Below are 72,089 nucleotides of genomic sequence, written 5' to 3'. Positions count from 1 at the left end.
GAACTTGTGATGGCAAAGAATAAAAGCGACAGACTGCATAATAAAGGTTGCTATCACAAGGGGCAATATAACGTGACATTCTTTTGCACTAAGGGATAGAGCATACAAACAAAAAGCGCATGGCAACCTCTACTTCCCTCTGCCAAGGGTCTATCTTTTACTTTTATGTATTTACTTTTATGCAAGAGTCAAGGTTCTTCTCTCTATTCCTTTTTATTTTCTCTTTTGGCAAGCATCATGTGGTGAGGAAAGATCTAGGCACATATACCTAGTTGGATGTGGGTAGCATGAGTTATTATTGTTGACATCACCCTTGAGGTGAATACGTTGGGAGGTGAAATTATAAGCCCCTATCTTTCTATGTGTTCGGTTGAATCTTTTTGCTCATGTGTATGCGGTGATTAACAATCATAGAAGACTATATGATGGTTGAGCATGTGGACTTGCCTAAAGACTCCGATACATGACCCTTCCTGAAAAGATGATGAATTGTAGTTGCAAAGTTGACTGAGAACATAGTTTGTTGGCTTCCAATAGAGTTTATGCTTTATACTTCGATGTTGTGATGAATTGTTACTTATTCATGAGAAGTCTATGATAAAAGTTTTATGGTAAATTTTGTTGCTGATATAATAATTTACATGATGCTTCTATGTCCATATTTTGTTTTTATCGACACCTCTCTCTCTCTAAGAATGTGGACATGTTTTTTTATTTCAGTTTTCGCTTGAGGACAAGCGAGGTCTAAGCTAGGGGAGTTGATACGTCCATTTTGCATCATGTTTACCTACTGTTATTTATAATGTTTTTATGCATAATAATGCTTTTTAGAGTAATTCTAATGCCTTTTCTCTCATAATATGCAAGGTTCACACAAAGAGGGAGAATTCCGGCAGCTGGAAATCGGGAACTGAAAAAGCTACATCGGGCTACCTATTCTGCACAACTCCAAATGAGATGAAACTTCACGAGGAATTTTCATGGAATATATGAAAAATACTGGAGCAAATAATTACCGAAGGGGGGCCACCTGGTGAGCACAAGAGACCAGGGCGCGCCAGGGCTCCCAGGCGCACCCTGGTGGGTTGTGCTCAGCCCACCCCACCTCTGGTGCCCATCTTCTGGTATATAAGTCATTTTGACCTAGAAAAAATCAGGGGGGGGGACTTTCAGGATGAAGCGCCGCCATCTCGAGGTGGAACTTAGGCAAGAGCACTTTTGCCCACTAGCGGAGCGATTCCGCCAACGGAACTTCCCTCCCGGAGGTGGGGAATCATCGTCATCATCATCACCAACAACTCTCCCATCTTGGGGAGGGCAATCTCCATCAACATCTTCAACAGCACCATCTCCTCTCATAACCTAGGTCATCTCTTGTGTTCAATCTTTGTACCGGAACTATAGATTCGTACTTGTGGGTGACTAGTAGCGTTGATTACATCTTGTAGTTGATTACTATATGGTTTATTTGGCGGAAGATTATATGTTCAGATCCATTATGCTATTTAATACCCCTCTGGTCTTGAGCATGATTATCATTTGTGAGTAGTTACTTTTGTTCTTGAGGTCACGGGAGAAATCTTGTTGCAAGTAATCATGTGAATTTTATATGTGTTCAACATTTTAATGGCATGTATGTTGTGATTCCCTTAGTGGCGTCATGTGAACGTCGACTACATGGAACTTCACCATATTTGGGCCTAAGGGAATGCATTGTGGAGTAGTTATTAGATGATGGGTTGTGAGAGTGACAGAAGATTAAACCCTAGTTTATGCGCTATTACGTAACGGACCGATTGGATCCAAAAGTTTAATGCTATGGTTAGAATTTATTCTTAATACTTTTCTCGTAGTTGCGGATTCTTGCGAGGGGGTTAATCATAAGTAGGAGGTTTGTTCAACTAAGAACGACACCTAAGCACCGATCCACCCACATATCAAATTATCAAAGTAGCGAACACAAATCAAACCAACATGATGAAAGTGACTAGATGAAATTCCCGTGTACCCTCAAAAACACTTTGCTTATCATAAGAGATCGTTTTGGCCTGGCCTTTGCCTCAAAAGGATTGGGCTACCTTGCTGCACTTTTGATACTACTATTGTTACTTGCTCATTACAAATTATCTTGCTTTCAAACTACTAGTTTCTTATAATTTCAATGCTTGTAGAGAATACCTTGCTGAAAACCACTTATCATTTCCTTCTGCTCCTCATTGGGTTTGACACTATTACTTATCGAAAGAACTACGATTGATCCCCTATACTTGTGGGTCATCAAGCCACAGGTGGGGACGCGGCGGACATCGAGAGGACGCGCGGTAAGTCCGCTTCACGTCCGCACTGACGCATTTCAGCCGCAAATTTGGCCCGCAAATGGGTCCGTGCGGACGCAAAGTGGACACATTTTGGGATTGGGTTGGCGCGTTGGGCCATCAGTATTGTCCGCGACGACCCAAATGGACGGTGGCGGAAGAAATGGGTACCTGCGTTGGAGTTGCTCTAAGCGCTCACCATTGCAGCAATCCAGATGGTTGGATGCATATGGTTTATGACTAATATTAGCTTGATCTGCCCCTTTGGGCATGTGACAGTACTCCTCGATTGGTACACAGCGTTGGACAGACCTAGAGGGGTGACGCAGAGGAGCATGGAGACCAGTGGGCGGTGGCTGAATCATCAATGAAGTTGCTCCGGTGGGGTTCCTAGGATGGGGGTGTCACAAGATTTGAGGGTGCGCCCTCGGCCAGATCTGGAGCTGATGGATTTGATCCGATGGTGGTTGCTGCCCCGGTTGCATGGCGTGTTGTCGTGGTGGCTTTAGTGGTGCCGCACAGGTCGCGTCATCCAGGCGTGCTACCAGATGTCACTGGCGGGCCCGTCCTCGGCCACACCATCTGTTTTTGGGCTAGATCCAGGTCAGATCGTGCCCCATTGCCGAAGGTTCCCTCTTTGCTTGGACCGGCGGTGGTCCAGCTCCATGCCAATGATGTTCACACAAAGGTGCTTCGTTGGTGGCAGTCTCATGTTGCGGTGGTAGTGGGGTGGCGATCTTGGATTCTGGGGCAGTGGTCCTAGGTAGTGTGCTCTCCGACGAGCAGCGTGGTAGCTGGTGTTGGTGAGGTGTGTTATGTGTGACGCCCCCGATTCAACCGTACACTAATCATACACGCAAATGTGTATGATCAAGATCAAGGACTCATGGGAAGATATCACAACACAACTCTAGACACAAATTTAAAATGATACAAGATTTATATTACAAGCCAGGGGCCTTGAGGGCTCGAATACATAAGCTCGGATACACGAGAGTCAGCGGAAGCAACAATATCTGAGTACAGACATAAGTTAGACAAGTCTGCCTTAAGAAGGCTAGCACAAAAGCCACAGCGATCGAAAAGGCAAGGCCTCCTGCCTGGGAGCCTCATAACTACTCCAGGTCGTCGACGGCCGTCACGTAGTAGTAGGCACCCTCGGGATAGTAGTAGTCATCAGTGGTGTCGTCTGGCTCCTGGGATCCGTCATCTGGTCGCAACAATCAGGTATAGGGGGAAAGAGGTAGCAAAGCATCTATGAGTACTCATCCAAAGTACAAGCAAGACTTGTATCAGATCTAAACTAAGTATGCATCTGTATCAAAGGGGCTATATCTGTAGACTAAACTGCAGAATGTTAGAAGAGAAGGGGAAAGCCTAACCTATCGAAGACTAGCATCTTCAAGCAGCTCCAAGCATCTTGCAGCATTCAGAAGAGTATAGAATAGGAGTTTATATTTAGCAAACATGGTGTAACATTAGCGCCCAGAGATCACTTCCTCAAATCCCTGCGAGGAAACAATCCCGATCCCTCATATCTATTACATGCCTTAGCATCCAGTATCCAGTTCTAGTTGTATCAATCGGGATACAACTCCGAGCATCTGTTACCGTAGGACAGTCTATCGATAGATGTTTTCTTACCTGTAGGGGTGCACCAACTTACACAACACGCTCGATCAACTCCGGTCGGACACACCATCAGGTCATGACCGGCCTCGGTCGATCAACACACCACAGTCCTACCTAGGCTCAACAGATAGGCCAACACGCCGGTCTACATCCTAAATGCGAAGGGGTCATGGGCCATTGCCCTTTGCAATCCTACATGTTGCGTACGCGGCCAGTGAGCAGACCTAGCCTCCCTTATACAAGGAGAGGCATTCCAGTTCAACCTAGCGCGCGCCGCTCCATCGCTGATGTCCGTTGAGCTTTCGGCTGATACATACGACATAGAGTGCCCATACTTATTCCCACGTGGTGGCTAGTGAGAAAAAGGCCAGAGGCCTACTCGGATCAAATATCCAAACCATTAGTGTCTTGACAGTGCGGTAATGATCAATGACCCACGATATGTGGTCTCGTCGCCCCGTCTCACGGACTTGCGGCAAGGGCTAAGAATGCCCAACCGCAACGTGTGGAAAACTTGCGGGTATCCTCCAGATCAACCCGACTTCACATCACTCGCGGGTACTCCTCGGGGCCGACCTGATGTCATCATGGCTCTGTGGTAAGTCAAAGTAACCGTGTCTGAAACAGCAATGGGGAAACCTGAGGAATCACCCTCGATGGATTCCCACTTGATGTAACCATCAAGGTGGACTTGGAGGAATCGGCCTCGTTGGTCCACACTTGAGGGGTTGCATGATAGAGTCATTATCGAGAGTGGTCAAGGAGGAATCACCCTTGATGACCACGGCCGAATAGCTACACTACAGGGTTAACATCAGAAGTGTTGATGAGGTATCACCCTCGGCACTCGATAGTAACTCTGCAAAGTCATACAACTAAGGGGGGTGATGTGCAGTGTCAGGGCCTGGACGTCGATCACGTTGATCGAGTCATCAAACATGAAGCAGGGGCAACTGGGACAAGGTGGGGTCACTGATGGATCTATAACCAACCTATACTAAGCAGTTTAGAATAAGTAGGTAAGGTATGAAAGCAAGTAACAAAACAAGCTATGCATCAGAATAGGATCATACAAAAAGCAGTAGCAGTTCTAATTCAAGCATGAGAGGGGAAGAAATGGGCGATATCGAAATGCTCAAGGGGGGTTTGCTTGCCTGGTTGCTGGGCGGCAAAGGCAGGGCCGTCAGTTCTGAAGTCGATCGGAGGGGCAACATTGGTCTCTGGGTCTACCGGGGAGAAAAGGGGGAAGAAACAGTAAATATAAAGCACACAGATACATTACTAAGTATGACATGACGAAAATCAGAACTAGGGGCGACCTAACATAGTGCTGCACGAAATAGGTGAAGGGGGGAAACAACCAGGAATGTTTTCCCGGTTCCGGACCTGTGTGAGACAATTGACCGGAGGGGGAATGTTCCATGTTCAGATAGTTAGAGGCATCTGACAGGTAAACGGACCACATATTCGGATTCATTGGATTTTTCTGAGCAACTTTCATGTATAAAACTTTCTCATTCGAGTTACATATTAGTTTCGGGCATTTTTGCCCCTAGTTGGAACCTACCCACGGGTTTTGCCCTTACTTTTCGACTCTGCTTTGTTTTGCCCTTAGATTTGCACGCGAGGTCACCCGAATGCCCTTTGACCGTTTGAGCAATACTTTGAAAATTCATAACAAATTCATATGAACTCGGAAAATGCAAATAAGATATCAAAATGTTCACACAAACATTACCTTTACGTGCATATCATTTGCATTAAGGAAAAAAGTATCGTTTAAACTACCCATGGTTATTAATGTTATTAACATTATTAAAAATAAACGGGTATAAAAACACTTTTTCCAAGAATAAAAATTACATGCAAATGCAAGTGATGTTTTCTGAACATCCTGATGTCCTTTTTGAATTTTTCTGAGTTAATATCAACTTTTTATGAATGTTCAAACGACTTTGACCTTTATTTTGAAACTTCATAACAAGTTGATATGAACTCAGAAAATACAAATAAGATATGAGGATGTTTAGTAAAACGTCACCTACATTTGCATGTAATTTTTATTCCTGAAAAAGGTATTATTTATACCTTTTTATTTTTAATAATGTTAAAAACATTAATAAACTTAGGTAGTTTAAATGGTACATTTTTCCTGTATGCAGATGACATACACATAAAGGTAATGTTTATACGAACATTTTGATATCTTATTTGCATTTTTTGAGTTTATATCAATTTGTTATGAATTTTCAAAGTACTGGTCAAAGAGTGTTCGGGCGACCTCGAAGGAAAATCTAAGGGCAAAACTGAGCAGAGTCAAAAAGTAAGGGCAAAACCCGTGGGTATGTTCCAACTAGGGGCAAAAATGCATTTATATGATTCAAAGATTTGAAAAATATTCTGAAATTACTTTTAATTTGAAAATACAGGTTAAATGTTAGGTGCACCCAGATCTCTGTACACAGAAGTGTACCAGAGGATGACATGTGGGTCCAGGGGCTCCAGTCAGCAGTTTGACTAGTCAAAGTTGACTGGTCAACTTGGTCAAACAGGCCCACATGTCATTGATTGTTAAACTAATCTAATAGTTAATAAGGTAATTAAGTAGGTTCATTGATTTAATTAATTAGGTAATTAATTAACTAACAACATTATATTATAAAAAAATTAAATCTTTTTTTGGGCGGGCCCTATTGGGGAACGTAGTAATTTCAAAAAAAATCCTACGCATACACAAGATCATGGTGATGCATAGCAACGAGAGGGGAGAGTGTCGTCCGCGTACCCTCGTAGACCGTAAGGGGAAGCGTTATGAGAGCGCGGTTGATGTAGTCGTACGTCTTCACGATCCGACTGATCCAAGTACCGAACGTACGGCACCTCCGAGTTCAGCAAACGTTCAGCTCGATGACGTCCCACGAACTCTGATCTAGCAGAGCTTCGAGGGAGAGTTCCTTCGGCACGTCGGCGTGATTACGGTGATGATGATGCTACAGACGCAGGGCTTCGCCTAAGCACCGCTACGATATGACCGAGGTGGATTATGGTGGAGGGGGGCACCGCACACGGCTAGAAGATCAACTGATCAACTTGTGTGTCTTGGGGTGTCCCCCTGCCCCCGTATATAAAGGAGCAAGGGGGGAGGCCGGCCGGCCCTAGCAGGGCGCGCCAGGAGGAGTCCTACTCCCACCGGGAGTAGGATCCCCCTTTTCCTACTTGGACTAGGAGAGAAGGAAGGGGGAGAGAGGGGGGCGGAAAGGGGGCGCCCCCCTCCTAGTCGAATTCCAACTAGAGGGAGAGGGGGCGCGCGACCTGCCCTGGTCTCCTCTCTCTCTCCACTATGGCCCAATAAGGCCCATACATTTACCGGGGGGTTCCGGTAACCTCCCGGTACTCCGGTAAAATCCTGATTTCACCCGGAACTATTCCGATGTCCAAATATAGGCTTCCAATATATCGATCTTTATGTCTCAACCAGTTCGAGACTCCTCGTCATGTCTGTGATCATATCCAGGACTCCGAACTACATTCGGTACATCAAAACACATAAACTCATATTACCGATCGTCACTGAACTTTAAGCGTGCGAACCCTACGGGTTCGAGAACTATGTAGACATGACCGAGACTCGTCTCCGGTCAATAACCAATAGCGGAACCTGGATGCTCATATTGGTTCCTACATATTCTACGAAGATCTTTATCGGTCAAACCATATAACAACATACGTTGTTCCCTTTGTCATCGGTATGTTACTTGCCCGAGATTCGATCGTTGGTATCCTTATACCTAGTTCAATCTCCTTAACAGCAAGTCTCTTCACTTTTTCTGTAATGAATCATCCCGCAACTAACTCATTAGTCACAATGCTTGCAAGGCTTATAGTGATGTGCATTACCGAGAGGGCCCAGAGATACCTCTCCGACAATCGGAGTGACAAATCCTAATCTCGATCTATGCCAACTCAACAAGTACCATCGGAGACAATTGTAGAGCACCTTTGTAACCACCCAGTTACGTTGTGACGTTTGGTAGCACACAAAGTGTTCCTCCGGTACTCGGGAGTTTCATAATCTCATAGTCATAGGAATATGTATAAGTCATGAAGAAAGCAATAGCAACAAACTAAACGACCATCGTGCTAAGCTAATGGATGGGTCAAGTCAATCACAATATTCTCTAATGATGTGATCCCGTTAATCAAATGACAACTCATGTCTATGGTTAGGAAACATAACCATCATCGATTCAACGAGCTAGTCAAGTAGAGGCAAACTAGTGACACTATGTTTGTCTATGTATTCACACATGTACTAAGTTTCCGGTTAATACAATTATAGCATGAATAATAAACATTTATCATGATATAAGTAAATATAAATAACTAATTTATTATTGCCTCTAGGGCATATTTCCGTCAGTCTCCCACTTGCACTAGAGTCAATAATCTAACACCCCTGGAGTCTTGTTGATGATCATGTTTTGCTCGTGAGAGAGGCTTAGTCAACGGGTCTACAACATTCAGATTCGTATGTATCTTGCAAATCTCTATGTCTCCCTCCTTAACTTGATCACAGATGGAATTGAAGCGTCTCTTGATGTGCTTGTTCTTTTGTGAATTCTAGATTCCTTTGCCAAGGCAATTGCACCAGTATTGTCACAAAAGATTTTCATTGGACCCGATGCACTAGGTATGACACCTAGATCAGATATGAACTCCTTCATCCAGACTCCTTCATTTGATGCTTCCGAAGCAGCTATGTACTCCACTTCACACATAGATCCCGCCACGACGCTTTGCTTAGAACTACACCAACTGACAGCTCCACCGTTCAATAAAAACACATATCCGGTTTGTGACTTAGAGTCATCCGGATCAGTGTCAAAGCTTGCATCGACGTAACCATTTACGACGAGCTCTTTGTCACCTCCATAAACGAGAAACATATCCTTAGTCCTTTTCAGGTATTTTAAGATGTTCTTGACCATTGTCCAGTGATCCACTCCTAGATTACTTTCTTACCTCCCTGCTATTCTAATAACAAGGCACACATCAGGTCTGGTACATAGCATTGCATACATGATAGAGCCTATGGCTAAAGCATAGGGAACATCTTTCATTTTCTCTCTATCTTCTGAAGTGGTCGTGCATTAAGTCTGACTCAACTTCACACCTTGTAACACAGGAAAGAACCCTTTCTTTGCTTGATTCATTTTGAACTTCTTCAAAACTTCATCAAGGTATGTGCTTTGTGAAAGTCCAATTAAGTGTCTTGATCTATCTCTATAGATATTGATGCCCAATATATAAGCAGCTTCATCGAGTTCTTTCATTGAAAAACTCTTATTCAAGTATCCTTTTATGCTATCCAGAAATCTATATCATTTCCAATCAACAATATGTCATCCACATATAATATTAGAAATGCTACAAAGCTCCCACTCACTTTCTTGTAAATACAGGCTTCTCCAAAAGTATGTGTAAAACCATATGCTTTGATCACACTATCAAAACGTTTATTCCAACTCCGAGATGCTTGCACCAGTCCATAGATGGATCGCTGGAGCTTGCACACTTTGTTAGCACCCTTTGGATCAATAAAACCTTTAGGTTGCATCATATACAACTCTTCTTCCAGAAATCCATTCAGGAATGTAGTCTTTACATCCATTTGTCAAATTTCATAATCATAAGATGCAGCAATTGCTAACATGATTCGGACGGACTAATACATCGCTACGGGTGAGAAAGTCTCATCGTAGTCAACTCCTTGAACTTGTCGAAAACCTTTCACAACAAGTCGATCTTTGTAGACAGTAACATTACCGTCAGCGTCAGTCTTCTTCTTGAAGATCCATTTCTTCTGGATGGCTTTCCGATCATCGGGCAAGTCAACCAAAGCCCACACTTTGTTCTCATACATGGATCCCATCTCAGATTTCATGGCCTCAAGCCATTTTGCGGAATCTGGGCTCATCATTGGTTCCTCATAGTTCATAGGTTCATCATGGTCAAGTAACATGACCTCCAGAACAAGATTACCATACCACTCTCGTGTGGATCTTACTCTGGTTGACCTACGAGGTTCGGTAGTAGCTTGGTCTGAAGTTACATGATCTTCATCGTTAGCTTCCTCACTAATTGGTATATGAGTCAGAGGAACAGATTTCTGTGATGAACTACTTTCCAATAAGGGAGCAGGTACAGTTACCTCATCAAGTTCTACTTTCCTCCCACTCACTTCTTTCGAGAGAAACTCCTTCTCTAGAAAGGATCCATTCTTAGCAACGAATGTCTTGCCTTCGGACCTGTGATAGAAGGTGTACCCAACAGTCTCCTTTGGGTATCCTATGAAGACATATTTCTTCGATTTGGGTTCGAGCTTATCAGGTTGAAGCTTTTTCACATAAGCATCGCAGCCCCAAACTTTAAGAAATGACAACTTTGGTTTCTTGCCAAACCACAGTTCATAAGGCATCGTCTCAACGGATTTATATGGTGCCCTATTTAACGTGAATGCAGCCGTCTCTAAAGCATAACCCCAAAACGATAGCGATAAATGATTAAGAGACATGATAGATCGCACCATATCTAGTAAAGTACAATTACGATGTTCGGACACACCATTACGCTATGTTGTTCCGGGTGGCGTGAATTGCGAAACTATTCCTCATTATTTCAAATGAATACCAAACTCATAACTCAAATATTCTCCTCCACGATCAGATCTTAGAAACTTTATTTTCTTGTTACGATGATTTTCCACTTCACTCTGAAATTCTTTGAACTTTTCAAATGTTTCAGACTTATGTTTCATCGAGTAGATATACCCATATCTACTCAAATCATACATGAAGGTGAGAAAATAACGATACCCTCCACGTGCCTCAACATTCATCGGACCACACACATCAGTATGTATGATTTCCACCAAATCTGTTGCTCGCTCCATAGTTCCGGAGAATGGTGTTTTAGTCATCTTGCCCATGAGGCATGGTTCGCAAGTACCAAGTGATTCATAATCAAGTGATTCCAAAAGTCCATCAGAATGGAGTTTCTTCATGCGCTTTATACCAATATGACCTAAACGACAGTGCCACAAATAAGTTGCACCATCATTATCAACTCTGCATCTTTTAGCTTCAATATTATGAATACGTGTATCACTACTATCGAGATTCATCAAAAATAGACCACTCTTCAAGGGTGCATGACCATAAAACATATTACTCATATAAATGGAACAACCATTATTCTCAGATTTAAATGAACAACCGTCTCACATCAAACAGGATCCAGATATAATGTTCATGCTCAACGCTAGCACCAAATAACAATTATTTAGGTCTAAAACTAATCCCGAAGGTAGATGTAGAGGTAGCATGCCTACCGCGATCACATCGACTTTGGAACCATTTCCCACGCGCATCGTCACCTCGTCCTTAGCCAATCTTCGCTTAATTCGTAGCCCCTGTTTCGAGTTGCAAATATTAGCAACAGAACCAGTATCAAATACCCAGGTGCTACTGCGAGCATTAGTAAGGTACACATCAATAACATGTATATCACATATACCTTTGTTCACCTTGCCATCCTTCTTATCTGCCAAATACTTGGGCAGTTTTGCTTCTAGTGACCAGTCCCTTTGCAGTAGAAGCACTCAGTCTCAAGCTTAGGTCCAGACTTGGGCTTCTTCACTTGAGCAGCAACTTGCTTGCCGTTCTTCTTGAAGTTCCCCTTCTTTCCTTTACCCTTTTTCTTGAAACTAGTGGTCTTGTTGACCATCAACACTTGATGCTCCTTCTTGATTTCTACCTCCGCAACCTTTAGCATTGCAAAGAGCTCGGGAATTGTCTTATCCATCCCTTGCATATTATAGTTCATCATGAAGCTCTTGTAGCTTGGTGGTAGTGATTGAAGAATTCTTTCAATGACACTATCATCTGGAAGATTAACTCCTAGTTGAATCAAGTGAATGTTATACCCAGACATTTTGAGTATATGCTCACTGACAGAACTATTCTCTTCCATCTTGCAGGTGTAGAACTTATTGGAGACTTCATATCTCTCAATTCAGACATTTGCTTGAAATATTAACTTCAACTCCTGGAAGATCTCATATGCTCCATGACGTTCAAAACGTCGTCGAAGTCCCGGTTCTAAGCCGTAAAGCATGGCACACTGAACTATCGAGTAGTCATCAGCATTGCTCTGCCAGACGTTCATAACATCTGGTGTTGCTCCTGTAGCAGGTTTGGCACCTAGCGGTGCTTCCAGGACGTAATTCTTCTGTGCAGCAATGAGGATAATCCTCAAGTTACGGACCCAGTCCGTGTAATTTCTACCATCATATTTCAACTTTGCTTTCTCAAGGAACGCATTAAAATTCAACGGAACAACAGCACGGGCCATCTATCTACAACAACATAGACATGCAAATTACTATCAGGTACTAAGTTCATGATAAATTAAAGTTCAATTAATCATATTACTTAAGAACTCCCACTTAGACAGACATCCCTCTAATCATCTAAGTGATCACGTGATCCATATCAACAAAACCATGTCCGATCATCACGTGAGATGGAGTAGTTTTCAATGGTGAACATCACTATGTTGATCATATCTACTATATGATTCATGCTCGACCTTTCTGTCTCAGTGTTCCAAGGCCATATCTGCATATGCTAGGCTCGTCAAGTTTAACCCGAGTATTCTGCATGTGCAAAACGGGCTTGCACCCATTGTATGTGAACGTAGAGCTTATCACACCCGATCATCACATGGTGTCTCGGCACGATGAACTTTGGCAACGGTGCATACTCAGGGAGAACACTTGTACCTTGAAATTTAGTGAGAGATCATCTTATAATGCTACCGTCAATCTAAGAAAAATAAGATGTGTAAAAGATAAACATCACATGCAATCAATATAAGTGATATGATATGGTCATCATCATCATGTGCCTTTGATCTCCATCTCCAAAGAACCATCATGATCACCACCGTTACCGGCTTGACACCTTGATCTCCATTGAAGCATCGTTGTCGTCACACCAACTATTGCCTCCACGACTATCGCTACTGCTTAGTGATAAAGTAAAGCAATTACATGGCGATTGCATTTCATACAATAAAGCGACAACCATATGGCTCATGCAAGTTGCCAATAACTGTGTTACAAAACATGATCATCTCATACAACAAAATTTAGCATCATGTCTTGACAATATCACATCACAACATGCCCTGCAAAAACAAGTTAGATGTCCTCTACTTTGTTGTTGCAAGTTTTACGTGGCTGCTGCGGGCTGAGCAAGAACAGTTCTTACCTACGCATCAAAAACCACAACGGGGTATAGTGATTGCTTTTTGATCTTTAGAAAGAACCCTATTCATTGAATCCAATTCAACTAAAGCTGGAGAAACACACACCCACTAGCCACCTGTGTGCGAAGCACGTCGGTAGAACTAGTTTCGCGTAAGCGTACGCGTAATGTCGGTCTGGGCCGCTTCATCCAACAATGTCGCTGAATCAAGAATCAACTAGTGACGGCAAGCAATATGTATATACCCACGCCCACAACTCATGTGTTCTACTCATGCATATAAAAAGCTACGCATAAACCTGGCTCGGATGCCACTGTTGGGGAACGTTGTAATTTCAAAAAAATTCCTATGCACACGCAAGATCATGGTGATGCATAGCAACAAGAGGGGAGAGTGTCGTCCACATACCCTCGTAGACCGTAAGCAGAAGCGTTATGAGAACGCGGTTGATCTAGTCGTACATCTTCACGATCCGACCGATCCATGTACCGAATGTACGGCACCTCCGAGTTCAGCACACGTTAATCAGTGACGTCCCACGAGCTCCGATCCAGCAGAGCTTGGAGGGAGAGTTCCGTCAGCACGACAGTGAGATGACAGTGATGATGATAATACCGACGCAGGGCTTCTCCTAAGAACCACTACGATATGACCGAGGTGGATTATGGTGGAGGGGGGCACCGCACACGGCTAAAAGATCAACTGATCAACTTGTGTGTCTTGGGGTGCCCCCCTGCCCCCGTATATAAAGGATCAAGGGGGAGGCCGGCCGGCCCTAGCAGAGCGCGCCAGGCGGAGTCCTACTCCCATGAGGAGTAGGATCCCCCCTTGCCTAGTAGGACTAGGAGAGAAGGAAGGGGGAGAGAGGGAGGAAGGAAAGGGGGTGCCCCCCTTCGAGTCCAATTCAGACTAGAGGGAGAGGGGGCGCGCGGCCTGCCCTGGTCTCCTCTCTCTCCACTATGGCCCAATAAGGCCCATAGATTTACCGGGGGGTTCCGGTAACCTCCCAGTACTCTGGTAAAATCCCGATTTCACCCGGAACTATTCCGATATCCAAATATAGGCTTCCAATATATCGATCTTTATGTCTCAACCATTTCTAGACTCCTCGTCATGTCCGTGATCATATCCGGGACTCCGAACTACCTTCAGTACATCAAAACACATAAACTCATATTACCGGTCGTCATCAAACTTTAAGCGTGCGGACCCTATGGGTTCGAGAACTATGTAGACATGACCGAGACTCGTCTCCGGTCAATAACCAATAGTGGAACCTGGATGCTCATATTGGTATGTTACTTGCCCGATATTCGATCGTCGGTATCCTTATACCTAGGTCAATCTCGTTACCGGCAAGTCTCTTTACTCGTTCCATAATGTATCATCCCGCAGCTAACTCCTTAGTCACAATGCTTGCAAGGCTTATAGTGATGTGCATTACCGAGAGGGCCCACAGATACCTCTCCGACAATCGGAGTGACAAATCCTAATCTCGATCTATGCCAACTCAACAAGTACCATTGGATACACCTTTAGAGCACCTTCATAATCACCCAGTTACGTCGTGACGTTTGGTAGCACACAAAGTGTTCCTCCGGTACTCGGGAGTTGCATAATCTCATAGTCATAGGAACATGTATAAGTCATGAAGAAAGCAATAGCAACAAACTAAACGGTCATCGTGCTAAGCTAACGGATGGGTCAAGTCAATCACATCATTCTCTAATGATGTGATCCCGTTAATCAAATGACAACTCATGTCTATGGTTAGGAAACATAACCATCATTGATTCAACGAGCTAGTCTAGTTGAGGCAAACTAGTGACACTCTGTTTGTCTATGTATTCACACATGTACTAAGTTTCCGGTTAATACAATTCTAGCATGAATAATAAAAATTTATCATGATATAAGGAAATATAAATAACAACTTTATTATTGCCTCTAGGGCATATTTCCTTCAGGCCCCACGTGCAGTGGCACATGGGCACAACGGGTTATCGGGCGCGGGTATAAGCGCCAGGGTGGACACTGATGACCCACAAGTATAGGGGATCTATCGTAGTCATTTCGATAAGTAAGAGTGTCGAACCCAACGAGGAGCAGAAGGAAATGATAAGCGGTTTTCAGCAAGTTATTCTCTGCAAGCACTGAAATTATCGGTAACAGATAGTTTTGTGATAAGGTAATTGATAACGAGTAGAAAGTAATAAAAGTAAATAAGGTACAGCAAGATGGCCCAATCCTTTTTGTAGCAAAGGACCAGTCTGGACAAACTCTTATATGAAGGAAGGCGCTCCCGAGGACACATGGGAATTATCGTCAAGCTAGTTTTCATCACGATCATATGATTCGCGTTTGGTACTTTGATAATTTGATATGTGGGTGGACCGGTGCTTGGGTACTGCCCTTACTTGGACAAGCATCCCACTTATGGTTAACCCCTATGGCAAGCATCCACAACTACAACAGAAGTATTAAGGTAAACCTAACCATAGCATGAAACATATGGATCCAAATCAGCCACGTACGAAGCAACGCAAAAACTAGGGTTTAAGCTTCTGTCACTCTAGCAACCCATCATCTACTTATTACTTCCCAATGCCTCCCTCTAGGCCCAAACAATGGTGAAGTGTCATGTAGTCGATGTTCACATGACACCACTAGAGGGATGACAACATACATCTCATCAAAATATCGAATGAATACCAAATTCACATGACTACTAATAGAAAGACTTCTCCCATGTCCTCAGGAACAAACGTAACTACTCACAAAGCATATTCATGTTCATAATCAGAGGGGTACTAATATGCATAATGGATATGAACATATGATCTTCCACCAAGTAAACCAACTAGCATCAACTACAAGGAGTAATCAACACTACTAGCAACCCACAAGTACCAATCTGAGGTTTGGATACAAAGATTGGATACAAGAGATGAACTAGGGGTTGAGATGAGATGGTGCTGGTGAAGATGTTGATGAAGATTGACCCCCTCCCGATGAGAGGATCGTTGGTGATGACGATGGTGATGATTTCGCCCTCCCGGAGGGAAGTTTCCCCGGCAGAACAGCTCCGCCATAGCCCTAGATTGGTTCCACCAAGGTTCCGCCTCGTGGTGATGGAGTCTCGTCCCGAAAGCTTGCTTATGATTTTTTCCTCCACGAATGACTACATATAGAAAAAGATGGGCATCGGAGGGCCACCAGAGGGCCCATGAGGCAGGGGGCGTGCCCAGGGGGTAGCGCGCGCCCCCACCCTCGTGGCCAGGGTGTGGCACCCCTCTGGAACTTCTTGCACTCAGTATTTTTTATATATTTTGGAAATAGCTTCCATGAAGTTTCAGGACTTTTGGAGCTGTGCAAAATAGGTCTCTGATATTTGCTCCTTTTCTAGCCCAGATTCCCAGTTGCCGGCATTCTCCCTCTTTATGTAAACCTGGTAAAATAAGAGAGAATAGGCATAAGTATTGTGACATAATGTGTAATAACAACCCATAATGCAATAAATATCAATATGAAAGCATGATGCAAAATGTACGTATCAACTCCCCCAAGCTTAGACCTCGCTTGTCCTCAAGCGAAAGCCAAAATCGAAAAATATGTCCACATGTTTAGAGATAGAGGTGTCGATAAAAATAAAATACGGAGATGAGGGCATCATGATCATTCTTAGAACGGCAACATATTCTGATCACGGGATCAGAATAATATTCTGATCACAAAATGAACTTCCCGAGTAACGCGCCTGACCTTCCCCGAGTACAAGGTTGAACTTCAGCTAAAAGGTGTCCAAATGGGGCTTGCGATATACCGTTGGAAAGCTATGGACATCAGTATCATGACCCAAGTTAAATTTTTGACAAAATGTAAGCGGTTTAAGAGCAGTTTTGAAAACCTTTTTTCTTCATACAAAAAACGTGAATCATATTTTCGATTGCATTTTTAAACCGTTTATCGGAATGAGGAAAATAATATGGCATTCGAAAGCTGCTGCAAAACCGCTCCTTCCATATGTTGAAAGTTTTCTCTAATTCCCTACGGTTAAAGAGTAATTCGGAAAATCGTAGAATTTCGCAAACCGAACAGCCGCGTTCATTTTTTCGATGTCATTTCTAAATGGCTAATCCAATTGAGGCAAATAATATGGTGTTGGAAAGCTTATGAAAATGCGCTACTTTTTCATGTTAAAAGTTTTTTCTAATTTTGAACAGTTTAAAAGTAATTTAGAAAATGGTACAACTTCCACCGAGTTTGTATTTTTGGGCTAATTTTTTAACCGTACGTCCAAATGCAGCAAATGATATGGCATTGGAAAGCTTGAAGAAATGTGAGACTTTTTTGTATATATTGTTTCTCCTAATTCATTACGGTTTTATGTTAGTTTTGAAAATGGCTAAAAACGTATTTTTGCCATAATTTATACAAACTTTATCGGAATGGGGCAAATAATATACTGTTGAAAAGCTATGGAAAATTCGAAACTTTTTCATGTTGATGGTTTTATCTGATTCCTAGCCGTTTTCAAGTAATTACGAAAATGGCGAGATCATTCGTTCTGCCTTTATCGCGAAACAGATTCTTCAAAAATGCACCGCGTGAAGAACCTGAACTTCTCGGCGCTTGTACCTGAACTTCACTCTGTTTTTCACGTGCTTTTTTTGCTCGTAGCTCTCCATCCACTCACCAGAATTGAGCAAGTGATATACCGATGGAAAGCTGTTGTAAACACGTAACTTTCCCGTGTTGATCATTTTTTCATACTCGCGACAATTTTAAAAGTTTTTCATCTCAAATGCATTCACTATAGTAGTCGAACTTCCTGTTGGTTTCACGTTGAACTTCTGTGACGTATTTTCGTTTGTAATTTTCTCATTCATTCGTTAGTGTTACATAAATGATATCATTTTTGTACAAACCTCTCTCACGATAATTTTTTTAATTTTCTCCAACGAGGACTTGAACTTACACAAATGATATTCCTGCTGTTTTGAAGTAAATTAGAAAATGACGAGATCATAATTTCTGCCTTCATCGCGAATGGAATTGCACTGTGTGAAGTAGTTGAACTTCACGGGGACGTCTGTTTGAACTTCGCTCTGTTTATGACATGATGTTTTTGCCTGTAACTCCCAAACCACTTACCGGAATTGAGAAAATGATATGCTGATGGAAAGCTGTTGCAAACACGCAACTTTTTCGTGTTGTTCAGTTTTTCATACTCGCGGCGGTTCAAAATATTTTTTTGAATGCATAAAAATGTGTTTTTAACGGTATACATAAAACTTTTAAACCATTCATCGGAATATAGCATATAATATACCATTGGAAAGCTTATGAATAGGAGCATCTTTTTCATGTAGACACACATTACAAATTTTTATCGTTTAAGAGCAGTTTTATAAATGGAAAAAACAACGTTGTTTTTTGCCTGTTTTTTATATATAATTTATGGTCGGACGTCTCGCACTAGAGATCTTGAACTTCACTGGGGGAGCACGTGAACTTCTTGCAACAAACCTTTTAACCTTTTTGTTTTCTACTCTTAGATTACTATCTAAAATGCATTCCTTGCAGTATTGAACTTCTTGTTGTTTCACCTTGAACTTATGTCACATTTTTTGTTCAACCTCTCTCACAAGATTTTAGAACTTTCTCGGGCCGAGCACTTAAACTTCTAGTAACAAAACTTTCGTCCCTGGCTTTTTGATTCTTTTTTTGCATACAGATGCACACTGTGTAGTACGTGAACTTCTGGCAGTTATCAATCTGAACTTCTCTCGGTTACATGAAAATATCTGAGTTTTTTATGAATATTAATCTGAATTTTCTTAATCTTTTTTATGAATTCTCAAGCACTCTATTTTTAAAAGTTGAACTTCTTGTTATTTTATTTTTAAACTTCTTGTTTCCATTATTTAACAACGAGGGAAATCTGAGTTTTCTATAATCATCGAACTTCTCCATCTTTTTAATATGGACTTCCAGGTTTTTTAACAAACGAGAAAGTAGTGCCTTAGCTTAGCTTTGTTTTTTTAATCACATACGAGAAAGTAGTGCCTTAGCTTAGCTTTGTTTTTTAATCACATATGAGAATTTCTTTAGAAATAGGGAAAATAAATTTCTTTATATAGACATCGAACTAATGTGTCATTGAAATTTGAATTACATCACGGTATTTTTTCATGATCTCCTAGGAAATCAGAAAATGTATGCTTCAATACCCATTTATCATTTTTTTTAATTGCAATAGTTTTAGTATGCGCGAACATGTGCATATTTTTACATTCCAGACTTGCCATGTGATTCCCGTGTGAACTACAAAAAGAAATTGATTGGAATTTGTTTTTCTCATTTTATGTAAAATTGAAGGCAACAAAATCACATCGCACACACTTTTGCGCTTGCTTGTACATCCTGCATGCATTCGAGAACAAAACTGGGTTGCAAACATATGTCATTTATTTGTCCAATTTTTTAATAGAAAACCACAATCATCTGACTGAAGCACCATCTGTCGCATCCATATAATGAACTCATGTTTTTATTGTCATCTCAACTATGCAAATGTATGCACTAGAACTTCTTTAAATAACATGTTGACACGTACATAGACAAACAACACCCAAGTGCCGCAAATTTCACCCATCTACTGTAGCACAATAAACATCATTTTCTTTCTTTTCTTCTATTCATGTGACTTCCTCATGCAACTTCAGATACAAAAAAATGAAACAATATGAACCGGGCTCCTCTTAGCCTTTTTTTGTTATGAACAATAGAATTGAAAGATGTAAGTTTAGAACTGGTCCGTGTGCACATGATAATAAAATGTATCTCTTTTCTGCGAACCAAATGTTTATTTATTCACCCTGTAGTAACATGTGTCCTTATCCTGTCGTACACCACACATTTCTTATCCACAACACGAGGCTCTTTGACCCTTTTACATTCTTCTTATTTTCTGTCTTTTGCCATCTTTTCTTGGCACACCCGAATTGGTAGCAAGTTTAGAAAAAGAAAAGTATAAAAAGGGAGATGGCGCACAACTATTTTGGAGATGCGCCAGGGAAGTCGCCAAGCGCTGTGCACGGTAGCAGGACAGGCTCAACGGAAGGTCGGAGAGTGGACCAAGGGAAGGTAGTGAATATGGATTAGTAGTATAGGTCCCAGGTGACTAGAGCCATCTCCTTCCTGCTGCCAGGTCCAAGTCCCTGCGGAAGGCCGAAGCTACGGCGACATGGAAGCCTCTATGATGGGGCATGGAGCACCGGGAGTGACAATGCGCAAATCATGCGGGCAGCAGAACATACATCTGAATTAAAAATTGCACTGTCTTGCAACATCTCCCGGCCTGAACTAAAATCCCCTTTGGACTGTTGGGTTTCTTCTTCTGCTGGAGCAGCCGCTCGGGGACGGGCGGTGCAGGAGCTACCAGCAGTAGTGGGGCGACTAGTGCATCATCGAGAGGTCAAAGGCGGTGGGGTTGGGGCTCATGGGTGCACAGGAGACAGTGAATCCACGAGCATGTGCATAGTAGCGCTGGTGAGCAGGTGTGAAACATGGCCTGGTGCGCCATCTAGAGCTCGGCGACGGCACAAGGGATCCACTGCCGACGGCCATGGCAACAACCTAGAGAAGATATAGGCATGAAGGTCACATCACAGGCCTAGGGAAGGTCGCCGGTTAGGCCTTGGGCAGGTCACCGAGTGTGCTGCGGGAGGCCCACGGCCACCCCCTGGATGGATTTCTCGCGCATGAGACGTTGGATTGCTCGCTCGATATAGATTGTCGGGCCGCCGGCGCAAGCATGGCTAGATGCAAAACAGCGAGGAGGCACGGGTGGGGCGGACTCGAGAGGCCGCGCCCATAGCAGTTGGCGGCCTTCCTCGTCCACGGCGAGCACCTGGATGACCCCGATCCAGATCCTCGTTGGGGAACAACTAGGGGACAAGCGGTGCAACATGGGGATGATGGAGCAGCGTTGGCCGGCGGTGGTCGGGAGGCCTGACGGGGCATCTATGCGCCACGGGGTAGGACAACGGCGCGCTGGGAGGATGGGAGGCGGTGCGCCGCGGGGTGGGGCGCGTTAGGAGGCCGGGATGCGGCGCGATCCGGGGAGGGCGGCTGCGGTGGCGGGGCGATTTGGGAGGGGCGGGGTGGTGGTGGCGGCGCGATCCGGGGAGGCCGGCTGCGGTGGTGGGGAGATTTGGGAGGGGTGGCGGCGGCGGTTCGGGAGGGCGTCGTGGATAGTGTGTGCGGTTTGGGGGAGCTCAGGAAGATCCACTCCGGGACTATATAGGCCCATTGTGATCCAAATAACTATTCTAATCTTGGGATTAGAGTAGTGTTACTCTCTCTCTCTTATGCTAAAGTAACAATTCAATCACAATTTCAAGTATAAATCGTAAACTTCCTTGAGAACCAACAAACTCTAATCTCAGTCATTGAGGCAATTGCAATTTATCATAACATAGGAAAGAGTCAATATAAGAGCTTTTCAGCAAGTCCACATACTCAACCATCTTTTAGTCTTTCACAATTGCTAACACTCTCGCAATATTTACAGGTATGAAGTTTTAATCGGACACAGAGAAAGATAGGGGCTTATGGTTTTACCTCCCAACGTTTTACCTCAAGGGCAATTGTCAGTGTCAAAACCGGCGGATCTCGGATAGGGGGTCCCAAACTGTGCGTCTAAGGCGGATAGTAATAGGAGGTGGGGGACACGATGTTTACCCAGGTTCGGGCCCTCTCGATGGAGGTAATACCCTACTCCTGCTTGATTGATCTTGATGATATGAGTATTACAAGAGTTGATCTACCACGAGATCATAGAGGCTAAACCCTAGAAGCTAGCCTATGGTATGATTGTATGTTGTCCTACAGACTAAACCCTCCGGTTTATATAAACACCGGAGGGGGCTAGGGTTACACAAAGTCAGTTACAAGGAAGGAGATCTACATATCCATATTGCCAAGCTTTCCTTCCACGCCAAGGAGAGTCCCATCCGGACACGTGACGAAGTCTTCAATCTTGTATCTTCATAGTCCAACAGTCCGGTCAAAGGATATAGTCCGGCTGTCCGGAGACCCCCGAATCCAGGACTCCCTAAGTAGCCCCCGAACTAGGCTTCAATGACGATGAGTCCGGTGCACAGATTGTCTTTGGCATTGCAAGGCGGGTTCTTCTCCAAATTCTGAATATCTGCTGAGTAGTGTCCGGCTCCCCATAAATGTTGCACTTCTCGGCTTTCGCGCCCAATAAGGGCTATCTTCCACGTGTCGAGCGAATGCGAGGAGCCAGGGCATTTTTACATTCGCCACCCTAGCCATGTAAGTGAACTGTCTATTAAAGAGACGGGGATTCTTAGATCCAGACCACACCATCCTCCCACGGCGAGTATCCATCAGAGCGCGCTCGGAAAAATCCATTCCAAAATGGCCGGCCATCGCAGCTCCTCCTCCCGCTCCCGTAGCCCTAAGCCCGGTGATTGGGAGAAGTGTTCCGTCCCGCACAGCCAATTAGTAGAGTTACAAAACCAGGGATTTCTCCCTCCAGCATATATGGTCCCCGTTCGAGCCGGGCTCGCCACCTATAATGGCGGGGAGCAAGCGGAGAGCTTCACCAATCCCTCCAAGGGGGAGCGGGTATGCCTTGTCCCTTATTTACTAAGGGGACTTGGATTTCCAATCCATCCGTTCCTCCGCGGGCTCCTGGAGTTTTACGGCCTCCAGTTGCATAATTTCACCCCCGCTTCCATATTACACATCGCTGGTTATGTTGCCCTTTGCGAGCTGTTTCTGGGTTGCAAAGCTCATTTTGAGCTGTGGAAGAGGCTATTCTGCCTCGTGCCCCGTACACAGGAGGGGTCAATATATCAAGTGGGCGGAGCCGAAATATGGCGCATCGCCGGGACCGGATACATGTTCGGTACCCCGAAGAAGATGTCCGAAGACTGGCCTTCGGAGTGGTTTTACATAGAGGACGTCCCCCTTCCAGATCCTATTCGGATGGGTCTTCCCGAGTTCGACAATGCCCCTTTGAAGAAACGACGAAGCTGGCACCCACGGAGTCCTCGGGAGGAAGATAACAGAGAAGTCCTTTACCTGATGGGCCGGATAAAAGCGCTGGCTCAATCAGGATTGACAATAATCGAGGTTATGTCAATATGTATAATGCGGGGGTGCATCCACTTCAATATCGAGGGCACCCCATGTGGCGCTTTAACGGGGAAGATGATGCCACCCGCTGAGGGTGTAAGGGACCGGACTCAGCTGCTGCTCTAGCAAAAATTATGTCCGCTTTGTTCAAGCGAGAGGAAGAGTAGTTCATCTATATTAAGCCACGGGATGGATTCTCCATGTACAACCCTACAAGTTGGGTGAGCTGTCACTTTTTACTCCCAACCTTCCTGCAGTCTTCGTCATAAATACTCACCTTGCCGTTTCACGGCAAGAACTGCGAAAAGCTGTAAGGGAGGTCAACAGTCCACCTCCACAACTAGAGGACCCTAACCGGGCCCTCGTTCCCGGACTCGAAGAGGATCCAGACATATTTGTGGAGCTGATCGACAGGACATTCTATCAATTGAGCTGCGATGATGCCATGGTGGCCATCATAGCCTACTATCCTGGGCTACTCCCTGCATCACATTTAAGAAAAACCGGAGTCCCAACTTCCGAGAAGGATCCCCTTTTATGCACTTCACCGACCATACACATATGGTGTTTTTCAGGGAAGGCCCTCGGGACGCCATGCCAAACCCGCAGTGACTCGCCAACGAGGGAGACTGAAGCCGGATAGGCTAAAAAGGAAGGCGGTTAGGACTGAGACGCCAGCGCAGAGGTATGATACTGAACCTCGCTCCGTGGTTGTCGTCTTTCTTAAAATATAATGACGTCCATGTTTCGTAGTAGGAAAAACGCTCGCCGGACTATATCCGGAGAGGTTGCCAATCATGCCTCCACCAGTTGGGCTCCAGGGACGGACATCGAGGCGGAAGTTAACACGGGGCGAACGCCAGATACTCCTCCTACAGAGGATGCGGATAGACTATCCGCTACAAATTCTGAAGTGGAAAGCGCCATGAATCACAGGCGTCGCCGGGCCGTACTCTATGACGCTGGTTTCTCCCAAGAGGCGTTCGATGCCTTCAACTCAGGGTACGCGTACATCTGTGCTGCTCAAAACGGTCTTGCCAGAGCCACGGACCAGTATGTAAAGGATATATGGGTAAGAAAATCTGACGATTATATATATCAGTAGCCCTTGTGACTTGAAACAGTTAACACAACTGGTTTAAGGATCATTATTTGTGCGGGTTCTTATAGAGAAGAATACCCAATTGTCTCAAGAGCTGGAAGAGTGCAAAGCCCAGCTACGGGCCGTGGTTGCCACGATGAAGGAGTCCGAGAAGGCCCCCTCAGGTAACACTTCTTTCCATTGCAAAGAATGACAGGTAGCAGATAGTATGCGGCATGTATGCAAATCTAACAATAGATGTTGCAGATGAGTCCGGAGTGAATCCGGAGGCCGTGCCGGAGAATGTGCGACGTGCTAATCGACAGCTAAATGCTGGCGAGCGCGTGCTTACGCGGGTCAGGCAAGAGAAAAATAATCTCCAGGACGCCAATATCCGGCTGGACGTGGAACTGAAAGATGTCCGAGCCCCGTTTGCGGACTCCGTGAAGGAGAATAAGCGGCTTCGGCACGGCATTTTTTGTAAGTGCGTGAACAAACTTTTGAAAGAGTTCGGCGAAGAAGCCGGCTAACAGAGTTATGTCTGCAGGTATGCTGACGGGTCATCCCGCGGAGGAGATGCCCGGGTCTGCGGGTGATCTTCTACCAGAGCTCTCACAACTGCACGGACAAGTTCGATAGGTGATCCAGGGTATTGGCCAAGCCTTTTGGCCATCCTCCTCCCCGCCGGGAGGCATGGGGGAGCTTATAGAGAAGCTCAAGGGAGCGCGGCGGAGCTTCCGATTATGGAAAATATCAGCCTACCGACAAGGTGCAAGGGAAGCCTAGGCCATGGTGAAGACGCGATATACCAAAGCTAACCCAAACCACATGGCCGAGGTCGGACCTATGGGGCCCGATGGGAAAGAGATCCCCGTCAGTTTGGTGTATGACCAAGTAGAATTAGCCGTAAAGTATTCCCAATAGGATTGTAGGCTAGACAGCCTGTTGGATGGTATAGGAGAAGAATTTAGTCAGTTTTAGTGACTATGTACTTTAAGTGACATATATAATGTCCCTAGCCGGAGTGTAAATCATTTCTCATGGCGGACCTTTTTGCTTCGACCTCTGGACCCGATAGTCCAGAGTGTATCCGAATACCCGCTCGGTTATATAAAAACCGGGGTATGCGCGGAAACCAGGCATAGGGGTCATAAGTGCTTGAACAGACAAGTACCCAACTAGCTATGTTATATTACATGGATAGTAAGAAACATCTTCCAGGGAGAATAGTTCCGTCAAGGGTTCCTTTCCGTGGGTACGCATGCCCTAATGTGCATGTCCGAACTGCGAAAAGAGACGCAGGTTATAAACATCTGGGGGCATGTATCAAAATAAATAAAAGTCATATTTTGTTCACCTACCGAATATTCCCTTAAGAACGCTAGCTTTCGGCTTCACCCAGTCTGAGGTACACATCTGGATGACCCGGCAGTAACAATCGCAGACGTGCTCCCCTTATGCCCTAGCCGAATTAACGAGAATGTAGGGAATAAATACAAGAGCCAGGCAACCCATCTTGGCCAAAACTTAAGTCATATCGATGCATATAATGGCGAAAAAAGGTACATGTGGAAGAGTAACAAATGTGTGGGGCATAAATCCCAGAAAATAGTTATATTAAGCTTCTGTATAAGAAGCCCCCAGGTATAATGAGCGCGGTTAGCGCGTCAAGATTGTGTAGTCAAGACACAAGTTAGCCTTTTAAGGCCTTGAGGAGAAGAAAAAACAAGAGAGAAAGAGAAAAAAGACAGATAACGGATATGCAAAAAATTGACGGGAGTAAGGAGACGAACATAGAGTCCGGTACTAGCCGTAGAATCTTCGGAGTCTGGCTGCGTTCCATGGGTTTGGCTCAAGTCGATTGTCCGATGCATCCCGCAGATGGTACGCTCCACCGGTCAGAAACTGGTCGATAATGAAGGGACCTTCCCATTTGGGCTTGAGCTTGTTCTTTTTCTTCTCCGGCAGGCGTAGAACTAGTTCGCCAACATTATAGGTTTTGGCCCGTACTTCTCTACTCTGATACTTTCGAGCATGTTGCTGATAGAATGCGGAACGGGCTTTTGCCACGTCGCGCTCCTCCTCCAGGGCATTCAAACCATCCTGCCGATCGAGCTCGGCCTCTTTTTCTTCGTACATGCACACTTGAGGTGAGTCATGAATTATGTCGCAGGGAAGAACCGCCTCTGCGCCGTACACCATAAAGAACGGTGTGTATCCGGTAGTGCGATTCGGCGTGGTCCGCAGCCCCCATAGTACGGAGTCGAGATCCTCTACCCAGTGCGTGTTTGATTCCTTTAAGGACCGCACTAATCTGGGTTTAATGCCGCTCATGATAAGACCATTTGCTCGCTCGACTTGACCATTGGTTTGCGGGTGATAGACAGAAGCATAATCAAGTTTGATGCCCATGTTGCTGCACCAAAGTTTTACCTCGTCGGCTATTAAGTTCATGCCGTTGTCAGTGATGATGCTGTGGGGGATGCCATAATGGTGTACAACCCCAGATATAAAGTCTATCACCGGTCCGGATTCAGCTGTTTTAACGGGTTTGGCTTCTATCCATTTGGTGAATTTATCCACCATGACCAGTAAGTATTTTTTTCTTATGGGTTCCCCTTTGAGGGGTCCGACCATATCAAGCCCCCAGACCGCAAAGGGCCAAGTAATGGGGATTGTTTGGAGAGAGGTAGGTGGCATATGGCTTTGGTTTGCAGAAAGTTGGCAACCGACAAAATGTTGGATCAGATCCTATGCATCTGCTCGGGCCGTCGGCCAACAGAAACCTGTACGGAAGGCCTTGCTTACAAGGGCCCGGGCTGCGGCGTGGTGGCCGACGAGTCCAGCATGGATTTCTGCCAAAAGCTTCCGCCCTTCCTCTTCGGAGATGCACCTTTGAAGGACTCCGGTAGTGCTTTTCTTATAAAGCTCTCCCTCGTGGACCTTGTAGGCTTTAGATCGCCGCACTATGCAACATGCCTCGTTTTGGTCCTCGGGTAGTTCCTGCCTGGTTAGGTAGGCCAGGGATGGTTCTGTCCACAGGGCGATGATGGCCATTATCACATGGGCTGAAGGTATTATTTCGATGGCAGAACCTCCGATTGTGTCAGAGTGTTCGGTATCTGTTGTTGTGACCGGGTCCGGACTATGTTTACCGGTGTCCCCTTCCCATACCATGGATGGCTTAAACAGCCTTTCCAAGAAGATGTTAGGTGGGACAGGATCACGCTTAGCACTGATACGGGCGAGGATATCCACCGCCTGATTGTTTTCTCGAGCCACATGGTGGAATTCAAGCCCCTCGAACCGAGCTGACATTTTGAGGACGGTGTTGTGATATGACGCCATTTTCGGATCCTTGGCATCGAAGTCTCCATTTATTTGAGATATTGCGAGGTTCGAGTCCCCACGCGCCTCCCGGAGTTGAATGCCCATGGAAACTGCCATCCGGAGACCATGTAATAGGGCCTCGTATTCGACTGCATTGTTGGAGTCTGTGTATAGTATTTGGAGTACGTGTTGGACTGTATCTTCGGTGGGGGACGTCAGGACGATGCCAGCCCCCAGACCAGCCAGCATTTTAGAGCAGTCAAAGTGCATGATCCAATTGGAGTACGCGCCGTACTCTTTATGGAGTTCGGCTTCTGTCCACTCGGCGATGAAATCGGCCAGTACTTGCGACTTAATGGCTCGCCATGGTTTATATGTTATGTCGAACGGGAGGAGCTCAATAGCCCATTTGGCAATCTGGCCCGTGGCATCGTGGTTGTTTATTATGTCGTTGAGTGGTACTTCTGAGGCCACCGTAATTGAACACTCTTGAAAGTAGTGTCGTAATTTCCGGGATGCCATGAATACCGCGTATGCTATATTTTGATAATCTGGGTACCGTGATTTGCATGCAGTGAGGACAGTGAATACATAATATACCGGCTTTTGAAGTGGGAATTTATGTTCGTCCGTCTCTCGTTCGACGACGAGCACTGCGCTTACAACTTGGTGAGTTGCAGCTATATATAACAGCATTGGTTCTCCGACATTTGGCGAGGCCATGATTGGGTTGGTGGCCAGGATGGCTTTTATTTCTTCCAATCCGGCCGTGGCTGCGTCCGTCCACTCGAAGTGTTCGGTGCGCCGAAGAAGGTGATAAAGGGGGGTGCCTTTTCTCCTAATCGGGAGATAAAGCGGCTTAAGGCTGCCACACATCCAGTTAACTTCTGGATTTGCTTGAGGTCAGTTGGGATAGCCAACTGCGACAGAGCTCGGATTTTAGCTGGATTTGCCACAATTCCTCTACTGGAGAAGATGAAGCCCAGGAGCTTTCTGGCGGGTACGCCGAAAATGCATTTTTCCGGATTGATCTTAATGTCGTATGTTCGGAGATTCTCGAACGTGAGCCTCAAGTCGTCTACTAAGGATTCGACGTCTCTGGTTTTAACGACCACATCATCTACGTATGCCTCCACTATTTTGCCGATCTACTTTTGCAGACATGTCGGAATCATGCGTTGATACGTTGTGCTGGCGTTTTTGAGCCCGAAGAGCATTGTGTTAAAACAGAAGGGGCCGTATGGAGTGATACATGTCGTTGCGGCTTGATCGGACTCCGCCATCTTAATTTGGTGGTAATCGGGGTATGCGTCGAGGAAGCACAATGAGTCATGTCCTGCGGTGGCGTCGTTAATTTGATCTATGCGAGGGAGGGGGAAGGGATCCTTTGGGAAAGCCTTATTAAGGTCCTTGAAGTTGATGCATAGGCGCCAGGATTTGTCCTTCTTTGGTACCATTACCAGGTTTGCTAGCTAGTCCGTATGTTTTATTTCTCTAATGAATCCGACCTCCAATAACTTGGCTAGCTCCTCTCCCATGGCCTGTTGCTTAGGTTCGGAGAAACACCGAAGAGTCTGCTTGACCGGATTGAATCGCTTTAGAATGTTAAGGCTATGCTCGGCCAGCCTACATGGGATTCCTGGCATGTCTGAAGGATGCCAGGCGAATATGTCCCAATTCTCATGCAGGAACTCCCGTAGTGCGGCGTCTATGGCGGGATTTAACTGTGCCCCAATGGATGCTATTTTTGTGGGGTCCGTTGGATGGACTTGGAATTTGACTATTTCATCCGCTGGTTTGAAAGATGTGGACTTGGATCTTTTGTCGAGTATCACATTGTCCCTGTCCACTGTGGAGCACAGCGCGGTTAATTCCTCCGCTGCAAGGGCTTCGGATAATGCCTCGAGGGCCAGTGCGGCTGTTTTGTTCTCGACGCGGAGTGCTGTGTCTGGATCACTAGCTAGAGTGATGATTCCATTGGGCCCGGGCATTTTGAGTTTCATGTACCCGTAATGGGGTATGGCTTGGAAGATCATGAATGCCTCCCGCCCTTGAAGGGTGTGGTATCCACTACTGAACGGGGCCACTTGGAATGTAATTTCTTCGGACATGTAATTCTCCGAGTGCCGAATACCACATCTAGTGCGATTTTCCCAGCGCAACGTGCCTCCCGATTGGGGATGATTCCTCGGAAGGTCGTGCTGCTTTGCTCAATGCGGTTTCTGTCTATTTCCATTTTTTGAACAGTCTCCTCATAAATGAGGTTTAATCCGCTGCCGCCGTCCATGAGCACTTTAGTAAGCCGAAAGCCATCCACAATTGGACTGAGGACCAAGGCGGCTGGTGCTCGGGCTGTTCGGAATTTAGGTTCGTCACTAGCATTGAAGGTGATAGCTGTGTCGCTCCATGGATTTATTGCTGCCACATGGCAGACTTCGGCAAGGCTGCGGAGTGCTTGCTTACGCCTATTATTTGATGTGAAGGTCTCGAAGACTGTCAATATTGTATTGTTATCCACGGGATGGTGCTCTGCGGTGTTCTGAATGAGGAGATCCTCACCGCTCTTGGCCACCTGCCGGAGTACCCAACATGCTCTAAGGGTGTGTGTTGGTATGGTATCCGTTGTACTATGAAATTTGCAGGGCCCGTTAAGCCATCCCTCCAATACGGTTCCACGCCCTGTAGTGGGATTTTTCTTCTTTGTAGTTGAGTCAGGCGACTTATGAGAGTGCACCCTTTTAGTTCGGATTGGGGGTTTTGTCAGAGCTGGATTATCCCAAAATTTTGTTTGGGTTTTCCAGGCGCTTTCCATCGCACAGTATTTCCGTACTATGGCCGCCAAGTCAGCAAAGTGTGATATGTCATGGCGACTTATGGCGTTGAGGATTCCCTTGTCCGTGTAATTGTTGCAAAAGAACAAAATTGTGTCTTCCTCGCGACAGTCCTTGACCTTGTTCATTACAAGGAAGAATCTGGCCCAATAGTGATGTACTGTCTCTTGGGGCTCTTGCCTAATGTGGGCAAGATTGTTTATATCTGGGTGGGTGGGTGGATTTAAGTCCAGACCTTGACCCAATCTGAGACCCAGGGTCGGGGGAGTTCCCGATCTTGTATGTTCGGGCTCCGGGATGTTGCCCCGCAGGTTCGGCATGCTACCTAATTCTAGGTTCAGGGTTAGAGCGATGTCCTCCTATGGACGGGTATCCGTCTCGGAGAGCTCGGGAATCCGGACATAGTTCGTCCTCAGGATAGAGGAAGAATCGCCGCATTGTTCCTCCACCTTCGCTATCTGATGGATGACCGGCGGAGAGTTAATCTCCCTTTGGTCGGGTTTAAGCCTAATCTGATCGTAGTCCGTAGCGACTCCCAGAGCGGCGATGTGATCCAAGAGCTCGTTCAAATAGGAGAGCTCCATTGGATCCATCTGCTCGGTGAATTTCGAGCCGATGTGGAGGATATTTTCGATGACCCGAGAAGTCATCATCGTTGCAGCGGCCGAGCGGGCGGTCATGACGAAGCCGCCTACTCGGAGAGTTTGGCCTACAGCCATGGCTCCCCCAGAGGTGATGTTGTTCTTAACAACGAAACGAGCCATCCCTCCTTATGATGACGACACAGTGGAACTCTCAATGAAAGCACCAATGTCAGTGTCAAAACCGGCGGATCTCGGGTAGGGGGTCCCAGACTGTGCGTCTAAGGCGGATGGTAACAGGAGGCGGGGGACACGATGTTTACCCAGGTGCGGGCCCTCTCGATGGAGGTAATAACCTATGTCCTGCTTGATTGATCCTTATGATATGAGTATTATAAGAGTTGATCTACCACGAGATCGTAGAGGCTAAACCCTAGTAGCTAGCCTATGGAATGATTGTATGTTGTCCTACGGACCAAACCCTCCGGTTTATATAGACACCGGAGGGGGCTAGGGTTACACAAACTCGGTTACAAGGGAGGAGATCTACATATCCATATTGCCAAGCTTGCCTTCCACGCCAAGGAGAGTCCCATCCAGACACGGGACGAAGTCTTCAATCTTGTATCTTCATAGTCCAATAGTCCGGCCAAAGGATATAGTCCGGCTGTCCGGAGACCACCTAATCCAGGACTCCCTCAGTAATGTCAACATAATAGTTCATGAAGACTCACATCCAATTAGCTATATATATATTGTCACGACCGGTTTTCCGGGTAATAAATTTCCAGAAAAGACTGTCGTGCTCATCAGCCCCAGGATTACTGTTAGCTGATGAGGCTCCAACTTGATACAGAAATTCCAAGCAAAATACAGAATATGTAGTACAAGACCATTCTGGCCTGTGGGTACAACCAATGGTTTCTAGTGGTTGATGGCGGAAGCGGGTTGTGAAACATCTGTGTCTATGGGACTCCATTCCCCACGGGAACAGCTGACCAGGTTAAATTCCTATCTTCGCGAGGCTGCTATCTCCATTGCGTGGGTTCCGGGGCTGGCATCGCATCGCTCCTCTCCGTGCAAGAAAATCTGGCCAAGACAATAGCCAGGGACAAGCCAGTGAGTACTTTGAATGTACTCGCAAACATTATGAACACAGGTATAATATAACAATGATGTGCTGAAAAATATTTTATGCTCATGACGTCGGCCACAAAAGATAAGTAACTCTCGGATGCGTGCAAGCAAGCTATTTATAAAATTGCAATAACCTGATAGTATAAAAGAAATTTATGAAATAAATAACAAGTAATGCCACAGTCGGGCGTCTGAGCGACGCCACATAAAGGGCTTTACAAGAAATGCCACAGTCGGGCGTCTGAGCGACGCCACATAAAGGGCTTTAAAAGAAATGCCACAGTCGGGCGTCTGAGCGACGCCACATAAAGGGCTTTAAAAGAAATGCCACAGTCGGGCGTCTGGGCGACGCCTCATAAAGGGCTTTAAAAGAAATGCCACAGTCGGGCGTCTGGGCGACGCCTCATAAAGGGCTTTAAAAGAAACAATCAAAGTGAATATCCCGGAGGTAGAACCATCCCAGAGATACACGATAATAACAATAATATCATGGGTTAGTCAAATAATAAGAATCATAGTTATCACCAGTCACAAGTAGTAATTCCATTTCTGGATTAATAGTTTCACCTCCGAAGACCGACACTAAGACCGATACTTGACCCATCCCAGACTGTAATCCTTAACCATGGACACGGCTATTCGAATAGGTTTATTCTCTGCAGAGGGTGTACTCTTTACCCACGAGTAACGGATTTCTTTAGTCCATCGGGACTAATTCCATCTACGGTATTTTTGTTGAAAACACACCTAACTTGCACACACCAGCTTATCACACACGTGTCTGGAATCACCCACGACACCTGTTAAGCAAACTCTAAGTGGGGAGGCTACAACCTCGCGTAGCATGGGATCAAATTTATATCGCGCGCTCTAAGGGGTGGCCTCCCCTCTCGGTCCCAACCGAAAACACCCATGCTCCCGGACCAGGTGGCCTGCCTACCAGTTACAACTAGTATCTTCCACCATGGCCTCTCTGTATGGTGTGTGCTAGAAAGAGGTTGACAACTTACTGAACCGTACTCTACTTGCTGTAGAGATGAGTGGTAGTACGAAACAAGTATGGGGGTTACTGGAACAAGACTCGATCTACGGTCGACTCAAGAGGTTCAAGTATTCCCTGCATGATTAGTATAACGAATATATTTCAACCAATACAATCAACACTCATTATATCTTACCATGCCATACCGGACATAACCGTCCCGATGGTGACCGGCGACAAACTCATGCCTACCCAAGGCAGAGGTTTTCCCGGTTCCTACCGGTATGCATGCAAGGCACATGAGGATGATTATTATCACAAGTGTGTTCATTTCCAACAGCATGGAAATCAATAACATGCACCCATGCATATGATCATATCACATGAAATAACAAGTCCTTCGAAATGCGGTGGTGTTATAAATGCATCAATGATTACTCCAAAAATTATTATGCCGGGGTTCAGAATGCTTGCCTTCAATGTGTGGAAAGGCAGGGTGCTCTCCAAACTTTTGAAAGTTTTCTTCTCTTTCCCCAAAATCCTATTTGAAAATATATTTGAATTAACACATATTTCAAAAACAGACCCAAAAAGTTGTTTGAATTTTTTTTTAAATAAATCTTAAAATAAACTAGATCAAATTTGAAGAAGGTAGGAAAAAGAATCAACTCATTTGGACTTATATTTAAAAAGTTATAGCTAGTCAAAGTTCTGGTCAATATCTGTTTTTAAATTAAAACAGAAAAGAAAACGTTTTGAAGAGATTACGCTTTCGCGCAGAGAAGACGTATTACGGGTATGACGCCTCCACTTACTCCAGCGTGGACGGCGCGGGGTCGCTGACAGTGGGTCCAGGGGCCCACTGGTCAGGTTTGACCAGTCGCCGTGCGTCATCTCCCTCCTCTGCCCGAGCGGAGCGGGGCTCCGGCGATCGTCGCCGGCGTTTGGCTGTTCCTCGCGGGCCCCCGAGGGTGGGGATGGATCCGCACGGCTGGGGCGTTTCTCCCGGTGGTCGAGGGGTTGCTGGGGAAGGAGTAAATCACCGGCGGCGAGCCCCGCGGCGGAGGGAAGCTTCGGTAACAAAGTGAGTTTGTGGTGGCGATGGCTCCCGATCAAAATCAAGCAGGGGAACGAGTTCACGGGAGGATGAGATGGTTCCTGGTGAAGAGAACGGAGAGGGGGAAGCTCTGGTTGCGCCGAATGGAGCCGGGAGGCGGCGGTGGCCGAACTGACCGGAGAGGTTGAAGAATACCTGCTCCCTTCCAATTGGTGACGATGGGGGCACTAGTGAGACGGCATGAGGCTACCTGAGGGCTTGGAGACGCTCGGGGCTTCCCTTTTATAGCGTGGCAAGGCGGTTCCGCGGCGGCCGTGGATAAGCTCTCCGGCGAACCGACGTTCTGTAGCTAGGGCGACGTGGCGGCGATGAGGGCTAGCAGACACGCTTGCGGATGAGCTCGCACTGCTCCAAGGGCCAGGTGGCGAGCGGGCGAGGCTTGGGCGGCGCTGAACGGCGCAGGGCTGTTGGGCGGCGGCGGCGGCTAGCGCTTGGCCTGCCGGGCGCGGCGGGGGCTGCTTGGCATGTAGCGGAGAGAAAGGGAGTGCGCGGCAAGGTTCTGCAGAGCGGGCCAAAGCCGTGGGGGCCAGCGTGTCGGCTCGGGCGCGCGGCTGCAATACGCGCGCTCTGGGCGCGTCCAGTGCACGCACTGGGTGTGCTCGACAAAATGCCAGAGCATGCTACAGAGCTTGGTTGAGACTGGCAATTAACAGACCTAGGTTAGGAGGAACGGGGAGTCTAGTGGACATGCTGGTTTGATCAGAGGTGCAAGGTCACAATGCAAAGACAAAAACATGTCAAAACTGGCCATGCATACCAGGTGTTTGACAAAATGCCAAGGGAACTTAGGCATTTCTTGGAGTGGCTAAAATCTCCAGATCAGTGTCTCTGTGGATGAAAGAGAGAGTGGTGATGTTAGTTGGACAAAAGAAGAAACTTGTTAGTGCAAGTTTTACAAAACTTCAATTCTGGACAGGAAATAAATGACATTATTCCATGAACCAAAACTGATCTAAATGGTGCATGCTCCTGGACTTAAGGGTTTAACATGGGGGACTACAAGTAGGAGAAATAGTTAAGGGTATAGGAGCAACTAAAATGGTGGTTGCTGTACAAATCCTCAAGTTGGTCCAGAATGGAAATGAGGTTGATTCACTCAAATTTTTCAAAGAACATAATTAGTTTTTTGCACAAAGAGGGATAACAGGCTCCTACTGACCTCCCTTAATTTTGGTAGAAATTTTAGATGAATACTCAAATAGGTTGTAGTGCAAAATGCACTCTGGACCAGAGAAGAAAAATTGAGAGTAGGGCTCAAAATATTTAGTGAATGAAATATATTTTTGCATAAAAGTGATTTAAAAACATCACATGACATCTCCAAATTTTTGTGGAAATTTTAAGTGAATCTATCAAATGGTTGTAGTTCAAATATGGCCATTTTAATTCCTGAAAAAAAAAATAATTTAATAAAACAAGGCCAAAATTTTGGGGTGTCACAATACTATCCCCCTTAAGAAAAATCCCGTCCTCGAGATTTGCTGAAAGCGGTGTTAAGAGAATATTTACGCAATAAAGATGTAGCTACAGTGAGAGGGCAATAAGTGGTGAAAAACCACCGTGTGAAAACTGGTGCTGCGTGGAAAAGTCTACGGTCCAAGACAAAAACGGGCGATTTCTACTCTGGATATAAATTTAGGATAACTCCTAAATTTAGATATACGCTGATCGCACCCGAGAGCATAGTGCTCTCTCTGGCTGACAGGTGGACCCGGGGTCCACTGTCAGTCTCCTCTTCTTCTCCCTCTGGACCTTTCTTCCTCCTCTCTCCCGCGCGCTTTCTCCACCGGCGACGCCTAGTGTGTAGGGCATCTAGGCCGTACCGTGGTAGTGCGCGGCGTGCTAGCTGCTGGTGCAGCGTGCACTCACCTCGCGGGCCAGTGCGCTATCGGCACTGCTCGTGGATTCGACTCCGAACACCGGCGATCGGCGATGAGCGGCGTTGGTGGACTTCGCCCACCGTACACCGAGCTCGAGCTATAAAAACGGCCGGGGTGCCTCTCTCTTCCTCCTTACACCTGGCCTCACTTCTCCTCCTCCTTATTTCTCCGCTACTGCTTACAGAAGCTCGGCCGAGGATCTAATGGCGGAGGCGATGCCGGACTGGTTTGTGATCCTGATATGCGGAGGGCTGGCGACACTGCTGGGGCTCTCTGTGCTCCTGTGCACGATGATCTTCGACGAGTATCGCGATGCTGCGGCTCGGGTGTTGGCTCTCCGCGGTGGTGGTGATCATGAGGAGTAGATGAAGTATGCCGGGTGCTAACTGTTGTTAGGGGGTGATTAGCTGGATGTAACACCGTTGCAAAGTTTTGCAAACAGTGTATGTGTCCGTATGATTATGGTTGTGAGTCTGCTCGTGGTGCTGAGTGAAATTAAATAATCCACGTCGTGAGAAAGTGTAGATGTAGCAACTCAGGGAAAAGAAAATCTCACTCCAGGGTTTCGCGAGGTGAAAACAGTTACTTTAAAGGAGCGTAAACCACAACAAAACTACACACATGAGCAGAAGCCAAATAATTAACTTTCCGTACAAACTCAGGGTATCACGCATAAGTCACATAAATAAATAAATGCTGCAAGGAACAAATACAATAGTGACGTCTAAAATGAAAACGGTAACTGGACGGGGTCCTGATAAAATGTCCCTGGTAAAGGAATACACTCCTCTTCTATTGGAGGAAGTGGATTGACCAGTCGATGTATGCGTCTCTCCGGGTCGGGTCTCAGTGGTCTGCCGATGGCAATCTGAGGATTTAAATCTGCGAGGCTCTGGAGATAATCCATCACTCGCTGGTTTAAATGCTCTTGAGCAATGATGTACTGGATAAGGTTGGCCAGAACTGGGTCTCTCTCAATCCGCCCACCGGGAAAAGACGTTATTTCTCCGGGTGCTGCACGACTTGGAAAGTAATAATATCCTCGTTCGCGGGCATAGGATACTGCGGATCGAAGACGAGCAATCGCTTCTTTCGCAGCAGCTTCTATGGCCAAGTGTGGGGTTGGCATAGATTTCCCCACGAAGGAAACTTCTATTGGATCTTGGTTGGGGTCTACAGGAGGAATGTGTACTGCTGCCCAATATTCCGAGGTGGATGGGGTGATCCTTGATTTGAACAGCTCGTACTGGGGTGGCTGGGTAGAACCCATGGTACTGCGGGTAAAATCCCACAATAATTTGACAAAGCTACCTGGGGTTGCATCTGGGGTTCTCAGATGAATGCTGGGGTTCGGCATGACAGGAAGAAGCGTGAGTGTTGTGCGCAAAGTGAGGGTTGCTGGGTAAGGTCACAAGGTGGCCTTTATATAGCAATGGAGCCGGATCGTTTTACCGTGGTGAAAAGTAATAAATTTGCCAGCTTGGCTCCAAAGGTCAGGTCAGTGTCAGAGATACACATATCTCATAAAGAGATGTGTTACTGTGGTTGTTGTCGGGCTGGTTTTGGTAGTTGTGCCCGGAAGAATATGCAGCTATGCGCTGACCAAACATGCAAGGCTATTATTACAACAGAGGCACAAAGACAGGCTGCGTTAATATACGCGGTCGCATGATTACAAAGCAAGGATACATTGAAACTTGGTACTACTCATACAGCTCAGTCTACCTCGTTTATGTCTAAACGGGCGTGCCTGGTGGATGTCGAGGCTTCTCCACGTGTCTCTCTGCCGGGATTAGTCGGAGATGGCGGAGGAACTGCAGGGTCGGGGTAGTGAGAATGACCATTGCGGGGATTGTTGGCCACAACCCCGTTGGAGTGTGCTCCCAATATGCGACGAAGCACTTCTGGGGTTATCGCAGCACCTTGGCCGATGGCTGGGGCAGATCTCGGGGTCTCGATTGGTTGTCCAAACAGCACGACCGGGTTGTTGGTGTTGGGCTCGTTTTCTTCTCTCGCCGGGGCTCGACGAACCAGCTCTCCACGAGCTGCTATTAGATCAATGGTGATCTGGTCGAACAGTGCCTCTAGTGCACTTACATAGCGCACTAGGTGCAACAATGCGGGGTCCGTCTCGTGGTCTCCATTGGCGACTTGGGGTGGTCTACCATACCCTTCTCGTCTGGGGTAGTAGTGGAACGAGCGACAGTTAACTCTGGGCGACAAGTGCCTGAGATGAACTATAGCCTCTCGAGCGGCTAGCTGGATGGCTTGTGGCTCAAAGGAAGTTGTTCTTCCGGTGAACCGGTAGGGGCGCTCGGGTGCTAGACTCCTACCGTAAATGTGCACAGTGGCCCAGAATTGGCGGTCTTCACCGCTCATGGGTCCTTGATACACAACATATTCTGGTGGCTCCTCTAACGCGTAGGCACGACGGGTGAGGTTTGCGAGGATGGTCGCAAAACCTCCAAGGTTGGTTGCTGTGGTTTCGTTGTGCACTATAGGTCCAGGCATTGTGGCTCCGTTTGGGGGTAGCGGCTGTGCTGTGCTGGGTTGAGGCTAGCGTGCCCCTTTTTATAAGAAAAAGGGGACGGAGTCTTCCTTCGAACGCTTGCGAGAAAGGACTATTTAGGGGCCGGTCACTGGCACATGAGTGACAGGTTAGGTTGATAGGTTGGGCACCGACTGCCAAAAGGTGTTGGGTCACTGTGTGGCTATCTTGCACGAGAAGCTTGGCTGGGGTTTGGTTAAGGTCTGGTGGGTTGGTTTGCCTAAGTTTATTGACCTGGCTAGGATAGGATTAGCCAATGGTCAGCCTGGCTCTGATACCAAGTCTGTCACGACCGGTTTTCCGGGTAATAAATTTCCAGAAAAGACTGTCGTGCTCATCAGCCCCAGGATTACTGTTAGCTGATGAGGCTCCAACTTGATACAGAAATTCCAAGCAAAATACAGAATATGTAGTACAATACCATTCTGGCCTATGGGTACAACCAATGGTTTCTAGTGGTTGATGGCGGAAGCGGGTTGTGAAACATCTGTGTCTATGGGACTCCATTCCCCACGGGAACAGCTGACCAGGTTAAATTCCTATCTTCGCGAGGCTGCTATCTCCATTGCGTGGGTTCCGGGGCTGGCATCGCGTCGCTCCTCTCCGTGCAAGAAAATCTGGCCAAGACAATAGCCAGGGACAAGCCAGTGAGTACTTTGAATGTACTCGCAAACATTATGAACACAGGTATAATATAACAATGATGTGCTGAAAAATATTTTATGCTCATGACGTCGGCCACAAAAGATAAGTAACTCTCGGATGCGTGCAAGCAAGCTATTTATAAAATTGCAATAACCTGATAGTATAAAAGAAATTTATGAAATAAATAACAAGTAATGCCACAGTCGGGCGTCTGAGCGACGCCTCATAAAGGGCTTTAAAAGAAATGCCACAGTCGGGCGTCTGAGCGACGCCACATAAAGGGCTTTAAAAGAAATGCCACAGTCGGGCGTCTGAGCGACGCCACATAAAGGGCTTTAAAAGAAATGCCACAGTCGGGCGTCTGGGCGACGCCTCATAAAGGGCTTTAAAAGAAATGCCACAGTCGGGCGTCTGGGCGACGCCTCATAAAGGGCTTTAAAAGAAACAATCAAAGTGAATATCCCGGAGGTAGAACCATCCCAGAGATACACGATAATAACAATAATATCATGGGTTAGTCAAATAATAATAATCATAGTTATCACCAGTCACAAGTAGTAATTCCATTTCTGGATTAATAGTTTCACCTCCGAAGACCGACACTAAGACCGATACTTGACCCATCCCAGACTGTAATCCTTAACCATGGACACGGCTATTCGAATAGGTTTATTCTCTGCAGAGGGTGTACTCTTTACCCATGAGTAACGGATTTCTTTAGTCCATCGGGACTAATTCCATCTACGGTATTTTTGTTGAAAACACACCTAACTTGCACACACCAGCTTATCACACACGTGTCTGGAATCACCCACGACACCTGTTAAGCAAACTCTAAGTGGGGAGGCTACAACCTCGCGTAGCATGGGATCAAATTTATATCGCGCGCTCTAAGGGGTGGCCTCCCCTCTCGGTCCCAACCGGAAACACCCATGCTCCCGGACCAGGTGGCCTGCCTACCAGTTACAACTAGTATCTTCCACCATGGCCTCTCTGTACGGTGTGTGCTAGAAAGAGGTTGACAACTTACTGAACCGTACTCTACTTGCTGTAGAGACGAGTGGTAGTACGAAACAAGTATGGGGGTTACTGGAACAAGACTCGATCTATGGTCGACTCAGGAGGTTCAAGTATTCCCTGCATGATTAGTATAACGAATATATTTCAACCAATACAATCAACACTCATTATATCTTACCATGCCATACCGGACATAACCGTCCCGACGGTGACCGGCGACAAACTCATGCCTACCCAAGGCAGAGGTTTTCCCGGTTCCTACCGGTATGCATGCAAGGCACATGAGGATGATTATTATCACAAGTGTGTTCATTTCCAACAGCATGGAAATCAATAACATGCACCCATGCATATGATCATATCACATGAAATAACAAGTCCTTCGAAATGCGGTGGTGTTATAAATGCATCAATGATTACTCCAAAAATTATTGTGCCGGGGTTCAGAATGCTTGCCTTCAATGTGTGGAAAGGCAGGGTGCTCTCCAAACTTTTGAAAGTTTTCTTCTCTTTCCCCAAAATCCTATTTGAAAATATATTTGAATTAACACATATTTCAAAAACAGAACCAAAAAGTTGTTTGAAATTTTTTTAAATAAATCTTAAAATAAACTAGATCAAATTTGAAGAAGGTAGGAAAAAGAATCAACTCATTTGGACTTATATTTAAAAAGTTATAGCTAGTCAAAGTTCTGGTCAATATTTGTTTTTAAATTAAAACAGAAAAGAAAACGTTTTGAAGAGATTACGCTTTCGCGCAGAGAAGACGTATTACGGGTATGACGCCTCCACTTACTCCAGCGTGGACGGCGCGGGGTCGCTGACAGTGGGTCCAGGGGCCCACTGGTCAGGTTTGACCAGTCGCCGTGCGTCGTCTCCCTCCTCTGCCCGAGCGGAGCGGGGCTCCGACGATCGTCGCCAGCGTTTGGCTGTTCCTCGCGGGCCCCCGAGGGTGGGGATGGATCCGCACGGCTGGGGCGTTTCTCCCGGTGGTCGAGGGGTTGCTGGGGAAGGAGTAAATCGCCGGCGGCGAGCTCCGCGGCAGAGGGAAGCTTCGGTGACAAAGTGAGTTTGTGGTGGCGATGGCTCCCGATCAAAATCAAGCAGGGGAACGAGTTCACGGGAGGATGAGATGGTTCCTGGTGAAGAGAACGGAGAGGGGGAAGCCCTGGTTGCGCCGAATGGAGCCGGGAGGCGGCGGTGGCCGAACTGACCGGAGAGGTTGAAGAAGACCTGCTCCCTTCCAATTGGTGACGATGGGGGCGCTAGTGAGACGGCATGAGGCTACCTGAGGGCTTGGAGACGCTCGGGGCTTCCCTTTTATAGCGTGGCAAGGCGGTTCCGCGGCGGCCGTGGATAAGCTCTCCGGCGAACCGACGTTCTGTAGCTAGGGCGACGTGGCGGCGACGAGGGCGAGCAGACACGCTTGCGGATGAGCTCGCACTACTCCAAGGGCCAGGTGGCGAGCGGGCGAGGCTTGGGCGGCGCTGAACGGCGCAGGGCTGTTGGGCGGCGGCGGCGGCTAGCGCTTGGCCTGCCGGGCGCGGCGGGGGCTGCTTGGCGTGTAGCGGAGAGAAAGGGAGTGCGCGGCAAGGTTCTGCAGAGCGGGCCAAAGCCGTGGGGGCCAGCGTGTCGGCTCGGGCGCGCGGCTGCAATACGCGCGCTCTGGGCGCGTCCAGTGCACGCACTGGGTGTGCTCGACAAAATGCCAGAGCATGCTACAGAGCTTGGTTGAGACTGGCAATTAACAGACCTAGGTTAGGAGGAACGGGGAGTCTAGTGGACATGCTGGTTTGATCAGAGGTGCAAGGTCACAATGCAAAGACAAAAACATGTCAAAACTGGCCATGCATACCAGGTGTTTGTCAAAATGCCAAGGGCACTTAGGCATTTCTTGGAGTGGCTAAAATCTCCAGATCAGTGTCTCTGTGGATGAAAGAGAGAGTGGTGATGTTAGTTGGACAAAAGAAGAAACTTGTTAGTGCAAGTTTTACAAAACTTCAATTCTGGACAGGAAATAAATGACATTATTCCATGAACCAAAACTGATCTAAATGGTGCATGCTCCTGGACTTAAGGGTTTAGCATGGGGGACTACAAGTAGGAGAAATAGTTAAGGGTATAGGAGCAACTAAAATGGTGGTTGCTGTACAAATCCTCAAGTTGGTCCAGAATGGAAATGAGGTTGATTCACTCAAATTTTTCAAAGAACATAATTAGTTTTTTGCACAAAGAGGGATAACAGGCTCCTACTGACCTCCCTTAATTTTGGTAGAAGTTTTAGATGAATACTCAAATAGGTTGTAGTGCAAAATGCACTCTGGACCAGAGAAGAAAAGTTGAGAGTAGGGCTCAAAATATTTAGTGAATGAAATATATTTTTGCATAAAAGTGATTTAAAAACATCACATGACATCTCCAAATTTTTGTGGAAATTTTAAGTGAATCTATCAAATGGTTGTAGTTCAAATATGGCCATTTTAATTCCTGAAAAAAAATTAATTTAATAAAACAAGGCCAAAATCTTGGGGTGTCACACATATATATATATATATATATATATATATATATATATATATATATATATATATATCAGGATCTTTCCAACACATTGTGCTTGCCAAACGATAAAATATAAAAAGGAAAGGTGAAGATCACCATGACTCTTATATAAGGTAGAAGATAAAAGTAAAAGATAGGCCCTTCGCAGAGGGAAGCAGAGGTTGTCATGCGCTTTTATGGTTGGATGCACAAAATCTTAATGCGAAAGAACGTCACTTTATATTGCCACTTGTGATATGGACCTTTATTATGTAGTCTGTCACTTTTATTTCTTCCACATCACAAGATCGTATAAAGCTTATTTTCTCCCACACTAATAAGTCATACATATTTAGAGAGCAATTTTTATTGCTTGCACCGATGACAACTTACTTGAAGGATCTTACTCAATCCATAGGTAGATATGGTGGACTCTCACGGCAAAACTAGGTTTAGGGATATTTGGAAGCACAAGTAGTATCTCTACTTGGTGCAAAGAAATTGGCTAGCATGGGAGGGAAAGGCAAATTCAACATGTTGGATGATCCATGACAATATAATTCATCTCAGATGTAAGAAAACATAACCCATTACGTTGTCTTCCTTGTCCAACGTCAACTCTTAGCATGTCATACTTTAATGAGTGCTCACAATCATAAAAGATGTCCAAGATAGTATATTTATATGTGAACCTCTCTTTCTTTATTACTTCCTATTAATTGCAACGATGACCAAAACTATGTTTGTCAACTCTCAACAACTTTTATTCATCATACTATTTATATGTGAGCTCATTACTTTCCATAAGATCCATATGGTCTCTTTGTTTATTTTTATTCTTTCTCTTTTTATTTTATTCCCTCAAGAGCATAGCAAAATAATCAAGCCCTTGACTCAACACGAATCTTTATTATATATAGCTCATGGACTCGATTACATAGAAGGATCATAAAGCAAAACTCACAACTAGATCATACTAAAACTTTATTCTACTAGATCAAGATATTATCAAAAGGATCAAACTAAGAAAACGACAAAGATAAAAGTGATGGTGATACGATACCGGGGCACTCCCCCAAGCTTGGCCGTTGCCAAGGGGAGTGCCCATGCCCATGTGATTATGTCTCCTTCTTTGGGGGTGGCGATGTGATATTCTTGGCGATGATGCCCCTCAGGATACGATTCTCTTGCTCGAGCTTATTGACTTGCTGCTTGAGGTTCATTATTTCCTTACGGAGCTTGCCAGTGACAACTAAAGCTCCTTTCACCCAAGGATGTTGCATAGCTGCGGGGGAACAAGTAACACTCTTTTTCATATTTTCATAAGAAAGAAATCTAACATTGGAAGGATGACCGAGTTTGGAATAGCTGAGCTCTGTGGTTCCATCGTGAATCTTGCCCGGAAATGAGAAGTAACTTCTTGATCCTCCTCCATGGCATCTATCCTTTTCAAGTCATCTTCCATCTCCTCCTCCGTTGAGGGCCCAAAGTGATAGGCATCCCTGTTTGCCCCTGGACCTGGTGTCGGATGAGACACCCGACTCTTCCCGACTGACTCTTGGGAAGACATCTTGCTCTAATGTGTGGCAGAAACAGCTCGAAACAAAGACAAGAGATTTTTAGGTGATACGGTGGTTAAAACCTTCGGGGGATTATATAATCAATTTTTACCGACCAAAAGAAGTATCGTGCAAGAAAACGGAGTCCGGAGAGCGCACGAGGTGCCCACGAGGCAGGGGGCGCGCCCAGGGGGTAGGGCGCGCCTCCCACCCTCGTGGAAGCCTCGTTCCTTTCCGATCTGCTTCTTATTTTCCTATTTTCTTAAATATTCCAGAACAAAGAAATATTTCCATTAGAATTGTTTTGGAGTCGGTTTACTTACTGTACCACATACCTATTCCTTTTCGGAGTCTGAAACGTTCTGGAAAGTGTCCCTTATGAATTCCTCCGAGGTTACGGTTTCAATAACATTCGTTTCAACATTTATGGGATTACCTGAGATATAATATTTAATTCATTGACCGTTCACCACCTTTGGATTTGTGCCTTCGAAGTTCTTGATTTTTATGGCACCAGAATGATAGACCTCCTCGATAATGTAAGGACCTTCCCATTATAGAGAAGTTTGCCTGCAAAAAATCTTAAACGAGAGTTGTATAGCAATACATAATCACCTACATTGAACTCACACTTTTGTATCCTTTTATCATGCCATCTTTTAACTTTTTCTTTAAACAGCTTGGCATTTTCATAAGCCTGGGTTCTCCATTCATTAAGTGAGCTAATGTCAAAAAGCCTCTTCTCACCAGCAAGTTTGAAGTCATAGTTTAGCTCTTTAATAGCCCAATATGCCTTATGTTCTAATTCAAGAGGTAAGTGACATGCTTTACCATAAACCATTTTATACGGAGACATACCCATAGGATTTTTATATGCAGTTCTATAGGCCCATAATGCATCATCAAGTTTCTTGGACCAATTCTTTCTAGATCTATTAACAGTCTTTTGCAAAATTAATTTGAGCTCTCTGTTACTCAATTCTACTTAACCACTAGACTATGGGTGATAAGGAGATGCAATTATATGATTAACATCATACTTAGCAAGCATTTTAGAAAGGCGCCATGAATAAAGTGTGAACCACCATCAGTCATTAAATATCTAGGGACTCCAAACCTCGGGAAATTAACTTCTTTAAGCATCTTAATAGAGGTGTTATGATCAACACTACTAGTTGGAATAGATTCTACCCACTTAGTAACATAATCAACAGCGACTAAAATATGTGTATACCCGTTAGACAAAGGAAAAGGTCCCATATAATCAAAGACCCAAAAATCAAATGGTTCATAACAAGTGAATTATTCATAGGCATTTCTTGATGTCTACTAATATTACCAATTATTTGACATTCATCATAAGACAAGACAAACTTACAGGCATCCTTGAAGAGAGTAGGCCAATAAAAACCGGATTGCAGTACCTTGTGTGCAGTTCTATCTCCAGCATGGTGTCCTCCATAAGCATCAGAGTGACACTTGCGTAGGATATGTTCCTGTTCATGCTCAGGTACACAATGTCTAATAATACCATCTACTCCTTCTTTATAAAGATGTGTGTCATCCCAAAAGTAATGTCTCAAATCATAGAAGGACTTTTTCTTTTGCTGGTATGTGAAGCTAGGTGGTATAAATTTAGTAACAATATAATTAGCATAATCAACATACCATAGAGCAGTACGAGAAGCATTTATGACATTTAATTGTTCATCAGGAAAGCTATCATCAATAGGTAGTGGGTCATCAAGAAATTTTCTAACCTAGACAAGTTGTCTGCAACGGGGTTCTCAGCTCCCTTTCTATCAATAATATGCAAATCAAATTCTTGTGGCAGGAGAACCCATCTAATAAGTCTAGGTTTAGCATCTTTCTTTTCCATAAGGTATTTAATAGTAGCATGATCAGTGTGAATAGTTACTTTAGAATCAACAATATAAGGTCTGAACTTATCACAAGCAAATACAACTGCTAAAAATTCTTTTTCAGTGGTAGCTGATTTTTCTGGCATTGTCTAGAGTTTTAATAGCATATTGAAACATTTAATTTCTTATCAACTCTTTGCCCTAGAACAGCACCTACGGCATAATCACTAGCATCACACATAATTTCAAAGGGTAAATTCCAATCAGGTGGCTGAACAATAGGTGCAGAAATCAATGCTTTCTTAAGTATTTCAAATGCTTCTACACAATCATCATCAAAGACGAAATGAATATCTTTTTGTAATAGGTTAGTCAGAGGCCGAGAAATTTTTGAGAAGTCCTTAATGAACCTGCTATAAAAACCGGCATGACCCAGAAAACTTCTTATACCTTTGATGTCCTTGGGACACGGCATCTTTTCAATAGCATCAACTTTAGCTTTGTCAACTTCAATACCTCTTTCAGAAATTTTATGCCCCAATACAATACCTTCATTAACCATAAAGTGGCACTTCTCCCAATTCAAGACAAGATTAGTTTCTTCACATCTCTGCAAAACTCGATCAAGGTTGCTTAAGCAATCATCAAAAGAGGATCCATAAATGGAGAAATCATCCATGAACACCTCACAAATCTTTTCACAAAAGTAAGAGAATATAGCCATCATGCATCTTTGAAAGGTAGCAGGTGCATTACATAAACCAAAAGGCATACGTCTATAAGCAAAAGTACCAAAAGGGCAAGTAAAAGTGGTCTTTGACTGATCATCAGCTGACACGGGTATTTGAGAGAAGCCAAAGTAACCATCTAGAAAGCAAAAAATGTGTATGTTTGGATAATCTTTCTAGCATTTGATCAATAAAAGGCAAAGGGTAATGATCTTTTTTAGTAGCCTTATTTAATTTGCAGAAATCAATTACCATCCTATAACCTGTAATAATTCTTTGCGGGATCAATTCATCTTTATCATTAGGAACAATAGTAATACCTCCCTTCTTAGGGACACAATGGATAGGACTTACCCACTGACTATCAGCAACGGGATAAATTATACCTGCCTCAAGGAACTTTAATATTTCCTTTCTTACCACTTCTTTCATCTTAGGATTCAGCCGTCCTTGGTGATCAATAACTGGTTTGGCGTCTTCCTCCAAATTTATTTTGTGTTGACATAGAGTGGGACTAATGCCCTTAAGATCATCAAGAGTATATTCAATAGCAGCACGGTGCTTCATCAGAGTTTTCAATAATTTCTCTTCCTCCTTCTCTGAAAGGTTAGCACTAATAATAATAGGATATATCTTCTTTTCATGAAGATAAGCATATTTAAGAGTATCAGGCAATGGTTTAAGCTCAAACCCGGGATCACCCTTGGGTGGAGGAGGATCCCCTAGGATTTCAACAGGCAAGTTGTGTTTCAGAATAGGTCCCTGTTTAAAGAATACTTCATCTATTTCCCTTCTTTCATTCATGAACATATCATTTTCATGGTCTAGCAAACATTGTTCTAAGGGATCAGTAGGAGGCACGGCAATAGAAGCAAGACCAATAATTTCATCTTTACTAGGCAATTATTTATCATGGGGTTGTCTACAAAATTTAGCAAAATTAAACTCATGAGACACATCCCCTAAACCAACAGAAACAATATCCTTATTGCAGCCTATCTTAGCGTTGACAATATTCAAGAAGGGTCTACCAAATATAATGGGACAAAAGCTATCTTGCGGGGAACCAAGAACAAGAAAATCAGCAGGATATTTAACCTTCCCACACAAGACTTCAACATCTCTAACAATCCCAACTGGTGAAATAGTATCTCTATTGGCAAGCTTAATGGTAACATCGATATCTTCTATCTCAGCTGGTGCAATATCGTGCATAATTTCTTTGTATAAGGAAATAGGTATTGCACTAGCACTAGCACCCATATCACATAAGCCATGATAACAATGATCTCCTATTTTAACACAAATAACAGGCATGCCTACAACAGGTCTGTGTTTATTTTTAGCATCAGGTCTAGCAATTCTAGCAGCTTCATCACAGAAGTAAATAACATGCCCATCAATATTATCGGCCAAGAGATCTTTAACCATAGCAATTTTAGGTTCAACTTTAATTTGCTCAGGGGGTTTAGGTGTCTTAATATTACTTTTGTTGACCACAGTTGAAGCTTTCGCACGATTCTTTATTCTAACAGGGAAAGGCGGTTTCTCAACATAAGCAGTAGGAACAACAGGATCATTATAAGCGATAGTATTTTCTTCAACTTTAATAGGTGCAACTACTTTTGTTTCAATGGGAGGATTATATTTAAACCACTTCTCCTTAGGGAGATCAACATGAGTAGCAAAAGATTCACAGAAAGAAGCTACTATCTCAGAGTCAAGTCCATATTTAGTGCTAAATTTACGGAAAACATCGATCTCCATAAAAGATTTAACACAATCAAACTTAGGTGTTATACCTGACTCCTTACCTTTGTCGAGATCCCAATTTTTAGAGTTGCGTTTAATCCTTTCCAATAAATTCCATTTGAATTCAATAGTCTTCATCATAAAGGAACATGTACAAGAAGTATCGAGCATGGAGCGATTGTTGTCAAAAAGCCAAGCATAAAATTTTTGAATAATCATTTCTCTTGAGAGATCGTGATTGGGGCATGAATATAACATTGACTTAAGCCTCCCCCAAGCTTGAGCGATGCTTTTTCCTTCGTGAGGCCAAAAATTATATATATAATTACGATCATGATGAACAAGATGCATAGGATAAAACCTCTGATGGAATTCCAATTTCAACCGTTTGTAGTCCCATGATCCCATATCATCACATAGCCTATACCATGTCAATGCATATCCCTTCAAAGATAAAGGGAAGACCTTCTTCTTGATAACATCATCGGGCATACTTCAAGCTAAAATGATCCACAAACTTCATCCACATAGATTAAGTGTAAGTCGGGATGCAATGTTCCATCTCCTGCAAAAGGAATAGCTAGTAGTCTCTCTATCATACCCGAACGAATTTCAAAGTAAACGTTTTAAGTAGGTTCAGTAGGTTGAGGGGTAACTAATTGTGGTTCCGTACGAGGTGAAGATACCCCGAACAAACCCCTCAAAGGATTATGTTCCATAGTAATTAACAAGTGACAATAAATTTTAGCACACTATATAAATTTTTCCTTACCAAGTTCCACCTACCAAAGGCGCTTCACTCCCCAGCAACGGCGCCAGAAAAGAGTCTTGATGACCCACAAGTATAGGGGATGTATCGTAGTCCTTTCGATAAGTAAGAGTGTCAAACCCAACGAGGAGCAGAAGGAAATGATAAGCGGTTTTCAGCAAGGTATTCTCTACAAGCACTAAAATTATCGGTAACAGATAGTTTGGTGATGAGGTAGTTTATAACGAGTAGCAAGTAATAAAAGTAAATAAGGTGCAGCAAGATGGCCCAATCCTTTTTGTAGAAAAGGACAAGCCTGGACAAACTCTTATATGAAGGGAAGCGCTCCCGAGGACACATGGGAATTATCGTCAAGCTAGTTTTCATCACGATCATATGATTCGCATTTGGTACTTTGATAATTTGATATGTGGGTGGACCGGTGCTTGGGTACTTCCCTTACTTGGACAAGCATCCCACTTATGATTAACCCCTATTGCAAGCATCCGCAACTACAACAGAAGTATTAAGGTAAACCTAACCATAGCATGAAACATATGGATCCAAATCAGCCCCTTATGAAGCAACGCATAAACTAGGGTTTAAGCTTCTGTCACTCTAGCAACCCATCATATACTTATTACTTCCCAATGCCTCCCTCTAGGCCCAAACAATGGTGAAGTGTCATGTAGTCGACGTTCACATGACACCACTAGAGGGATGACAACATACATCTCATCGAAATATCAAACGAATACCAAATTCACATGACTACTAATAGCAAGACTTCTCCCATGTCCTCAGGAACAAACTTAACTACTCACAAAGCCTATCCATGTTCATAATCAGAGGGGTATTAATATGCATAATGTATCTGAACATATGATCTTCCACCAAGTAAATCAACTAGCATCAACTACAAGGAGTAATCAACACTACTAGGAACCCACAGGTACCAACCTGATGTTTGGATACAAAGATTGGATACAAGATATGAACTAGGGGTTGAGATGAGATGGTGCTGGTGAAGATGTTGATGGAGATTGACCCCCTCCCGGTGAGAGGATCGTTGGTGATGACGATGGTGATGATTTCCCCCTCCCGGAGGAAAGTTTCCCCGGCAGAATAGCTCCGCCAGAGCCCTAGATTGGTTCCGCCTCGTGGCAGCGGAGTCTCGTCCCGAAAGCTTTCTTATGATTTTTTCCTCCATGAAAGACTCCATATAGCAGAAGATGGGCATAGGAGGGCCACCAGGGGGCCCACGAGGCAGGGGGCGCGCCCCCCACCCTCGTGGCCAGGGTGTGGCCCCCCTCTGGAACTTCTTGCACTCAGTATTTTTTATATATTCTGGAAATAGCTTCCGTGAAGTTTCAGGACTTTTGGAGCTGTGTAGAATAGGTCTCTAATATTTGCTCCTTTTCCAGCCCAGAATCCCAGCTGCCGGCATTCTCCCCCTTTATGTAAACCTTGTAAAATAAGAGAGAATAGGCATAAGTATTGTGACATAATGTGTAATAACAGCCCATAATGCAATAAATATCGATATAAAAGCATGATGCAAAATGGACGTATCAGACACCGAGCATAGGACCCGGACGCAGCAACCCGGGGCCGCGGCCGCAGGTGACAGTGGTGGAGCGCGGCGTGGCAAAGGGCGGGCGCGCGGTCGCGCGTAGGGACGTGGCGGCCGATGGCCTCCGTGGCACGTCGGTGCACCGGCTTGGGGAAGCGGGGGCGATGCCAGGTGCGGTTGTGGCCGGGGCAGCTATGCTACCGGACGCAGCCAGCCACGGCGAGCGGAGGCGAGGCAGTAGCAAGGGGCGCGGTGACGAGCACGCGGCTGGGGGCGAGGCTGCAGGCGGCGACGGGGCTAGGCAGAGCAGCAGTTGTACTCGAGGACGACAGCAGGCGGCGCAAGCGGGCGAAAGCAGCAGCCGCAACAGCGCTCATGGCGCGGTGCGGCGCACGGCGACGCAGGCCAAGGCGCGTGCAGGGCATGAGGTCGGGGCGGACGCGGGAAGCGAGCGGTGTAGGCGGGGCACAGGGGGCAACCAGAGCGAGAGCAAGGGCGGCCGCGGGGAGGCAGGGGCACGGCGCGGTGATGGGCACGGCTTTGGGCATGGCAAGCACGAGCTTGGTCAGGGGGGTGTTCGGCGGCTTACGTCAGGAGGAAACAGGAGAGGGCCGGGAAGGCACGAGGACGGCCGGAAGCGAGCGGATCGACGATGTTGTGTGCAGCGGCCGAAGGTGAGGAAGGCGGCAATGGAGGGAGGGTCTCGGCTTGAGGCTGTGGACGCGGACGCATAGTGGACGGCAGCGGTTCTCCTGGACTCGCCTGCATGGAGAGGGGCGTGCGGTGGCCGCGACAAAAACGGGGAGGTGCTCGGTCACGCGGAGCTCACGCGTCTGAGATCAAGTTGAAGGGGATGAGGAAGACGGGGATCGAAGGAGAGACGGATGTGGGCAGTCTAGGATTTCGCTGCAGAGGGCCTATCCACACGGGGAGATGGCGGGATGGTCAGCGCGTGGCCATCCAAGTGAAGGACGTGGCGTGCTCGTCCACGAGGTCTCTGGTGAATAGAGGAAGAAGGAGGCAGGGGGAAAGATTGCCTGGGGTGGATTCGGCCTGTTACTGTGGACTTGTGGCCCAAGTGCACAGTGGGGCCTTTTCCTTTCACCCCCTTTTTTTATTTTCAATTTTTTTGCAATTTATTTTAGCACCAATTGAGTTTTGTTTTGAACAACACTTGGCACATAAATCTAACACAATACCTTGAGATGGAACAAAAAGTTTGAGGTCAAAAAGGATTTCTCTATTCAATTTTAGAAATTTAAAAGCCCAATTTAAATTCCGCTGGACTAATAAATTAATTCCCATTGGCATTTTGGGAATTCAGAAGAGGTTGGTTTCAACATGACAATGATCAGGGAAATTTATAGGATAAGGTGAACATTAGGTGAACATTTTAGTTTTACTGCTCAAAGAAATAATTTATTCGACTAATTTTAAATTTGAAAAAGGCTTTGATTTTTTTGGACAAGTGGCAAGCTGCATAGTAATCATGATGACATGGCCACCATTAGGGGGAGATTACTGTAGCATGATTCTCGGGGTGTTACAAATCTCCTCCACAACAAGAAAAATCTCATCCCGAGATTTAAGAGGTGGAGTAAGGGGGGAAGAATTGGTTACGAAATTCTAACTAATATTCTTGTCCTTGTTGCTCTCATCGAAGAGGTCGATCCATACCGTTGATGACTTCAATTCACTGCATCAGGGCATCATGATGAAGTCCTCATCCTTTGTTCAGAAATTCCATCATACTTATGAATAGGGTATAAGGGGAAAGCTATAAGGATGGATGTATGGAAAGATCGGCATCCAGTAGTTATCTCAAGGAATGAGATTTTAGAAGCACCAGGAAACGTGTCGGGAGTGCTATAAGGGGTTCGGCAAGTTTCAACCAGGTAGGAATCCAGTTGATGCCTAAAACAGGTGATGAAGGTGGTTCAAAGCCATGAAGAATAATGTTGCCTCTGATATCGGAATGAAACATGGTGAGGAAGTTTGCTCGTGAATTACATATGAAGCCAAGTGCAAAGGATACTTTAGCATCAAGGGTGTACAAGAGAGTCAGGTTTCGATCCTGTAGAACTCTGGGTTATTGGCCCACCATGTGGGTTAAAAGTAGGGAGGACATTGACATTTACACTGTCATGATAGCAAGGCATGTCAGAGGATAACCTGTCAATTATGTTGGCAACAATGTTGGTACCAAGGGCGAGGGAGGGAGAGAACCATTTTTTTGCTCGCAAGGCGAGGCGGACCAATAGGGAAGGTTCTCGTCCAACAGTGGTTACCAGAATGTCATCAACAATAGTAACAAGGTCTTACTGACAGAGTTGTACACCGAGGAGTTTACATAAGCAGGAAAATATTACTGCTTAGATCATATAGAACACAAGAAAGGTTAAACAAAACAAAGGAAAGGAAAAGGTGATCATTAGATTAATCAGAACATTGGAAAGGAAAATGTGTTTAAACCCAAATATCAGGGGTATATCTTTTCCCAAGGACAAGAAGAGTATGGTATAAATGACAGGACATTCAATATATAACCTTTTAGATAAAGGGGCAACAAAGAACATGAGGTTTACCCATACAACGGTGCTTGGATAATAGAACAAGAAATAGTTAGCATCGCGCTTCCAATGCAACTTTTGATGATCGGAATACCACAGTCATGCTTCGGGGTAGCAACGACATGGTCAGTGGGTAAAGGTCAGACTTTGGAAACACAAGGTTCCATCAGGAATTTTTAGAACATCTCATGCAATTTTACCAGGAAAAATATGAGAATGTGGCTGAATGGTTCAGCAGCAATCCATCGACATGTCACAAAGGATGTATTTCCAAAATTTATATGAACAAGTATTTTTGAGGGGCAAGAATGTTGCCGATGATAACACAAATCATCGAGGGGCAAGGAAGGTATTTCTCACCATGAATTCGACTGATATCCTGGAAGAGCTCAAAATGTTGATGATGATCATGACACATTTGTCGAGAGCTTTCATGATGATGTAATCAATCAGCGATGACATCAAGTCAAAAGAATGATGAAGTGAAAGGTTATTGGAACCACGTGTACGACACAAACTGGAAACCAAGCTTGTTGTTCAAGGCGAAATGATATGACAAGGAAGAGCGACGTAAGCTTAGCTCATCGTCGAAAATTGTGCTCTGGGAATGACTTAAACTATTATTAAACTCGTAAGCAACGAAAATTACTTAGAGTTATTGAGTCAGAGTGCGGAATCAATCCACCTATTGGTGTTCTCGAGTGATTAATAACTTAGAACCTAGGGGGAATCTGGAATTAGTGAGAAGCAATACTAGATGAAGACTCATAGGAAGCAACACAATCCTTTGATATACTCGAGATACCGGAGCGAAATACTCAAAGGAAGATCAAAATAGAGGTTGCGGAGATGTATTGATCTATAGAAGACAAGTGCTTTAACTTGTTTGGGAAATGGAATCAAGGAGAAAATATGGTCGAAACCACGATTGCAAAGTATCAATTCACAGATACCAGATGATATTATATCAAGGAAAAATTTATTATTACAAGAAGCTTCCATGATAGGATCTACATCGTGTCCATGGGCATGAACACAAAGTTCAAGGTCGACTCCCACTTCTCCAATGCATAATCTTTCATTACCTTCTCGCATTCGATGAAGTTGCAGTGTTGTAATTATATTTGGCAAAACACTAGAAAAGCATGACTCGTGAAAACTCTCGGGTTCACACGGATTAGAGAGGGCATAGGTTCAACCCATCGGGGCATCTTAGGAACCTATACCACAAACTTCAGGAGTATTTAACACAAGCTCGAAAGCAGACCATGGTTGAGAAAGTAGAGGATACAATTTACCAAAGGCATTATGTATCCGAGGAAAGGCTCACAAGGTTATTGAATATGAAGGACGTTGTCGGATAAAATCCAACAAAGGATCTGATGGTCCATAAGGGATCTGATGTGAGCATCGGTACTCAACTAGAAGAAGGAATGCAGGGAAATCAGATTTTCAAATCTTAAAAGCAAAAGAATCGTGATTCCCAATTCAAGGAATTAGAAGCAAACGCTCTGATTAAGGATGGATAAGCTAAATAGACTTATGGTTACAATCGATGACAATTTGGTTGGTGAGAACCAGCTCATATCCGGAATGACGTCTGAGCTAGAAGAACGAGGTCTAGTTCAAGTGATGATTGCGAGCATTCATAAATATATCAAATCAAAGGCTCAAAATGACGATGACTAAAGGATGCTCATGAATATTGCCAGACATATGGAAAGTATCCATAATGCAAGCAGACAAGTATTTGTAGAGAAATAGTTGGAGAGGAATATCGGAAGATCGGGTAGTATTTCAGGGTACTTTGTGAAACACATGATTAACTAGGAATGAAGAAATCCTCGATAAGTGTGAGGGATTATTCGAACATGTATTCATGCAGAAAAGGAGCTGCAAGGCAGCAGGCACAACGGATTCTTGGAACAACGGAGAGTAGTTGGTGTCAAAACCGGTGGATCTCGGGTAGGGGGTCCCGAACTGTGCATCTAGGATCGATGGTAACAGGAGACAGGGGATACAATGTTCACCCAGGTTCGGGCCCTCTCTAAGGAGGTAATACCCTACGTCCTGCTTGATTGATATTGATGAATATGGGTGTCACAAGAGTTGATCTACCATGAGATCGTAATGGCTAAACCCTAGAAGCCTAGCCTATGTGGGTATGGTAATGAGTATATGCCCTGTTTCCGGACTATCCCCTTCGGTTTATATAGGCACCGAGGGGATCTAGGGTTTACATGGCGTCGATTACATGAGAAGGAATCTTCGGTCGCCAAGGTTGCCCTCCACGCCAAGTAGAGTCCAATCCAGACATGGTGCAGTCTTCGGCCTTCATGTCTTCACAGCCCATCAGTCCGGCCCATGGATAACAGGCCGGACGCCCGAGGACCCCTTAGTCCAGGACTCCCTCAATAGCCCCCAAACCAGTCTTCAATAACGAGGTGCTCGACACACATACTATCTTCGGCATTGCAAGGCGGGTTCTTCCTTCGACGATCTCCAAGTATGTATTCGACCATTGATCCAATGTCGCCTCCTTGGCTTCTGCACATTGAATAATCTTTGTCCTCCACATGTCGAGTGAATGTGGAAAGTCAGGGTATTTTTGCAAATAACACCCCCTTCATGTGAGGAAGAGCGCCTACTTAAAGAGATTGGACCCCAGATCAATTCAGAGCTACGCAAAAGAAATCCCCAGAGACTGCTTTAGGAGAAACCATTCCGGCATGGCTAATGCTCCCACCTCCTCCGCTTGTCCCGGCCCAGAGAAAGGCGAGTGGGAGAGGTGTTCCGTGTCTCATAGCCGTTTGGCGAAGTTGCAAACGCAAGGATTTCTCCCTCATGCAGATCTAGTCCCTGTTCGATCGGGGATAGCTTCCTTCAATGAGGGGACTCATGCAGAGGACTTCCCCAATCCGTCCGGGGGGAGCGAGTGTGTTTTGTCCCCTACCTGCTAAGAGGCGTCGGATTTCCAATCCATCCGTTCCTCCGAGGGCTTCTGGAATATTACGGCCTCCAGCTGCACAACTTCACTCCGGCCTCTATTCTGCACATTGCGGGTTACGTCGCTTTATGTGAACTTTTCCTGGGCGTCGAGGCTCACTTCGAGTTGTGGAGGAAGTTATTTTGTCTCGTCCCGCGCAATCACGAAGGATCAATATTTGAAGTGGGCAGAGCCAAAGTGTGGCGCGTCGCCGATACCGGACATCCGTCCGGCACACCAAGGAAGGCACCTGATGAATGGCCCTCCAAATGGTTTTATATAGAGGACGTTGCGCTTCCTGACCCGATTTGAAAGGGTCTTCCTGAATTTGCCCGTGTCCCGCTGAAGAAACGCCACAGTTGGCGTCCCTGGAGTCTTGAAGAGGAAGATGGCACGGAGGTTCGTCAGCTGATGAGCATGATAAGAGAGCTCACTCAGTCCGAACTCACAGTAATCGAGGTTATGGCGACTTCCATAGCGCGAGGGGTTCAACCGCTCCAATACAAAGGGCTTCCCATGTGGCACTATAATGGGGAGGACGACGCTTCTCACTGCGGCCGGAAAGGTCGGGATACCCCTGCCGCTTTGGCCAAGATATTAGCCAAATTGTTCAAAGGGGAGGAAAAGGAATTTGTCCGCATCAAATCTGGAGACGGGTACTCTATGTATAACCCTCCCAGCTGGGTAAGGCCCGACCCCTCCGCTTTTTACTTCTTCCATCTCCAAATTGCTTTTGATAAACTTCTAGCATGTTTGCTTATGACAGCACTGGCGAAAGGTCACCGAGGGATTTTATAGTCCCGCCCCACAGCCAGAGAACCACAACCGCGAGCTAGATCCCGGGTTCGAAGAGGACACGGATATATTTGTGGTGCTTGCGGAGGGAGTGTTCTACCAGACCAGCTACGACGGCACAGAAGTGGCCATCACCACAGACTATCCAGGCCTTCTTCCTGCTTCTCGGGTAAATAATTAAGAAATCACCTTCTTAAAAGAGTGCTCTTACTCCGTCTCACCCATCGCACCGTATCGTGCTTCACAGGGGAGACGTTCGGCGGCTTCGAAGAGATCGACTCCCGCGCCCGACAATCCTTCCAAGAGGAAAGCAAATGAAGACACGGCCGCACCTTCATCGAAGAGGTATGAATTCGCCAACCTGCCCCTGAGCAGTCACATCCAACAATGACCTTCCTGTTTTCCATTTGTCAGGAGGAAAGCGCGTCGGACTGTATCCAGGGGTCCGAGCGGCCGTACTTCCCACAGCCAAGATTCAAATCCCGCCGTGAAAACGGGGGCTGATGCAGGGACGACCCCGGACTGTCCTCCAGCCGAGGATTCAGACGATGTATCGGTCACCAACTCGGAAGTGGAGAGTGCTATGAATCGTCGGCACCGCCGGGCCATTTTACAAGATCCTGGCTTTTCGGAAGAGTCGTTTAATGCCTTCAACACAGCCGATGTGTACATCCGGGCTGCTCGAGATGGGATTAGCAAGGCCACAAAGCAACATCTGAAAGATGTGCAGGTAAATTTGCTTTGTCTGACTATGACGACCATATGCCAGTAGCCCCCGAGACTTAAAGGAGTTGAATCAACTGATTTAAGGATCAATGTACAACCAGGTTCTTACGGAGAAGAATACCCAGCTAGCTCAGGAACTAGAAAAGTGTCAGCGCGAGCTGCTTGCTGCAAATGCCGAACTGGAGAAATACAAGGCATCTCCAGGTAATATTTTCCTCCATAAAAAATTCATAAGGCTACACCGATAGTGTGAATCTGGGTTCTAATCTTTGTGTTGGGTCGTTTAGACCAAGTACACGAGCAGCTAGACGCCGCTCGAAGCAAAGAACACGGAGCCAAAAAGCTGCTAGCAGCGGGCGAGCGTGTGTTGACAAAGGTCGTTGAAGAGAAAAAGAAACTCCAGGATTCGAACATCAACCTAGGCAAAGAACTGAAAGATGTGCGAGCGCAGCTAGCCGACTCTGTGAAGGAGAACAAGAAGCACCGAGGCGGCATATTCAGTATGTGGCCGCTTTTATCTTACAACAGTTTGGAGGTAGCGGTAGCTGATATAGCTGTAATTGCACGTTTGTTGACGAACCGCCCCGAAGAGGAAGTGTCCGGATCATCAAATGATCTTCTGCAGGAGCTGTCGCAAGTTGCACGAGCAAGCTCGGTAGGCTATGCGGAGTGTAGCCAAGGCTTTATGGCCATTCGACTCCCCTCCAGGAAGCATGGAGAAGCTGATAGAGCTGTTCAAGGGAGCGTGGCGGCGTATCCGACTGTGGAAGATATCTACCTGTCGAGAGGGTGCGCGAGAGGCCTGGGCCATGGTGAAGACGCACTATACCAAGCTGGATCCTAATCACATGGCTCGGGTCAGGCCGGTAGGGCCGAATGGGGAAGAAATTCCCGTTAGTATAGTATATGACCAAGTAGCGGTGGCCGCCAAATATTCTCAGCAGGATTGTAAGTTTGACTGCCTGTTGGAAGGTGTAGAGGAAGAGGTGTTCGAGTCCAAGTGACTGTGTACCTCCCTCATCTAGCTGAATTATATATCATTTGTCATGGCAGACCTTTTCGCTTCAACCTCTGGACTCTAAGGTGCGGAGTATTTCCGAATACCGTCGCGGCCGAATAGGCCGGGGTATGCTTGGAAAACTAGGCGTAGGGGTCATAGTCGCTTGAACAGACAAGTTCTATCCGGCTAGCTATGTTATATTACATTGATATCGTAAGAAACATCTTCCAGAGAGAATAGTTCCGTTAAGGGTTCCTTTCCCTGGGTGTGCATGCATTTAATGTACATGTCTGAATTGTGATGCAAGCACCACAGTTTGTGTAACTTTTGGGGGTGCATAATGGAGTGACTTTAGAAAACATCTTTAATTCACCGACCGAATATTCCCTTAAGAACACTAGCTTTCGGTTTCACCCAGTCTGAGGTACACATCCGGATGACCCGGCAGTAACAATCGCAGAGGTGCTCCCTTTATGCCGTAGCCGAACTAACGGGAACGTAGGGCATAAGCACAGGAGCCAGGAAACCCAGCTTGGCCAAAACTTAAGTCATATCGATGCATATAGTGGCAAAGAAAAGGTACATATGGAGAAACTCATATGTGAGGAGCTTGATGCTCAAGAAATGATAAGAACTTCAGTCCAAGAAGCCCCCAGGTACAGGTGGCGTACATGTTTAAAGATGTATGTGCCAATGGTGTGCGGTCTAGCCGTACTTAAAGCTTAAAAGCGAGAAAAAGAAAGTAATCGGAAAAGAGAGAAAAAATAATGGAAACTACAGGGGAGGAGGAGATGAACAATGAGTTTAGCTCTAGGCATAGAATCTCCGGAGTCTGGCCGCGTTCCAGGGGTTCGGCTCGAGGCGGTTGTCTGATGCATCGCGAAGACGGTACGCTCCTCCGGTGAGAACTTCGTCAATTATGAAGGGACCCTCCCATTTGGGCTTGAGTTTGTCCTTTTTTCTCCGGGAGGCGTAGAACGAGTTCGCCGATGTTGTAAGTCTTGGCCCGTACTTCTCTACTTTGATATCTTCGAGCCTGCTATTGGTAAACTGCTGAATGAGCTTTTGCGACATCGCGTTCCTCCTCCAGGGCATCTAAGCTGTCCTGCCGATCGAGCTCGGCTTCTCTCTCTTCGTACATACGCACTCTAGGTGAGTCATGAATAATATCGCAGGGCAATACGGCCTCTGCACCATACACCATGAAGAAAGGTGTGTACCCGGTAGTACGGTTGGGTGTGGTCTGCAGCCCCCAGAGTACGGAGTCGAGCTCCTCAACCCAGTGTTTCTCTGATTCTTTTAAAGACCGCACTAGTATGGGCTTGATGCCGCTCATAATAAGACCGTTGGCGCATTCTACTTGACCGTTGGTTTGTGGGTGTAGACGGAGGCGTAATCGAGTTTAATACCCAGAGTAGTGCACCAGGTTTTTACCTCATTGGCTGTGAAATTGGAGCCGTTGTCAGTGATGATGCTGTGTGGGACACCATAACGGTGCACAACATTGGATATGAAGTCTATCGTCGGGCCGGACTCAGTCGTTTTGACTGGTTTAGCCTCTATCCATTTAGTGAATTTGTCCACCATAACCAGCAGATATTTTTTCTTATGGCTTCCCCCTTTAAGGGGTCCAACCATGTCGAGTCCCCAGACCGCGAAAGGCCAAGTGATGGGCATTGTTTGTAGGGCAGTGGGGGCATATGGCTTTGATTGGCAAAGAGTGGGCATCCGATGCAACGTTGGATAAGGTCCTGTGCATCTGCTCGGGCCATCGGCCAATAAGACCCTGTACGGAAGGCCTTGCTAACAAGGGCCCGAGCTGCGGCGTGGTGACCGCCGAGTCCGGCATGAATTTCAGCCAAGAGCTGCTGCCCCTCTTCCTCGAATATACATCGTTGAAGGACTCCGGTGGCGCTTTTCTTGTAGAGCTCTCCATCATGAACCTTGTAGGCCTACGAGCGCCGGACAATGCAGCGGGCCTCATTCTGGTCCTTAGGAAGCTCTTTCCTATTAAGGTAGGCCAGGAAGGGTTCGGTCCATGGGACAATGACTGCCATGATGAGATGCGCCGACGGTGTTATTTCGGTGTTTCCGGGATCTGGGGTTATGTTTCGGTCCGGACTAGTATTGTCGTTTTCCCCCTGCCACACCACGGATGGCTTAAAGAGCCTTTCCAGAAAGATATTAGGTGGGACGGGATCGCGCTTGGCGCCAATATGAGCAAGAACGTCCGCCTCTTGATTACTTTCTCGAGCCACATGATGGAACTCGAGCCCCTCGAACCGGGCCGACATCTTTATGACTGCGTTACTATACGCTGCCATCTTCGGATCTTTAGCGTCAAAATCTCCATTTATTTGAGATATTGCAATGTTTGAGTCCCCGCGCACTTCTAGGCGTCCGGAGACCATGCAATAAGGCCTCGTATTCGGCTGCATTCTTGGAGTCTATGTATAGTATTTGGAAAACATACTGGACAATGTCTCCAGTGGGGGACGTTAAAACGACACCCGCTCCTAACCCTGCCAGCATTTTGGAGCCGTCGAAGTGCATGATCCAATTGGAGTATGTGTCGTACTCTTTAGGGAGTTCGGCCTCTGTCCATTTGGCGATGAAGTCAGCCAGAACTTGGGATTTGATAGCTCGACGTGGTTTGTATGTAATGTCAAATGGCAAGAGCTCAATGGCCCATTTGGCAATCCGGCCCATAGCATCGCGGTTGTTTATGATGTCGTTGAGTGGTACTTCGGAGGCCACTGTGATCGAACACTCCTGGAAGTAGTGACGGAGCTTTCGGGATGCCATGAAGACCGCGTATGCTATTTTTTGATAATGAGGGTACCAGGAATTGCATGGTGTAAGGACAGTAGACACGTAGTATACTGGCTTATGAAGCGGGAATTTATGTCCGTCTTGTTCTCGTTCAACGACGAGTACGGCGCTCACCACCTGATGTGTTGCCGATATGTATAATAACATCGGTTCACCGGCGTTTGGTGCGGCCAGGATTGGATTGCTCACGAGAAGGGTTTTTATTTCTTCCAGTCCGGCTGTTGCCGCGTCCACCCATTTCGAAGTGGTCAGTTCGTCGTAGAAGGCGATAGAGTGGCAGTGCCTTTTCTCCTAATCTGGAGATAAAGCGGCTTAGAGCTGCCACGCAACCTGCAAGTTTTTGAACTTGTTTAAGGTCTGTTGGCTTAGCCAATTGTGACAAATCTCGTATTTTGGCTGGGTTTGCTTCGATTCCCCTATTGGAGATGATGAAGCCCAGCAGTTTTCCAGCGGGGACGCTGAAGACACACTTTTCCGGGTTAAGCTTGATGTCATACACCCTGAGGTTGTTGAAGGTAAGACGTAAGTCATCTATTAGTGTTTCCACGTGGCTGGTTTTGATGACGACGTCGTCAACGTAAGCTTCTACTATTTTGCCAATCTGTTTCTCCAGGCATGTTTGAATCATGCGTTGATATGTGGCGCCGGCGTTCTAGAGCCCAAAGGGCATGGTATTGAAGCAGAATGGCCCATATGGGGTAATGAATGTTGTTGCAGCTTGATCGGATTCCTTCATTTTGTTTTGATGGTATCCAGAGTATGCATCAAGGAAACACAATGAGTCGTGTCCTGCGGTGGCGTCAGTGATTTGATCAGTGCAGGGGAGGAGGAAGGGATACTTAGGGCAGGCTTTGTTGAGGTCTTTGAAATCGATGCACATGCGCCAGGATTTGTCCTTCTTTGGTACCATCACCAGGTTTGCCAGCCAATCCGGATGTTTGATTTCTCTAATGAATCCGGCCTCGATGAGTTTGGCCAGCTCCTCCCCATGGCTTGTCGCTTGGGTTCGGAAAAGCGCCGCAGTGTTCGCTTAACCGGTTTAAACCCCTTTAATATATTGATGCTATGTTCGGCCAACTTGCGTGGGATCCCTGGCATGTCCGAAGGGTGCCAGGCAAATATGTCCCAGTTTTCGCGCAGGAATTCTCGTAGTGCGGCGTCAACTGTTGGGTTCAGTTGAGCTCTGATGGATGCTGTCTTCTTGGGGTCCGTTGGGTGGACCTAGAATTTGACTATTTCTTCCGTCGGTTTGAACGAGGTGGATTTGGGGCCTTTGTCGAGGATCACATCGTTCCTATCCACTGTGGAGCCTAGTGCGGTTAATTCTTCGGCCGTGAGGGCTTCGGATAGCGCCTCCAGGGCTAAGGATGCGGTTTTGTTTTCGGCGCGGAGTGCTATATCCGAATCACTGGCGAGAGTGATTATACTGTTTGGTCCGGGCATTTTGAGCTTCGTATATCTGTAGTGAGGTATAGCTTGGAAGCATGTAAAAGCATCCCGCCCCAATAGGGCGTGATATCCGCTACTGAAAGGGGCCACTTGGAAGGTTATTTGTTCGGACTGATAGTTCTCCGGTGATCCGAATACCACGTCAAGTGTGATTTTGCCCGTGCACTGTGCCTCCCAACTAGGAATAATTCCCCGAAAGGTTGTGTTACTTTGTTTGATGCGGCTCCTGTCTATTTCCATTTTATGGAGTGTGTCCTCATAAATGAGATTTAGTCCGCTGTCGCCGTCCATGAGGACATTGGTGAGTCGAAACCCATCCACGATGGGGCTGAGGTCTAACGCGGCTGGTGCTCATGTTGTTCTGTACTTTGGTTCATTACCGGCGTTGAATGTTATAGCCGTGTCATTCCATGGGTTTATTACAGCAATTTGGCAGACTTCGTTGAGCTCGCCAAGTGCCCTTTTGCGCTTGTTATTTGAAGCGAATGTCTCGAAGACTATCAATACTCTTCGGTCGTCTTCTTCTAGGGGGTGTTATCCTGGGGCGTCCTTGATAAGGATGTCCTCGCCGCTCTTGGCTACCTGTCATAGTATCCAACATGCTCTAAGGCTGTGGGTTGCCACGGTATCTGTTGTTGTATGTATTTTGCATGGGCCATCGAGCCACCCTTCCAGAACAGTGCCTTGCCGTATAGTGGCTTTGTGTTTTTTGACGGTTGGATTGGGCGTGCCACGAGGGTATGCCCTTTTCGCCTGTAGGGGAAGTTGGGTTGGGGCTGGTGGTTCCAAGCGAGCTGCCTGAGTTTCCCAGGCGCTTTCCATCGCGCAGTATTTTTATACAATGGTTGCTAAGTCAGCAAATTTTAGTATGCGGCGGCAATTGATGGTGTTGAGGATTCCTTCGTTCGCACAGTTTTTGCAGAACGCTGATATTGCGTCCTCGTCACGGCAATCCTTTACCTTGTCCTTGACAAGGAGGAATCTGGCCCAAAAATGGTGGACCTTCTCCTGAGATTATTGTTTTATGCTCATGGGAGCCTCTGTATCCAGGTGGGTGGGTGGAATTAAATCCAAACCCCGACCTAACCGGTTGTCCGGAGTCCGACGACCTTCTGGACTAGACAGTCCAGGTTCCGGAATATCCTCTGATTTTTTGGAACCGCCGTCCGATGCTATGTTTGGTGGGCTGGTTGAGTCCTTTAGCGGGTGAGTATCCGGCTCTTCATGAACAGCGACCCGAACATAGTCCATCTTGAATATAGAAGAAGACTCGCCGTTCTGCTCCAGGATTGCTGCGATCCGGTGGGTGACCGGTGGGGTTTCGGTTTCTCCCTGATCGGTTTTAGGCCCGATCTGATAGTAATCTGTGGCAATTCCCAAAGCAGCGATGCGATCTAGGATCTCGTTTATGGACGAAAACTCAACCGGATCCATCTGCTTGGAGTTCTCGGTGTTGATGCGAAGGGGATCTTCGATGGCCCGAGAGGTCATCGTCGGCCCCGCGGCCGAACGGGCGATCATAGTAAAGTTGCCCAGCCAGAGGCTTTGGCCCGAGGCCAAAACTATCCCTGCGGTAATATTGTCTTTGAAGACAAGGCAAGCCATCGAGCCTTTCGTCGACAGCACAGTGGAACTCTCCATGAAAGCAGCAATGTCGGTGTCAAAACCGGCGGATCTCGGGTAGGGGGTCCCGAACTGTGCGTCTAGGATCGATGGTAACATGAGATAGGGGACACAATGTTTACCCAGGTTCGGGCCCTCTCTAAGGAGGTAATACCCTACGTCATGCTTGATTGATATTGATGAATATGGGTGTAACAAGAGTTCATCTACCACGAGATCGTAATGGCTAAACCCTAGAAGCCTAGCCTATGTGGGTATGGTAATGAGTATATGCCCTGTTTCCGGACTATCCCCTTCGGTTTATAAAGACATCGAGGGGATCTAGGGTTTACATGGAGTCGGTTAAATGAGAAGGAATCTTCGGTCGCCAAGCTTGCCCTCCATGCCAAGTACAGTCCAATCTGGACACGGTACAGTCCAATCATTGACATCCAAGGAGACTTGATCTTCCAAGGATTCACGACCCCAACCTCTGCTCTGGCCTTAGAGACGGAGCGCGTCGCCAGGTCCGAAGACGGGAATTCTAAACCCGCCAGACTATCTGTGGCCACTAAGCCCACTACGGGAGAGCCGGAGGAAGCAGTGTCACTGGCAACTATCACAAAGCCGGACTCTTCCCCGGACACTAGCTCTGAACTCTCGGAGCTAGCATCGTGTGAGCTCGGTCGAGGAATCCCCTTCCCACCGTACTCCACGGATTCTCTTCTCCTTGGTCAAACCTCGCCTTTAAGCGAGGCTCTGGACTTGATGCGATCCCTCGTCATTACGGAGGAGCAACGTCCGAACTACGCCCAGCCCGGACTAGGGGCTGAGAATGGGGAATTTTACGTCCCACCCACCACCCACTTCATCGCCACTATCGAGGACTTAACTGACATGCTCGATTATGGCTCCGAAGACATCGACGGTATGGACGACGATGCTGGAGAAGAGCAGGCCCAAAACCCACCGTTTACCGGACACTAGACGGCCACCTCTTCGTATGACGTGTACATGGTGGATACCCCCAAGGAGGGTGACTGCGATAATGAGAAAATTCCAGTAGAGGATAAACCTCCCAAGATACAACCAAAACACCGACGGCGCCGCTCTAAATCACGCCGCAGCGAAGACAGCAATACCGGCACGAGAGACAACAATACTCCGGACGATGCCGAAGACCAAGAAAACCCTGTCGAGCAAAACTCTGAACAAGACGATCGGGGGGATGGGCAAGTTAGCCCTGACGAATAGGCCGCAAATGAAGACTCGGAGGACAGTAATTAGCTTCCACTCTCCGAGGATGAGGTGAGCCTCGACGACGAAGACTTTATAGTGCTTGAGGAACCTCTCGAGCAGGAGTGCTTTAAGAGCCAGCTAATTAACACTGCAAGGAGCCTGAAAAGAAGCAGCAGCAGCTTCAAGCTGATCAAGATGTGCTCAACGATAGGTGGACTAATGTCCTAGCAACCGAGGAATACGGCCTCGAGCGCCCAATCAAAAGTTACCCAAAGCGTAAACTGCTACCCCAATTCGACGGCGAGGCCCTTGAGCCCACACCATCAGCACGTAATGCGGCTGACCGACCACCTCATGGCTGGGACAAAACGGCAACTAAAGCCGAACACCAACCCATACTACCTCGCCGTAAAAGTAGAGACATGACAGCTCGGGGATATACATATGACCTGCGGCAAGACCTGGACAATAGAGCAGGCCAGACCAGATCGATCTACGGATCACGGGGGCGTGCACTGACGCGCAACGATGGCTATCTAGCCGGACGTGACAAGCATAATCACGCCCGGGCCGAATACCGCAGACGGACTCCATCCGAGCTGCATCACGACTTGGCCCGATATAGAGGCACCGCACACCCCCTCTGCTTCACTGATGAAGTAATGGAGCATGAATTCCCAGAAGGGTTCAAACCTATGAATATCGAATCGTATGATGGAACAACAGATCCCGCGGTATGGATTGAGGATTTTCTTCTCCATATGCATATGGCCCGCGGTGATGATCTTCATGCCATCAAATACCTCCCATTAAAATTAAAGGGACCAGTCCGGCACTGGCTAAATAGCCTCCCAGAAAACTCTATTGGCAACTGGGAAGACCTGGAAGACGCCTTTCACGACAACTTCCAAGGTACATATGTCCGGCCTCCGGATGCTGATGACCTCAGTCACATCATCCAGTAGCCCGGCGAGTCCGCCGGGAAGCTCTGGACTAGGTTCTTAATTAAAAAGAACCAAATCATCGACTGTCCGGACGCCGAAGCCCTAGCGGCTTTTAAGCATAGCGTCCGAGACGAATGGCTGGCCCGTCACCTCGGCCAAGAAAAACCAAAGTCTATGGCAGCTCTTACCGCACTGATGACCCACTTCTGCGTGGGAGAAGACAGCTGGCTGGCTCGCCAAAACAATAGCACCACTGATCCTAGCACCTCTGAGGTCAGGGACGGCAATGGCAAGCCTCGACGCAATAAAAACAAGCGTCGAAACAATAACGTAGGAACCCAAGACACGGTGGTCAATGATACGTCCATTTTGCATCATGCTTTTATATCGACATTTATTGCATTATGGACTGTTATTTCACTTTATGTCACAATACTTATGGCTATTCTCTCTTTTTTTACAAGGTTTACATAAGGAGGGAGAACCGGTAGCTGGAATTCTGGTCTGGAAAAGAAGCAAATATTAGAGACCTATTCTGCGCAACTCCAAAAGTCCTGAAACTCCACGGAACGTCTTAAAAGAAATAAAGAAAAATCTACGCCAAAGATGAAGGCCAGGGGGCCCACACCCTGCTCATGAGGGTGGGGGCGCACCCCCCTAGGGCGGGCCCCCCTACCTTGTGGGCCCCCTGGTGGCTCTCCGATGCCCATCTTCTCCTATATGAGGTCTTTCGATGAGAAAAAAATAGAAAGGAACTTTTCGGGACGAGACTCCGCCACCACGAGGCGGAACCTTGGCGGATCCAATCTAGAGCTCCGGCAGAGCTGTTCTACCGGGGAAACTTCCCTCCGGGAGGGGGAAATCATCACCAACGTCATCACCAACGCTCCTCTCATCGGGAGAGAGCAATCTCCATCAACATCTTCACCAGCACCATCTCATCTCCAAACCCTAGTTCATCTCTTGTATCCAATTCTTGTCTCAAAGTCCGGGATTGGTGCTAGTAGGTTGCTAGTAGTGTTGATTACTCCTTGTAGTTGATGCTAGTTGGTTTAATTGGTGGAAGATCATATGTTCAGATCCTATATGCATATTATTACCCCTCTGATTATGAACATGAATATGCTTTGTGAGTAATTACGTTTGTTCCTGAGGACAAGGGAGAAGTCGTGCTATGAGTAGTCATGTGAATTTGGTATTCGTTTGATATTTTGATAAGATGTATGTTGTCTAGCCTCTAGTGGTGTTATGTGAATGTCGACTACATAACACTTCACCATTATTTGGGCCTAGAGGAAAGCATTGGGAAGTAATAAGTAGATGATGGGTTGCTAGAGTGACAGAAGCTTAAACCCTAGTTTATGCGTTGCTTCGTAAGGGGCTGATTTGGATCCATATGTTTCATGCTATGGTTAGGTTTACCTTAATACTTTTGTTGTAGGTGCAGATGCTTGCAATAGAGGTTAATCATAAGTGGGATGCTTGTTCAAGTAAGAACATCACCCAAGCACCAGTCCACCCACATATCAAATTATCAAAGTATTGAACGCGAATCATATGAACGTGATGAAAACTAGCTTGACGATATTCACATGTGTCCTCGGGAGCGTTTTTCCTATTATAAGAGTTTGTTCCGGCTTGTCCTTTGCTACAAAAGGATTGGGCCATCTTGCTGCACTTTATTTACTTTTGTTACTTGTTGCTCGTTACAACTTATGCTATCACAAAACTATCTGTTACCACTTATTTCAGTACTTGCAGAGAATACCTTGCTGAAAACAGCTTATCATTTCCTTCTGCTCCTCGTTGGGTTCGACACTCTTACTTATCGAAAGGACTACGATAGATCCCCTATACTTGTGGGTCATCAAGACTCTTTTCTGGCGCCGTTGCCGGGGAGTGTAGCGCCTTTGGTAGGTGGAATTTGGTAAGGAAAAATTTATATAGTGTGCTGAAATTTACTGTCACTTGTCACTATGGAAAGGAATTCTCTGAGGGGCTTGTTCGGGGTATCTTCACCCCGACCAGTAGAGCAAAGAGTTGCTCCTCAACCTACTGAACCTATTGAAAATGAAATTCCCTATGAGTATCCTTCGGGTATGATAGAAAAACTGCTGGCTAATCCTTTTACAGGAGATGGAACAAAGCATCCTGATGAGCACTTAATATATGTGGATGAAGTTTGTGGATTATTTAAGCTTGCAGGTATACCCGATGATGTTGCTAAGAAGAAGGTCTTCCCTTTATCTTTGAAGGGAGACGCATTGATATAGTATAGGCTATGTGATGATATGAGATCATGGGACTATAAAAGATTGAAGCTGGAATTTCATCAAAAGTATTACCCTATGCATCTTGTTCATCGTGATCACAATTATATATATAATTTTTGGCCTCGCAAAGGAGAAAGCATCGCTCAAGCTTGGGGGAGGCTTAAATCAATGTTATATTCATGCCCTAATCATGAGCTCTCGAGAGAAATAATTATGCAAAGTTTTTGTGCTCGGCTTTATGAAAAAAATCGCACCATGCTCGATACTTCTTGTGCTGGCTCTTTTATGATGAAGACTATTGAATTCATATGGAATTTATTGGATAGAATTAAATGCAACTCTGAAGATTGGGACCTCGACGAAGGTAAGGAGTCAGGTATGACACCTAAGTTTGATTGTGTTAAATCTTTTATGGACACCGATATTCTCTGTAAGTTTAGCACTAAATATGGACTTGACTCTGAGATAGTAGCTTCTTTCTGTGAATCTTTTGCTACTGATGTTGATCTCCCTAAGGAGAAGTGGTTTAAATATCATCCTCCCATAGAAGTAAAAGTCATTGCGCCTATTAAAGTTGAAGAAAAGACTGTCACTTTTAATGATCCTATTGTTCCTACTTCTTATATTGAGAACCCACCTTTCCCTGTTAGAATAAAGGATCATGCTAAAGCTTCAACTGTTGTTCGTAAAAGCAATATTAGAACTTATACACCTCCTGAGCAAGTTAAAATAGAACCTAATATTGCTATTGTTAAGGATCTCTTGTCTGATAATATTGATGGGCATGTTATTCAGTTCAAAGGTGAAACTGCTAGAATTGCTAAACCTTGTGATAAAGATAAACATAGACCTATGGTAGGCGTGCTTGTTATTTCTGTTAAAATAGGATATCATTGTTATCATGGCTTATGTGATATGGGTGCTAGTGCTAGTGTTATACCTCATGACTTATACAAAGAAATTAAGAATGAAATTGCACCTATTGAGTTAGAAGATATTGATGTCACAATTAAACTTGCCAATAGAGATACTATTTCACCAATTGGAATTGTTAGAGATGTTGAAGTCTTGTGTGGGAAAACTAAATATCCTGCTGATTTTCTTGTTCTTACTTCTCCGCAAGATAGCTTTTGTCCCATTATATTTGGTAGACCCTTCTTGAACACTGTTAATGCTAGGATAGATTGCGAAAAGAATGTTGTTACTATTGGCTTGGATGATATGGTTCATGAGTTTAATTTCTCTAAATTTAGTAAACAATATCGTGAGGAAGAATTACCTAGTAAGAATGAAATTATTGGTCTTGCTTCTATTGCAGTACCTCCTAGTAATCCTTTAGAACACTATTTGCTAGACCATGAAAATGATATGTTCATGAATGAAAGAAAGGAAATAGATGAAGTATTCTTTAAATGGGGACCTATTCTGCATCACAATTTGCCTATTGAAATTTTAGGGGATCCTCCTCCACCCAAGGGTGATCCCGTGTTTGAGCTTAAACCTTTGCCTGATAATCTTAAATATGCTTATCTTGATGAAAAGAAGATATATCATGTTATTATTAGTGCTAACCTTTCAGAGCATGAAGAAGAAAGATTATTGAAAACTCTGAAGAAGCACCGTGCTGCCATTGGATATACTCTTGATGATCTTAAGGGCATTAGTCCCACTCTATGTCAACATAAAATAAATTTGGAAGCAGATGCCAAACCAGTTCATGATCCTCAACGACGTCTGAATCCTAAAATGAAAGAAGTGGTAAGAAAAGAAATACTAAAGCTTGTAGAGGCAGGTATAATCTATCCTGTTGCTGATAGTCAGTGGGTAAGTCCTGTCCATTGTGTCCCTAAGAAGGGAGGTATTACTGTTGTTCCTAATGATAAAGATGAATTGATTCCACAAAGAATTATCACAGGTTATGGGATGGTAATTGATTTCCGCAAATTAAATAAAGCTACTAAGAAAGATCATTACCCCTTACATTTTATTGATCAAATGCTAGAAAGATTATGCAAACATACACACTATTGCTTTCTAGATGGTTATTCTGGTTTCTCTCAAATACCTTTGTCGGCTAGAGGTCAATCAAAGACTACTTTTACATGCCCTTTTGGTACTTTTGCTTATAGACGTATGCCTTTTGGTTTATGTAATGCACCTGCTACCTTTCAAAGATGCATGATGGCTATATTCTCTGACTTTTGTGAAAAGATTTGTGAGGTTTTCATGGACGACTTTTCCGTCTATGGTTCCTCTTTTGATGATTGCTTGAGCAATCTTGATCGAGTTTTGCAGAGATGTGAAGAAA

The sequence above is a fragment of the Triticum aestivum genome, chromosome 2A (assembly GCF_018294505.1).
Source record: "Triticum aestivum cultivar Chinese Spring chromosome 2A, IWGSC CS RefSeq v2.1, whole genome shotgun sequence".
Taxonomy (NCBI): Eukaryota; Viridiplantae; Streptophyta; class Magnoliopsida; order Poales; family Poaceae; genus Triticum; species Triticum aestivum.
Note: the sequence above shows the minus strand (reverse complement) of the source record.